Source organism: Cyrtonyx montezumae, unplaced genomic scaffold (genome assembly GCF_038088225.1).
Source record: "Cyrtonyx montezumae isolate F1298 unplaced genomic scaffold, pur_monq_1.0 scaffold_17, whole genome shotgun sequence".
Taxonomy (NCBI): Eukaryota; Metazoa; Chordata; class Aves; order Galliformes; family Odontophoridae; genus Cyrtonyx; species Cyrtonyx montezumae.
In genome coordinates, this window is record NW_027071903.1 from 296,600 (window position 1) to 367,697 (window position 71,098).

At 42.0% G+C, this 71,098-nt stretch overlaps 3 protein-coding genes across 5 annotated transcripts in view; 1 reads left to right on the top strand and 2 right to left on the bottom strand.

Annotated features, from left to right (window-relative positions):
• Positions 1–24,001: 24,001 nt before the first annotated feature.
• On the bottom strand, positions 24,002–32,794 carry LOC136046509 (uncharacterized). Its single transcript, XM_065733091.1, has 11 exons — positions 32,514–32,794; positions 31,387–31,521; positions 30,040–30,164; positions 29,653–29,721; positions 28,631–28,744; positions 28,243–28,358; positions 27,681–27,736; positions 26,336–26,388; positions 25,618–25,745; positions 25,186–25,342; positions 24,002–24,160 (listed from the first exon to the last, which is right to left on the bottom strand). Exons 1-11 carry the CDS (start codon positions 32,724–32,726, stop codon positions 24,058–24,060), a joined length of 1,269 nt encoding a protein of 422 aa, XP_065589163.1. The 5' UTR covers positions 32,727–32,794; the 3' UTR covers positions 24,002–24,057.
• A 3,875-nt stretch (positions 32,795–36,669) lies between these two features.
• On the top strand, positions 36,670–54,579 carry ZDHHC7 (zinc finger DHHC-type palmitoyltransferase 7). Of its 2 annotated transcripts, none has more exons than XM_065733096.1 (8): positions 36,670–36,729; positions 41,522–41,606; positions 43,407–43,729; positions 45,864–45,988; positions 50,750–50,846; positions 51,280–51,361; positions 51,631–51,761; positions 52,700–54,579. In XM_065733096.1, exons 3-8 carry the CDS (start codon positions 43,424–43,426, stop codon positions 52,874–52,876), a joined length of 918 nt encoding a protein of 305 aa, XP_065589168.1. In that variant the 5' UTR covers positions 36,670–36,729; positions 41,522–41,606; positions 43,407–43,423; the 3' UTR covers positions 52,877–54,579. The 2 variants fall into 2 exon arrangements, with proteins under 2 accessions (XP_065589168.1, XP_065589167.1); XM_065733095.1 differs by lacking the exon at positions 36,670–36,729 and adding an exon at positions 36,765–36,829.
• Positions 54,580–56,725: 2,146 nt separating this feature from the next.
• The window catches only part of LOC136046510 (hepatocyte nuclear factor 4-beta-like), a 20,048-nt gene continuing 5,675 nt past the window's right edge, over positions 56,726–71,098 (bottom strand). The window contains exons 3-11 of one of the 2 annotated variants that reach the window (XM_065733092.1): positions 70,249–70,453; positions 68,370–68,464; positions 62,861–62,967; positions 61,950–62,105; positions 61,527–61,614; positions 60,804–60,956; positions 58,865–59,101; positions 58,141–58,254; positions 56,726–57,117 (exon numbers count right to left, since the gene is read on the bottom strand). In XM_065733092.1, coding sequence (XP_065589164.1) covers positions 56,981–57,117; positions 58,141–58,254; positions 58,865–59,101; positions 60,804–60,956; positions 61,527–61,614; positions 61,950–62,105; positions 62,861–62,967; positions 68,370–68,464; positions 70,249–70,453 — 1,292 coding nt within the window. In that variant the 3' untranslated portion in view covers positions 56,726–56,980. The remainder of the gene's footprint in view (positions 57,118–58,140; positions 58,255–58,864; positions 59,102–60,803; positions 60,957–61,526; positions 61,615–61,949; positions 62,106–62,860; positions 62,968–68,369; positions 68,465–70,248; positions 70,454–71,098) is intronic. The other variant, XM_065733094.1, reaches the window with a different exon arrangement.

Below are 71,098 nucleotides of genomic sequence, written 5' to 3' on the forward strand. Positions count from 1 at the left end.
ATACTTGATTACAAATCCCTTTCAAAAATTTCAACCCAGAAATTCCCTCCAGGATGATATCTAAGGGACAAAGGGAGACCTCACAGCTGCAAGGAGCCACGTTCCCATGTACCATCTGGTCAGAGTTCATCAGTCTTCCTCACTGAAAGACTCGAGAGTTGGAGTTTATCACTTCAGCTGGTTCAAATTGCAGAGCACGAGAAGCTGATTTTCCAGCTTCTAAGCCAGGATAATTTGTTTGCCTTTTTTTTTTTTTAATTGCAAAAATGGTTTAAATCCATCAAGTCACTCTTCACAGTTACAGAGGCGCAATAAATCCTAATCTGTTTGGACTTGGTTTCTGATTAATTTCTTTGCCAAGCACCCTAGTAAAAATGGATTAATTTAAAGCTATGTGGAGAATATATATATATAGAATTTTACAGCAGTCATTTTTTTCTTTTTTAGCTGGATTATTATTTTTTTTTGTATGCATGTTTGAATCATTATAATAGCAATAAAAAGAACAGGCAATTACATTGCCTGTAAAAGCTCATTAGGAATGGAAATTTATAAAACCCTGCAATTTATGTTACATGAGTACATACACATGCACATACACAAATGTACTTGAAAAAAAAGATGAGTATAGTGGATTAATATGGGATATGGAAAGAAAAGGAGACTGTACTGGAGTCTAAAAGAGCTATTTTACTTTACTGGATTGGAGTTAGATGATCTTTGAGGTCTCCTTCAACCCATGCCTTTCTATTTATGAAATCCTAGCAGTTCTGAGGAGCATCTACCATGTGTAGAGGTGGTACTTAGGGGTATGGTTTAGTGGGTGTTGTAGGTAGCAGGTGGACAGTTGGACTAGATGATCCCAGAGGTCTTTTCCAATATTCCTGATTCTACGATTTTGTGATTATGTTAACCAAAAAAGAAATTCATGTTGCACAAAAGCACAACTACGAAGCAGACCATCAGTCAGGGAGCTGTGAGGTGTCTGGGGAAGAAGGAAGAGTGTGTCATGGGAATGGAAGGAGCATCCCACTCTTGGGTGGGAACATCTATATCCCCAGACCCTGGGAGCTGGACAGAGGAGTTGATGAGGAGAGATCAGTCACAAACACACATCCTGCCTTCATTTCTCAACTGATCTTTATATAAAACTGTGAAAACCAGGGCTAGACTATCACTGTCCACAGTCCTCATTGCTGTCTCGAATCAGGGACAGCAAATAAACACACTTGTCCTGAAAGACTTGGATGTCTGCAGAGAGCTGAGTGTTTCTCCATGGGAGTATTTATAAATGTGCTGTGACAAGGAGACAGTGATCGACACAAGGTTAGAAGGCAAAAAAACCCACGTTTTGGTAACCCTGGAGCAAACCCAGCCTGATGCTGAATTTTTTAACATGTGTGCTGCTGATGGGAAAGCAGAACCGGTGTCATCTCTGCACACCCCACTTCCGCCTCTCCAGGGAAACATGCTCAGGCAAAAATGAGATATATATTGCAAGAAGAGAAACTGTGGAGAGCAATGGGCTCCCGTCAGTGGAGAGCAAACAGAAGACCTCCAGCTTTCCCTGCACGTAGGTGGTCTGGTCCAGTTAAAATGAATGCATTGGAAATGCAAAGAAAAAGGCCAGGGGAGAAAAGCATCCCTCTCTCACTCAGCCATCACAGCACAAGAGGATTATTCATGAACTTATGCTTTAAAAGCGTTGTCAGACCTTAAGGCCAGTTGTTGTATTTTAAAAGGAGAAGCTCAAAAGCTGAATGTGCAGGTTCATTTAAATGCTCAATTTGAAGAAAATAATAATAAAAGAAGTCAAACTTCAAGAAAAATAATCTCAAGGATGAGATTCTTGCCAAATTCATTCAAGGAACTTTTTTCCCTCATATCAGCTGCTCTTGTATCCAAGGACAACGTTATTTTCCCATTTTTGGAAAAGCTTTGTATGGATGTTTGTTTATAATATCTTATTAGAATTTGCTAAAATATTTTCAGCATAAGACCCATGGCGTCAACTCATCTTTCCTCACTAAACCAATAAGCATGTATTAAGGCACAATGCGTTGGGCTTCCTGTTTACATCCACAGATGGCAAATTAATGCTCGTTCCTCCTCTTCATTAATCTCGCCTTTTCCCACATAATCCATAAATGAAGCCCAGATGGAAAGAATTAGTTCAAAATCTCTCCTGCCCCCCCAACCTCCATCTTCCCCCCCCCAAAAAAAAAAAAAAATCCTGGAAGATGAGTTTTGGTAGCACTGATTACACTGCAAAACTGTTCTGCAATTCTCCAAGCCCTGAAGTATATTGCTGTCTCCCATACAGGTTATACTGCTATGTTATAGATTATATATTATATGTGTTGTAGATTATGTATTATGGTTTGTATGCTAGTTCTCTGCTTGCAAGACCAAGGATATTAAATAGAAATCCTTGAAAATACAAAAAGAAAGCAGCTAGAAACTTATAGGTACTAATCTGAAACCAGTGAATCCAGGGAAGAGACTTCTCAAAGCCCTACAAAACTAGACTCAGTGTGGGCTCTAGGCACTTACATTGTTTATGTGCTTCCAACAGTGGTCTTATGTGTAAAGATACGTTCTGTGTTTGGTTTTCAAGGCAAAAACTCGTCACAAGATGTCTGTGATTCCTTCTGTTGATTGTTGCTTTAAAAGCTTTGGATAACATGAGCAAGTTCTGAAGCAAATGGGCTGAGAAGAGCCATGTCCAGCGCCCATTCAGCCTTGCTCAGAGAAAATCAATGCCTGCAGTGATTTTTTCTATCTAACCTTGGTACCAAGTCCCTTGTATCTGTTAGGATACTCTGTCTTACTAACAATTTTCACTTTACACGCTTCGGAGTTCAGTATGCTGTCCCACCCTTTGCTTCACTCAGTTCTCTTCAGCTACAGAGATGTTCATGGGTGGGAACATCCCATAGTGTTCATTACCAGCCTTAATGGTTGGTTGGAGCAGATGATCTCAGCAGTCTTTTCGAACCTTAATGATTCTGTGAGTGTATTCTATTTTATGCAACTGCAGTGATGATGTCATGGCCAATTCCTGATCATTCTGAGTCAGTGTTTACCTAAAGGCATTCCAAACACAAATTCATCAAAGGGAATTAACGAACTCACTCAGCCACACATTCACCTCCTTCTAGTAAAAACAAAACCACAGATGAAGTATTTTAATCTGTAATTATTAAACCACTTTAAGGAGTGACACGATGCCAGCACACGTGCTGCTGCCTGCCCTGAGCTGCCCATGAACCCAAGGAACACGGCAGCACTGAGCCTGAGTGCAGGAGATGGAGTCCCACAAGGCAGAAATTGCTTTGCAGAGAGGACAGCTTTGAAACCATGTGCCAGGGGATGAGCTGATGGGAATATGAGGCAAGAAGTCGCCTCCTTTGGGCCCTAGGCCACCATACACACCTCAAGGTAGGGCATCTTCCTGTACCATTTATACAGAAGTTAGTGGCTTCATGGAGAAATGACATTTTCGTTAACAGCTGGTGAAGACGAAAAGCTGAAAGATCAGAATTGTTATGAAAATTGCAACACTTGCAGCAGTTGCTTAAAAAATATGAGCAATTTAGGGGGTCTTTGGATTTTTTAATTTTACTTTATAAGCATTGTAAAAGTCAGAAATGTTACTGTGGTGTTTGAATGTGGGGGTTTTATTTCTAAACATTTTTTTCTTTTTCACTTGAGCAATACTCCCCTTGGTGAGAAATCTGTGTGGGCAATGAGGAAAACAGATCCAAACTGAATCCAAGAAACCAAGTGAGCAAATAAAAATTATCAAAAGTGCAAATTAAACTCAGTTTAATGACTAACTGTGATCTTTGCCATAACCATCGAAAAAGAGGGAAAATACCAAGAAAATAAAGTATTTGTGAGCAAATACGTGAGGAAAATGCTCACCTCATGTTTACTAAGCATCAATGTAGGATCCATTGGAAGGCTTTCAATAGTTTTCATTAGTTCTAATACACAAATGTTCAGAAAAAAAATGAATGAAAAGGAAAGATGAAGAAAGGAAAGGGAAAGGGAAAGGGAAAGGGAAAGGGAAAGGGAAAGGGAAAGGGAAAGGGAAAGGGAAAGGGAAAGGGAAAGGGAAAGGGAAAGGGAAAGGGAAAGGGAAAGGGAAAGGGAAAGGGAAAGGGAAAGGGAAAGGGAAAGGGAAAGGGAAAGGGAAAGGGAAAGAGGAAGAAAAAGAAAAAGAAAAAGAAAAAGAAAAAGAAAAAGAAAAAGAAAAAGAAAAAGAAAAAGAAAAAGAAAAAGAAAAAGAAAAAGAAAAAGAAAAAGAAATTAAGAAGAAAAGAGAAAAAAGAGAGCTATTCAGCTTCAGGCTGAGTTGTTAATTGTTGAAGGAAAGAGTTTCCACCAAGGCTGATAAATACCATAGGGTATTTCAAACAACTGAGTAGTAAATCAAAGAGAAGTACTGTTACATTATACAATGAAATCAAAGTGATTTGCAGAACCCTAAATGTTTCTTCATTATCCTTAATCCTATGCCATTAAAGTAACAAGGAACTCTGATAAGGTTTTCAGACAGTGACAAGGGAACAGGAATTATGGGCATTTTTATTTAAAGCATTTATCTCAGTGCTTTTGCTTTTAAATACAATGAAATATTGTAAATACTTCTATGAGGTTCTAATAAAAGAGGCTGTAAATGAACCTTAAGCTGAAAGATTTGACAAAAGCTGAGACCAAGACAAAGTCATGCTGCTATCCTGGATTTAAAAAGAAAATATGAACATTCTGTGTTATAGCAGACTTTTTACATGGCAACAAATACAAAATATTTTAAAAACTGTTATTTTTCAGCAGCACAAAATATATACTCAAGGAGGTAAGTACAAATTGTTTTTTGTAACCAGTGTAGAGAAGACAAGAGGATAATATTATGAGTTAACTTCCTCAAAATATAGATGCTGAGTACTTTCAATACAGTGTGTAATAGATGAATTACACTGGATCTCTGCCATACGTTGGCATGCACTTTGTCACTTGTAACAATACACTTAGCCAACACATTGAGTGCACATGCTAGGACTACACCCATTTTAGTATAACCTGATTGTACAGTGGAGAAGGTATGTTACGCTTTATGCTACAGCCACAATGACATCGTCTGCACTTATTTTTTCATCAATGTGATCACATATGTGCTTGTAAAGAGACACAGAAAGCTATTTCTCTCTGCATTTCAGCATAAGAAGTTCCTTTTTTCCCCACTCAGTGCTGCCCGTGCAGCTCTGTGCAAGTTCAGAGCGGCAGCAATGGGAGGGCACTTATTTCCAACCATGCTCTAAGATGGGACCATGGACAAATCCTGGACACCGTTACCCAAACCTGGATCATTTTGACAACCCCATGTTTCCAAATGCAGAGAACACTGCTTTAATTCTTCTGAGCTGGATTAAAGGGAACACATGGCAATGGCCCCGTGCAGCAGTGACAGAGCAGCCATAACTCACTGCTACCAGCGAGCTCCAACTATTTATTTATTGAGTTCAGCCAACAGACTTCTAAGTGATTTAGATGTTCCCCAAGATAAAAACAGTGGAGTAGTCAGGGGCTTTTCAAATCTAGCGTTGCATCAGCAACTGAGAGGGAACAAGAGGGAGGGCAGGGAGAGGGAAGCTGCTTGTGCGTAAGTGAGCATGTTTTGGTCATCTTGCTGCCTAACATTAGTGAAGACAGTGAGTTCTGCTGTTCTTTAGATACGTCCCTTATTTGTTTTTGGTACAGAAAAGGAGACAGTATAGGCAGGACGGGACAGAGCAGCACACGAGATACCAAATCAAAAGAAAAGTTAAAAATGGTAAGGATTAAAACAAGGGAGGCCTTGGGGAGGGGGAAAACAATGATCTGTTCCTAAAGGGAATAAAAACGTCACCCTCAGAGGATGACAGGAATTCCTCATGTAGGGGATTTAGCAGTGAAGGACAGATTCCGGGTTTTTTTTATTGTTATTATTATTAATGTTACTCAAAGGCGAAGTATATGTTAAGCCTGTTAAGCATTTTTGAACTTTGAACTCTCTGACCTTTGAAGCCTCCAAAATGAACCTGGGCTGACTCTGAAGGAATGGCAACAAATGACAGAGTCGATCCCTTGACTGGCTTCATCTCTCCTTTACAATCCATACAAAGAAGGCTGCATTTTGCCTTGGTTCGCACCTTTCCTTCCTCTCCTCCTCTCCGCTGCTGCCTGAGGCCAGAACAAGAGACAATCCTCTGTGATTTCTGGATAGATTTATGGATTTATGGATTTAGAGATAATGAATTAAAAACAAACAAAAAAAAACCACAACGAATCTTGTGGTAATGAGAGCTCATCGTCCTTTCACGGGAACAGTAAATGCCAGACATTGCCCTTAAAAACCTGGAAGCCTGCAACAGGCACAGTGCAAAAAGAGCAAGAGGAAAGCACAAGGAGCAAAATCTCTCACCTCTTTTGCACTGGCTTTGCTGGAGAATTCCTGCGTTGAGGAGAAAAAAAAAAAAGAGCAATATTTGCATCCCCTCCTGAGCTTTGCCTCTCCCTCTCTACCTGCTCTACGTCCTCATAAAGTGTAAAATAGTGCCATCTACTGACACTGCATTTCAATACTCTCTCCAGATGGCTCCAGCAAATGCTGGGCGCTCAGCAAAAGACCCCAAGAGCTGATTTAGTATCCCTTGGTCACTGCATTAACTCTCAAACATGCTGCTTGGGTGGCACTAAAGCAGCCATAGATCAGCAGCTGAGATGAATGTTAGTTTCTGATGGCACTAAAGTCACAAAGGTAAAATTGTGACTAGCCCCAGAGGTAAAAATCTACCCTGCTATTTCTATGCTAGTAATCGCCATCACTCACAAGAGCAACTCAGTATTTCACATATATGCCCCACACCAGTAAGGGGGATGGGGGGGAGTCATTTTGAAATGTACATATAACCCAAGTTATCTAAAATTATTTAAAGTTATATCAAGTTATTGTAAGTTCTTAAAGTATATAAATTGTATGGAAGGTGTGCACTTATCTCAGGACAGACACAATTTTGGAACAGCTTGCACAACCTACTGTGTTACTTCCCAGAAGGTGTTTTCCCATTTCCCAGCAGATTTACCCCAAAAACATCCTTTGCTGTAACTCCTATGTGGGTGAGGTACACGCAGCCCTCCCAGGTTGGCTCCTACAAGCTGCTCAGCTCTCCAACCCCTCCCCTGTCCTCCCACCCATCTCACTGCAGCATGATTTGGCTCCTTGGCCAGAAGTCCTGATGTGACAAATGAATCTGTGTAACTTTCCATTTACCAGCCTCCTCAAAGAGGATATGCAAGCGTGTGATTACAGCGTGTTATCAGATACCAGCACTGGGATTTTTCCCTCTCCTGGTGTTTTTATGATGACGATGAGTTGTTAGGATCTTTATTTTACAAGACAGAACTCATTGGCTGGGCTGGTGGAGCAGGGTTGCTGATTGCTGTGACATCCCTGCAGGTATAAAGGCCGGTGATTTATGGCAGGGGAAATTCATATTAACCATAAATATCTTCATAACTAGCTGTGAGGGGGGGGAGAGCAGGCTGTGCATCCAACACAGACTAATTGCTGTTTAATGGGCAGCGTCTAAAACTCTCTGAAACAATGCTCCTGGCAGCGGGTGTTGCTGAGGTTATAGAAAGGGCTTTTAATCTGCAAGAGGAAGCAAGGCACTTCAGTGTGACTGCTGCCCTGGGCTCGGCCCTGCAAACCTGCATCCCATGGGAGCTGGTTATCTCATGGCACACAGATGCTGTCTCCTGTCCCTGGCCAACGACTGGACCCAAAACACCCAACTCTATGTGTCCTCCAGCTACTGTGTGCCAAAAAGGTGCCTCTAAGCTCCTACAAATCACAATGGAAACTCGGGCTCTGACTAACTTTGTAATGCTGGAGTGCTTTTCATCCAGGAAGACTTACAGGTAGCTCGAGGCTGAGTTGGAATAGAAAGCTGGACATCAAAATGCTGTGGTTTGTCATACTGGCTTCCTGCATAGTAAGGTGGGAGGTATGGAGACAGCTCTGCTTTTTATGACAACCCTATGGGCCCCTTGTCCAAAAGGAACTCTTGCTCACCAGCTCACCCCATTGATTTTGTGTTCTTAATTCAGGAGAGACAGCTCTTTGGAGCAGTGCCTTCCCCAAGATCTCTACCTCCTTGCTCCTCTCTTAGCTCAGACTTCAAAGGAACCCAACCCCTGTGGCACTTTCACTGAAAGGGAGATAAATGAGGCTGGGGATTGTTCTCGTTATTTTGACGTAAATCCCATGGCTTTTGGTTCCCAGGATTTCTTTCAACCTATAGGGAGGTTTCATCTGTATCGTGTCTAAGCCAAAGGACCTCCTCAGGGTTTACCCCCTTATTAAGATATTAATGAAAATAAAAGGACTGCGATGTGACCCACAGTTCTGCCTAGAAGTAGGATCATTTACACTTTCTTTGAGATCAGCTGGCAGGAAGCACTGCTCATATATTAAATGTCTCCTGCCTTTCTATCCAGGATCATGGCTGGGTTTCTGCACAGAAGTGAGTGATGAGGAGCTGCAGAAATAGTTCAAAGGTCTGCCTGTTCCCCTGGTCAGCCATGCTACGTGATGGAGTGTAGATGAAAATGTTATTAATGTACCTACTGTTTTAAAAGGTTCAAAGTTCCCTGCTCTCAGAGTAGAACTGTTTACCACCAATGTTAGACTCATAGAATTGTTTGAGTTGGAAAGGATCTTTAAAGGTCATCTAGTCTAACCCCACTGCAATGAACAGGGACACCTACAGCTTCATCAGGATGTCCCTGCTCATTCTTATTTCTCACCTTTAATGAATTTACAAATGAGCTATGAAATAAATGTTATCAATATATTTGGACTTTGAAGTTCCAGAAACACTCCACAAAAAGCATTACTTGGATCAGAACAAGATGTCCCCGAAGAGCAGAGCGGTTGGTAAAACACTTGTCGAAGGAGACAAATGCTCCACTATGTTATATTCATTTCCCAGCCTGCAGAAAGGCTGTGTGAACTGCTCACAGCTGTCCTGAGGCAAGGCAGGCTCCCGGAGAGCCCCTCCTCAAAGCAACCATCAATGTGGGCTGCAGATGCTGGTTTACAGGACAATTGCACACACCCATCAGATCCTCTCTGGTAAGTACGGAAAGAGTGGACATGTTGCTCCTCCTTCTCTGCTCGTCACTCCATTTTCACTCAACACTTTTGATTTAAGCATCAGTATTGAAAGATCAGTGTGCTGGCTGCAGATAACTGTAATAGTTTAGGTGTAACAGCCTTCTTGTAGTCTTCTCAGTATCACCCAGGACAGTTTGACAAGTCAGAACCTGATTGTTACATTGCAGCCTTCATCACCATGGTGTGCAAAATCAACCTCTTCCATAACCACCTGGAAAAACAAACAAACAAAAAACCAACCCCAATCTGCACTGCAAAGTCAACATTTCCTCCAGTATCAGTGCCTCAGCAGCTCCAGCAAAAGTGATGGCAGATGTTGCTAAGCCTTGTGCTACTTTTCGTGGACTAAAAATCAGCTTTTTCAGCTCCTCTGAAATCAGGCTGCAGTGCAAAACTTCCCTGAGATCTTCTCAAACTGAAGTCACCTGTCTATATTGAAAGCCAATTACCTGCATGGGCAATCTTGCCTGTAAAGGCATTTATTGGGAAGGAGTACATCACTTCCTTGCCCCTATGTATATAATCAGAACAGATGACTCCAGTACAGATGAATATTTGTGTTTTGGAGGCAAAGCCAATGTGAAAGCACCAATGTGAAAGAGATTTAAAGTTGTCTGATACATGTAGCTTGAACATGCTCCTTCCCCACAGAACACAAAACTGTGTGACAGGAAACAAAAGGGTGGAGGACGTGTTACTGCATCCTGGGTCCACCCTCCACCTCTTCCTTACACCTCTTCCCTTACATAGAGACCCCAATATCCTCTTGTTCTGATCTGTGTTTGCACACTGAGATAGTAAATGCGTTATCACTCTGTAAAACGTGAAATGGAGATGGAAGTAGGATTTGTGGAGGGAGGAAATGAGTTTTATAGGACTGAGTGAGTAGAAGTGAGCTCCAGGCATGCAAAATCCATCTGGAGATGGACCAGTGCTGAGGTTGCTCAGTTCACTCTGGAAAAACACTGAATTTTCTCATCCCCAATCTGATTTTGCAGTGGGAGAGCCAACATTTAACCCAGGGGATCACGAAACTGACCCACCATTTTCACCAACCAAGACGAAGTCTGAGGGGTGAAGGTTCAACAAACTGCTGTTGTTAGATGCTCTCCCAGATCCAGAGGTCTGCAATCTGTCCTTCAGCACATTGCCAGCACACCCCAGCCATCTTCACCAGATTTTCCTTTGCCCTGTGATACCACAGCAGCCCCACAAACACTGCCATACCTACATGAGATGAGTTAACCTTCTCTGGAAACCCATTCCACATTGCAATTGAGTAGCCCTGCAGACAACACCTTATTTTTTCACTTGGAAATAAATCTGACTTGAAAAATTACTCTGATAAATGAACGAGCAGATTCATGGCACGGAGGGTAATCCTCAAGGGGAATGGAAAGAATACAGTTTGGCAGTAAAACGCTGGGTAGTTGGTACATAAATTTCTCACAAGCATGAAGACAACTGGCAGGCAATGTCAAAGGCATTAACACCTACCATTGAGTGTAATTATTTCAGTCTGTTACCAGTCTCAGGGTTAATATGCATTTCAAAAACTCTGCAAGAAATCAAAGTCTGGGAGGTCTGTGCAAGCCATTTCAGGAGGTTGTAAATTTTATTTTAAAAGGAAGAATTTAGAATTGCATAAACAGCGAACATTTTTCTCCTCAAGAGAAGAGCGTTTTACAGCGTTGGCCTTAGCCAACAGTCAGGTTGTCTTTTGAATTAAAAATCTTTACATTCAGAATTACATGCATGTTTCAGGGGCAAATAGCTATACTAAGACTAGAACGCTTAGGGAGAAAGCCTCAGCAAAACGTCTCCTCCCACATACATGCTTTTCCCATTAAACACAGTGTGTGGACTGGGATAAGACCCATTTGTAGATGATTTACTCATGCTGATTGCTCCTATTCCCCCCAAAATGTTATCCTCAGATACAGCCATCTCAGCTACCTATGACCACCAGGGACCTCAAGAGAAGCCAGCTCATGAAAATGTCTTCATCCAAACAACAGCAAATACAATACTCTAACAGCAGATGCAACAGGAAAAACACAATTGATGGCTGCAGGGAGGATTATCCACACTGGATATCCACCCTGCATCGAGAAGTTATTTTGCTGTCGGTGTTTGTATAGCACTCATCTGAAATGTGGGGTACATAGTCTGGTGTTTAGCTAGCAACTGGTTCAAAGCTGACACAGTTACTACAACGTGGACATATCCCAGGGACTTCTGCTACTCAAGAGGACTTGAGCATCAGCTTCTTGGAAGGCTGAGAAATGCCCTGTGGAAATCCCATTCCTGACAATATCTTTCTTTTCCTTGAACTAGTTTTATTGATATCTTGATTTTTTTTAAATACTTGGGAATCTTTTCTTCCAGATTATAACCAATCTTACATGAGCATTCTGCCACTGCAGTGTATTGTTTTTCAAGATATGGTGTGATTTCATTTTAGCACCAAATGTTTAGTGGAAGATTTGGATGGACTTTAATCTACTTTGTCACAGTAATGGTGATGTTTCAGTGCATGCTGAAAGCCTTTCCAGCCATGGCATCGGGAGCAGGAAGAAATTCATCTCCTTCTAAGTTATTCGTCATTCATTGTCAGTGGGCTGGTTAGCCTTCAGGTATTGGTCACCTGTGAAATAGGTTCAACCTCTGAAGAGAGAGGCTCAGAAAGATAATAAAGCACTCCAAAAATTGCCTTCCTCCACTGCCTTCAGCTCCCACCACCATTTGTTCATATGCAGGAGGATGTAATTTCTTGTTTTCTTGTGTATGAATTCACCAAGATTAAATACCACAAGCTAAATCCTTGTCTGAAGGAAGTCAAATTCTGTGGGACAATGTTGATTTACACCATCCCAGGAACTAATCCTTTGAATCTGGATGGATCTTAGGGTGAAATAAAACCAACATCATCAATTCATTGGGGAAAACAGAACAAAACAAAACAAAAAAAAAAAACCCAGCTATAAATAGATAGATTAAATGATGCCCAGATGGAGAAAGAACTCCCCTGTCCAAAATCAAAGCCCGGGGCAATAACCAAAAAGCAATGATATCGTTTAGGGGCAGATGAAAGAACATATAAGTTCAGCATGATGTCATGGCTGTTTATGCAGTTAAATCGCTCTTTATCATACACCAGACACATAATGACTTTCTAAGGCTCCCACTGGACGGATGGTCTGTCTCTGTAATAAACGTTGACAAGTTTTATATAAAACTGTATATCATTTTCAATTCCCAGCGCAGCCATTTGAACCTGTGATTAATAACCTCACAAATCTTATCTGTTTGAAAATAAGAGGAGCTGGGTTTGTTTCCTTCAGATTAGGGTTCAGGGCTTAACAACAGGAAAATAGCCTGCTGAGATCACTCTGGTTTTCATGGCATGTAAAATGTAAAAATTAAGAAAATAGAATTTAAAAATACGTTAAGCACTCATATCACAAAATAAATAAGATACTTCATGAGTCGCGATAACATTGATTCATGAAGTCTGCAACTAAACAATTGTTTTATATCATACTGAATAACTGTGAACGGAGAGATAGGCACTTGTACATTCAAATTAAAACATTAATTGGCTGATAAGATGTACCTCAATAAAATAATCTCCAGACTCAAAATTCTTGGTGGTTTGTCAAAGTGAAATGAGAAAGCTTTTGGGCAAAGATAGAGGGCAAAATGGGGAAAGAATTTGGGATCCCAGATCCAAGTTTGGCTTGGCTATGGTTGGTATCCAGAAATGCGACAAAAGAGAGAACTTTTGTGGATCAGAGTCCCTGGGATGCTGCAGTATCAAAGACAGCACTAGGGCAGTGGTAAAGATGATGGAAGATCGGCAGGTGCTTTAGCTTAATCCAAGTGGGAGGACTTCCCATCTTCACACACTGCTCCTGCTCAACAAACTGCAGTTGTACAATCATTTTATTTCAGGCTTAAAACTCAGTATTTAAAGCATTCATACCATTCCCTCTGAGAAGAGCTCTCTCTGAACCTCAAAAACTCTATTTTCTTCTTCTAAACTCCCCCACCATTTTGCACCAAGAACCAAAGCCACCAATCACCAGTGGCTGATGAAAAACACTGATGAGTCCATTTTTCTGCAGAAACCAGCAGAAAAGGATGAAAAGGAAAGCATGCAGTCTGTATTTTTCCCCTGGTGTGTATCAAAATATATTCATCTGAAATATGTCCTCTAGTTTGGTTTTACATAGCAATTTTTCCTGAGAAATCAGGTACCCTGTGCCAAGATTTTAATTTATTTGGAAATGCAGCTTTCCACCCAAAATTGTCAGCAGATTTTCTCTTCAAAGTGCTTGGAGTTATTGCTATATTAAAAAGAAAAATTACCTTGCCTTTGACTTCCACACAGTGAGCAGCTCACGGAGGCTGGAGATAAGCACTGAGAACTGAGTGCACTCCTTAATTATATCTCCTTGACATAAAACTTCTTGTCTGCCTTTGGTTTTATGGCACTTCCATGCAAAGTCAAGGCACAGAAGAGATACTTTTAAAAGAGACGCTTTTCCCTTTGCCTTTTGTACAGTGAAAACTTTGAGTGTCACCAACAATTCGCATCAGTGAGGGAAGCATCGAACTGAAAAAATGAGGTGGTTTGAGGAAAATTTGAATAACTTTTGGAAAATAAACACAACTTATCCCTGCATTATCAGATCAATGTAAACATAAGGATTTGGGGACAACAATTGTCCCTTCCAGGGCCTGATCTGATCAGATTAACACATTTTTGGGGGGGAAAATATCAGTGATTTATTTATTTTTTAGAGTGTTGTTTTTCAACCACTGAACACCTCCTCCTGTCAGCCTGACAAATGCTCAATAGGCCCCAGGTTTCCACCAACCAGATGGAAATTTTCTGCTTTGTGACAATGGAAAAACAATTTCACTGAAAAATGAGGGAAAAGAGTCAACAAAATCAGTCAATACTGATAGGTTTTTAGGATGAAAATAGCACATTCCAAATAACTTCTGGTTTATAATGAATGTGTAGGAATACAGCTTACTCCTGCTGTTTTAATTTGTCCTCCTATTGCAAATTAATTGTCTAAAAAATTAAAAAATATAAAGAAAAAAAAACCACATGGAAACTCTTAAACACATTTTGATCAAGTGTAATAAGGTGGCCACGAAATTCTGAATGATTTCATTGCTCACCAGCTTCAGAATATAAAGATCATTAGACACACACACACACAAAAAAAAAAAAAAAAAAAAGTAAGACATGATAATATGAAAAAATGTGAAAGCTGTCATTTGCTTGAACCAGTATCAGAACAGTATCAGTCTCCATGCCGCCATGGGTCACCAATAACACAAAAGTGGGTGTTAAGTCTGGGAAACAAATGTTTCTTCTCACTATCGCAAATGTAGCATGGAGGAAACAAGTGTGTTTGTCCACGAGAGGTCTCCAGAGCCCTGTGTAATCACAGGGTACTCCCATGAATTCCTCTTCGGCGTTGAATTGTGAGGGATGTTTGAGATGGGCTCAGCAATGCACCTTTGGAGGGAGAAGAGCAAGAGGCATTAGAGATCCCCACAGCTATGGACACGTGGTGATGGGTTAACCATGACTCCTTCTCTGTTCATGTGCCCACAGTACATAGCACTGAGCCAGGAATAGGCTGAAACCATCACGGTCAGCCCCCCACAGTCTGATGTACGTACAGGGCCTCTGCCCACTGCCTTTCCAGAGGTCTTTGGATCCCCTCATCAGCTCATAGGAACCCCCCATATGAGCCCCTATGGGGTCGATCTGTTAGTCCTTCTTCAGCTGCGAGGAAGAGGATGAATGTGAGATGTGAAGAAGAGACAGGCAAATGTCCCCATAGGGGAGAACCAGCATGCAGTTGCGTCCATGCTCTCCCAGAAAAACACACATTAGCCCACAGTTCAAGAAAGAGGTAAAGGAAGAGAGTAAATATTGCTCAGAATTCCTCATTTCTGGCAGTGATTTAAGGGAGCTGCATTGCTTGACTACACATTCCACAAGTTTTGGAGCAGTTTCCTTCGATCCAACATCAGCATTAAGATTTCTTTTGATGCCAATGGTGCGGGAAGAAAGGGAAAAGTGTCAAGACTTTTTTGAAATAGTTTTACTCAGGGACCACCATATGCTGGAGGATATTTGCCAAGTATGCTATCTTAGCAGAGGAGTGGCTAATTTAGCAATTTCTCTGCTGAAATAACGGGTACTCCCAAGCAGCTGTTGACCTTTCAAGATTATCAGTGTGTTGAAGACTTTGCACAGTTATATTACTAAGGTGTTATGATTGGCTTCCCTACAAACTTTCGTCCTTCACGCACCTTGCAAGATAGTCACACAAAGTACATTTTGAACATCCAGAAATCAAATTAAGCTTTGTATAACTGATGGTCATGCCTGCTCTAATTAGCTACTGACCAGGAAGCAGAAGAATTACTAAACATTAATATATGTAAATCTCCATCCAAGAAGACTTTGTAGAACAGAAGGATTTGTTATGATATTGCACTGAGTGACATGGGTTAGTGGGCATAGGGAGGATGAGTTGGGGTTGGATTGGATGATCTTGATGGTCTTTTCCAGCCTTAATGATTTCCTAATTCTACAGGCACATTCTGAGAATTTATTCTCACAAAATCACAAGAAGAGATTTTTTTTTCTGTTTTTTTAAACTGTAAGTTGCATATTGTCTGCCAGTTCCATCCTTTACTTCCAGAAGGATATTGTTTCTTCAGCCTCTTCTCAGCAAAGGGAAGGACAAAATCAAGTCTATAAAAATGATAATCCAAATTAAAAGAACTCCATGATGGAAAACCTCATTCTTTCTACCAGTTCTCTCTCCCATCCTGCAAACAAAGAGTAAATCAGAAGACATGAATTAACAGCTCATTTAGAAGACAGCAGAAGGTTGTATTTCTGCATTCCCTTTTTTTCTCAGCTAGTCACTGTGATTGGGATTTGCAGAGGGTTTGACTGGAGGAGCACAGAAGCTGCAATGTGCTGAATTAGCAGTTGTTATACGAAGCTCAATGCTCTCTTAAAAGCCGTGTAAGCATAGATGGAGTATGGATAATGATAATCACTGTGAGTTTGAGCTACGGTGTGAAACATGAACTGCCTGCAAAGAGCGGAAAGGGGCTCAGCTTTCCCTCACCACAGGCTATAGCCTAAGACAAAGCACTTTGAAAGTTTCAGCAACCACTAATGTCCTTTTTTAATTGTTAAGATTCATCAGATAATGCTGTGAGGTCAGTAGAATTCAGCACTACAACTTCTAAAGAGGAACAAAATAAACCTTTACCTCCCTCAGCACGTATTTCACCAAAGCCCCGTTGGCCATCATAAGTAGGGCATAAATCTCCATAGCTAATACCTTTGCATATTCTTCCTTGGAACTCTTTTTGCTTGCTTCCTTTACCAAAAATGGAAGCAAATCCCTGCAAGACAAACACTGTGTGCTGGGAACAGGGACTCGGCACACCCGCTCAGCACCAGCTTCCTCCCATCACGACCCTGTGCAGCCTTCACAAAGGCAGAGGCCCCCAGAAGATCTGGGCTTTGAACAATGAATGCCTTAAGTGTGGTTTTCAACTTTTCTTTCTTTTTTTTTTTTTTTTTTCTGATTTGTGGACCATTAAAAACGATCCAGCAGGGACACAGGATACCCTTTAAAATATGGAGATTTCTGCATAGCATATGTGAACTCTTCTTTCTTTCCCCCCTTTCATGGAGCCCCAGGGAGCTGCTGAAAACGCCAACCCTGGGAGATCAAACAAGACCAGTCTCTGTGAATCAGACGGGAAACAAATTCAAGAGACAAGACCCCAACGGAAACACCCTCCAGAGTTGTTCGAAAAGACAAATTGGAAGTGCAAGTCCCAGAAGACAGCAAAACCATCCTGAGCTCATGAAAGGAGAAGGCAGCAACCTGAGGTGATGCTTTTCTGTGGGACTGCATTGTTGATGGGAGCAGAGCTTCCCACCAGTGTCTGTGCTGTGGCAATACAAAAAGCAACGAATGCATATGGGCGCTCTCCTGCTCCTGCATAAATTCATCCATCCATGTGCAAAATTGTCTAAGATCTTTGATCTTCAGTTGGTATGAGAGCTGGGATACACTAAGTTTATATTCATAACTCTTGTGCACCTAAGAGAGTAAAATGAGTGTTATAAGACTTCAGCCTAGACTGGTCTTGGTGAAGGAAACCTAGCACAAGTGTAACAATGGAAGAACCTGATGTTTCAATCTGATGAAGTCTTTACAGTAATTAACATCCACTTCTGTCACAGCAGAAACACTTGCTGCTCTGGTTATGTCAGGGCTGGCTTCTACAAGGTTTGAAAGAAGAGATGATAAATGTGAATGCAGATCTGAGGTCTGCCTGTGAGTATCACCACATGCCCTCTTGTAGACCTGGACCTCTTTTACATCCTTTGCCACTGTGTCCTGTCAGTGTTGATGAATAAATGTTTGAAATGGTGTGACTGTCAAATTGTAGTCCTTCTAAAAATACCTCAGTAATTGTTAGTGCTGCTTTGTACATCACACTTGCAGAGTAGCATACAGCACTTCCATTATCCTATGGGGCATGTGATGAATATTTTCTCTCTGAGACAAATGAAAAAACATGGAAACAATGTATAAGGAATATTTTATCCACAGTTCATTTAGATGAGAGATAACTGAGCTAATCATCACTTGTTTTTTGTTGCTCTTTCCAGAATACCAGAGTTTCCAGGAACTAAATGCTGCACTACATATCCAGATAATGCTAACTGCAGCTTGAACTGATCCAACCATCACCACGAAACCCAAAGACAGTGGTGTCTTGAAAGAAAAACCTTGGTAATACTCTCATGGTGTATTCAAAATGTACACTCAGAGCAGAGTACTCTTCACAGCCATTGGGCTCTCTGCAACGCAAGGCAACAACTTCCCTCCCACGACATGCAATACAACCTCTGCAAAAATATTTGATCATGACACATGTCCCACCCCAACATGTGTGAAGGCTGCTGTAGGTCTGTGAGTGCCCACAGGGAAGCTGAGACAAACGGGAAGTAAACTCCGGGGTTAACTTGTAAAGAATGCCGCTATAGAATTGGCTAGACAGCTTCTTCCCTAGAGTTTTCCCATGAGTAAAAGGCAGACCATAGCTCTTCCTTCCCATGAAAGGCACTTTGATCTCCCTTGATGAAATGCTTTATGTATTTTGGGAGTTAGCGTAATTGGTTGTGATGGCTCAAGGCTCTTCCTCATCCCCACAACTCCTTTGTGTTGGTATTTGCTCTGAAAGCCTCACACAACACATGGCTGCTCTAAGTGCACACCAGATCAAGAGGAGCGTATTTATGGCTTTGGGAAAATCTCATTACAGATCATTTAAAATATTCCATCTTCATTATGAAACAGGCTTTGTGTGGCTGTTTTGTCTTCATGCGAGCCAAACCCCATGTAGTCACAAGGCTGCCTGACACATACAATTAACCCACCTCTGCATGAGTGCTGGAGTAATTTGTCATGCAAATGGATTTTGTCTGTAGTTATTAGGCATTTTTCCCCTAAGGAGGGCACCATCAGGAGAGCTGAACGTTTCTCATCAGGATTGGGATGCACAGATGTATCTCACTTCTGCCTTTGTGCCAAGCAATGCTGATTTCCTCACCTCTCCGTGAGTTAATGCCATCTATTTGCAGCTGTTGTTTTGGTGTGGAGAGTGTGGTAAACACGGCTGTATCTGAAAAGTCACTCATTTTGTTAATCTAATAGGGGAAAGAAAACATTCCTGGCATTATGGTTTTATCAGCTTATAAACATGTGGTAGAAGCTTACATGCCTTAGAATAACAGCAGAAACAAGACTGGGAAAGGAAACTTTGAGATCTGGATGCTTTGGTAAAGACATCCAACAGCACAGCACATCGTGTAACCTCAGGGCTTTTCCTACTCCTCATCTCTGAAAAACATGATTAAATATTCCTACAATTTTGAGGGCCCCCATTAGTTTTTATTTTAATTCCTTATCAACACATTATCCACTTAAAGGAATTTCTCATGCTTCATCCCGAAGGAAGGTTTAGAAAATTAATCAGAGCAAGTCAAGTGTTCATAATTTGGGCCACTTTGCAGAAGGAAGAGGTACATTCCCCAAGGTAAATGTTTCACATGTTTTTTGAACGCAGCAGATTTTCAATGAAGGGAACTGTTAATGCACTTAAAGACATCCATGTTAAACAAACAACAACAGCAAATCCTAAGTATATTAATTTACATTGACTCCAGAGAATGAAAATACATTATCTCCTTACTTCAGCTGTAGAAAGGTTCTACTTAGATGTATTGTGTCTGCCCCTTCAAGGTGCAAGCAGGAACAGATCAAAGGCTTCCATCCTTTGTGCATAATTAAACATTATAATTTTGTTAATTTACTAACATTTCTTAAATTACAGCTTGGATGGCTGAGTTTAAATTGAGCTTTTCATAAAAGCCTGTGTCAAGACTTTGAGAAATAATAAAGAATTTGAAAGACTCCAACTTTGAAGTTGAATGGCACCACCTTAAAATGAATTGAAATATCCAACTGCAGTGTTTCCTCCTTGTGTGGGTGGTTTTTCACTAGTGCTTTGGCAGAGGTTGACTAAGATCCCTTTCAGCCGTGCTTTGAGATGTCAAACTCTACAGGGTAATGGACAGTTATTTGCTTGCAATTGAAAACTTCTAATTCACAGTTAAGAGCCAGTTTTATGGAGCGAGATCTCTACGTGCTACAGAAGGTTCCTCCATAGTCATAAAACCACAGAGGCTATAAATTTATAATGTATTTCAGAAAAAGAAAAGACAAGCAGATGGCAATAAAGGGAAAAGGAAATAAAGAAAATGAAGCTTTCAGGACAAAAGACTAAAGGGGAAAACTGAGGTCAGCTCTCAAGCAGAAGGGAAAATGAGGACATCGAGTTAGCCAAGGTGATGGAGCACAGACACGCTGGAGTGCCCCTGAATGCAGAAACCTAAGCCACTTGATCACAGGCAGAAGAGATCTCCACCTTGTTGGGGTCAGCACTTCAGATGTGCTGTCCCACAGGCGATACAAGAGGACACTCCAGACGAGCATGGCACTCCTACTTTCCACTCTGTATCTTTCCTGGAAAACATTATAAATAAGGGAGGGAAGCTGCTGGGACATGTCAGATAAGCATCTCCACCCCTCACTGCAGATTAAGAGAAAAAAGCCATTCGATGCTCAGCATATCTGGAAAGTCTGGTACACAGAGCAGACACCTCCAGACGTCTCCATCGGTGATGTTATTTATAAGTGGACCAAACAGCTTGTTAGGCTAATTGCTCCTGGAGGGATTTAACTCTATTGAGGAGGCTTGAACAGGGCTCAACTGTTCCAGAGCATTAGCTGCCACTCCTCTCTTTGATTTACATCCCTCATAAAATTTTATGGTCAGATTAGAATGAACTTCACTTGCACTGTGTTTTTGGTTAAGTTTTTGTGCTATATAAAAGCAAAAATCAATGCTGCAACTAATTACAATCTCAATCAGGAAAGGAAAATAGCTCCAAATGCTGATGGAGACCCCAAAATCCCTCCTAGAATGGATTCCTTCAGATGCCCTGCTTCAGACACCTGAATACAATATATGAGAATTTTAGGAGAGCAGCAGCAATAAAAAATGTCACAATTTATGGATGAACAGTTTTGGATTGAATAAGACTAATGTGGCTTTTTATGGGAAACAAGAGGGAGCACAAGGCAGTTGGGTTCCAGTAAAGAGGAGAAGGGAGTGGGTGGTTATCAGCTACTTTGTCTGGAATGTCTTTGAGTCATTTGGCTCCTTTTCATGGAGGGAAAAGTCTACTTTTGAAATAATTGGTTGCTTTGTGGAGATAATGCAGCCATAGAGTGCATTTTATTTTTGATAGATTGTGGAACTCCCTGGGCTTCAGTTAATCAGTCACTTTGATTCAATAACTAAAGCTAAGACATAAATCCAAGCAGAAAAAAAGTCTTTCTTTGCTTTTTTTCTTTCTCTTTGTCATTGAAATACAGTGTCACAGCAAATGGCCTTTATATATATGCATACATGAAAGACTGCAAAAAGGAAGGAAAATAAATAAGCCTAGTAAAATATTTACTGTTGTAGACATCAGTAGCCGTGGCCAGATTGATGGGAAAAGCATAGTTTGGAGGCTGACAGCCTCTAAATGACCTCGTTACCAGTGCCCGAATCTTGAAATTTAACATGCACGTGAGATCCACTGGGACATGCAAGCATTCTGTGAGAGCATTTTGCCGTGTCAGGCACTGGCCCATTGACAGCAGCAGGAATTACAGGTGCTCAGTTCCTCCCAGATGTGCAAAGCAGGGATGCTGGAGAGCAACTCATCCTGCCCAGGCTCCAGCTGCCCCAGTTTGTGCCGGACGAGAGCAGATTGTATGCTACATTTCACTTCTGGCCAGGATTTTCCTCCATTTACTGCATTTTTTTTTTTTGGTCAAAATTAATGATTTTGGGCTGCAGAAGCATTTCCCAAGATGGATTTTTCCACTGAGAAAGGAGCTGCAAGAGAAGGACCACTTCATATGGTCAAACCGTGGGGCTTGGTAGATTTATTTTAAATTAAATAAGTTCTTCCATGTGTCCTGGACACAAGCTCACTATAAACTAATTTAAAATCCATGGAGAAAACCCCCAAGAGTCATTTTTTCAATCCTTCAAGCTGAAATACCTTACCAGTAGTTCATCACCTGGCAAATAAACCTGCCAGCTCCAAACTTTATTAATCATTTTCTGTACCCTATTTGAACTTTTCTAAACTGAACTCAGGAGTACTCTAATTCTCCATCCACTGCAACCAAAAGAAACAAGTAAAACACTCGGAAGGGGAGGGATGAAGGCTACCTCAACCTCCTCTACCTCCTCACTGTGGGAACACGGAACTTCAGAGATTACATTTTGAGGGATGTAGCTGCCACATGCCCTGTAAAATTCATAGCTGTAGCTGTAGCTCAGTTCCTGCAAGGTAGAAACAAGCAGACCAATGGGATGGATTTTAATTTTTTACTTGGACTTCCTAGAGAAATGTCTTCAAACATCAATCTGATTAACGACTTTTCTCATTATCTACGTTCTCCGCCAAAAATGCATGCCTCAGAAGACTTTGCTTGATAACACACCTATATTTCTTCTTCTAAATTTTAATATTTAAATCTTAAGAAGAGGAAAAGAGGAGAGGTGACAAAAACTCCACAGAAAGAAGTAGCAGATGCTCCTGAGATCATAGTGAAAACAATCCACATACTTAGTGGGAACAGATTGTGATGCATAACGTTGATGTTTTTCTTAACCTTTCTAAAATTACCTATTTGACTGATTTCTTATGTGTAAAAAGAGGCACAAAGCCTTAGCTTCTGTCAAAGTACCATTGTCTCAAATAATTTAGAAGCTCCCTGTTTCAGTGCATTGAGAATTCCACAGCACAGACAGATTTAAGACACCTTTAAATCTCTGCAAGACTCCCAAGAATGTGTTTCTTAATACCACTGTAACTAGAGATGTATATATAAGAGAAGTCCTACCAGAATCCAAAGTTCTGAATCAATGGCAGTCCCAAAAGAGATGCACTCATAGTGCTGCCTCATGCACACAGGCAATGGCTTGAGGTACAAGGAGGGGCCAAATTTGCATAGTCCAGTTCACAAACACCAGTTCCACCAGTATGGAACCGCAGCCCTGAGAAACTGCTGACTGGGAGGGCTGAATAATTGACAGAAGCCATATGTGCCCAAGTTCAATTAGGCATCCCAAATTCAAATAAGAAGTCATTGCCATGGTATACATAGGCTGAAGAGTTTTACATTGAAGCACTGGATATCTCTTCTTCATATAACATCACTGTAGTAGTAAGTGCAAGAACTTTCTCAAAAAGGAGAACATCTTTAAAATCTCTTTCATTATCAAAGTAAGCTGAAATTATGAATATGCATGGAACATGTATGTACATATATACAATTTTTATATGCAATCTTCCACATAACTGCTCTCTGTCTTGACAAATTTTAAGTATGTTTAATTTGCAGTATGTAATGGCAAGATAACTAGGCAGAGAAGTTACTATCAGTGACTATCAAGGGTGCTTGATGAATATGGCCTCTAAGTTCAAGTGAATGATGAGGTATTCAGATTATCATTGAAACTGAACTATCAGACTCCAGACTCCCTACACAATCGGAAAATGTGCTTGTAGCACATATTTAATTAGCCCACACATCAGTGCTATCCCTAGAGGACACCTCATTTAGATGTTTCCTCCTATTTCTTCCCAGTTTGACTTCTCATATAGTTAAAGGCAATGAAACAGTATAGTTTCATGTAGTAGCTTATGCCCGTGCTTTAATAACTACACCAACCAGAGTTCAGAAAGATAGAGTTTTATTTCAAAAACAAAGCTGAAAGAACAGAGGAACTGCTACGTGGGTCAGAGATCCAGGTAGCCTCGTGCCCTGTTTTTCATACTGGAGAGCAAATGACAGGTCATGAAAAATACCAAAAGCCTGAGCATAAAGCGATATGTTCTTGTGCACTCTTTCCCATCAGCCATTCATTCCTCCGAATCACTTCCAGGCACCAAGGTTAGCAACACTAAAAATGTTCCTCATTTCTCTGCAAATCCCTTTGTACCACTGACCTCCAGAACATCTGATGACAACGTCTCACACTCAGCATCGTGCACTTTGCTGGAAATAACAATTCTGGAAAGCTGCTGCCTGCTAACAGCACTGGGACAAGTCTGCAGGTGCTCACAGAAGAGAGTCATTGCTCACCAGGTGCGGGGAGGAAAGGATTGAGCCTTCAGTGTTTGGACCAAGCTGCAAATTGGGAACCCTCAAGGCAGCTTCATCCCTGCAAGAAAAGTCATGATGCTGAATGGTAAGGAAGAAGAAGTAGATTGCCACCTTTTAATTTTGGACATGGTTGTGATTTGGAAGTAGATATGAAATAGGAGCATATGTAGATTTTGTCAATATTGCCATATGAAGACTGCCTAAAAGTCTCCCAAATGGTTCATGGATGGAGTGGAGCACATACCTGTCAGCTGCTACAGGCCAAATCTTACAGGCTCAAGCAGTGTGCCTTTTGGGAGTTTAGTGCCCTATTTTAAGTGCTTTAGAAATGTCTGGTTATCAGAAGAAGCTGTGCACTCAATTTTCTGAAAGTCATCTCTGGCATCTCCTTTTGACAGTCAAGCAATCTAAATGAAAACAAGCAAACTTGCCTTTTTTTTTCTTTCTTCCTTTCTTTTTCTTTTTTCTTTTCTTTTCTTTTTTTTTTTTATAAGAGAAAAGGTTTCAAAGGGAAAAGGCCTCACTAAAAAACTGTGGCAGGAGAAACAGCAATTCACTGAGAAACACAGATTTTGTTGATATAATCTCTTCCCCTATAAAAGGCATTGCTATATTGATTTTCTGAACATTTATCTGTTCTGGGCTCTGTTCTGACAGATTTTTGTGTTGACAAATTTTGCCTCCTAAATGGTCAGCCTGCTGTTTGGGGTAGAGGACTTGTTCTATTTATGATGTGCCAGATTGCCTAAAGATGCTCTTCATAATGCATCCAAGCACTCATAAACCTACATGGAGATCTATATAAAAATGTACATAAAGCTATAAAACAAGCAAGTGAACAAGTGTCTATGGTTTGTTTGCATGCACAAAATACTTGTACAATCCTTCTTTTTCAAAAAACATGAATTTCTAAAATTAATAAACACATAAAGCATTGAATAAAGAACAATTCCCTGCGCCAAACAGAAGAATGTGTGTGTAGGCATCCACTATCAGTGAAGCTGCAGCTACACAGGTCAATACAGGACAATGGGAATTCTCTACCTCTTCCTGATTGCAAAAAAACACCTGAAATTATTTTACCTGTAATAAAATTCAGCCAAGCCCCAGCCTTGTGTTAACCCATTCAGCTGGAAATCTGCAATGCATTCATGGAAAAGTCCTCTTCCAGTCAAGCCATTGTACACCACAGGGCAAGCTTGCTTGTCCAGCCTTGCAGAAACATCAAAGTGCTTTCCACCTTTGATAAATGCAAGAAGAGAAGGATGTCTCCAGCCTTCAACTGTATGTAATCTCAAAAATTCACAAGATTTACTGTTTTTGCATAAAGATTTCTTCTTATGCTTTCCCAAAGAGCATTAGTTTTCCTCTTCGCTTTGTGAATTGAGACAGATGGTTTGATGGTTGGACTAGATGATCTTGTAGGTCCTTTCCAACCTAATGTATCTATTAATCTATGAATTTTATATTAAGAACTTTGATCGAGGCATGCTTTCAAAACTACATGTAGCTTACCAGCAGCAAAACTGACTCCGTATTCATCTTTGATTACACCATCATCAGCCATCTCAGCCAGCGAGGCGTTGGACCACTCAATCCCAGCCTTCCTCCCATCAGGGAAAAAGACATAACCTACAGTGAGGCTAAAGGGGAAAGAAATGGAGAGGAGCAAAAGTTCAACCAAAGCTCAAATGAACCAACATGCTGGGGACCACAACACTGAGTATGGCCTCCACCCCTGGCCAACAGCATAAAAATGGTTGTATCATGGGATCTTGCAAATGTTGGGCAGGGATGGCCATGGAAGTTGGAAAGAAGATGAGAACTGCAAGAAGGAGAGGCAGGTCACTTGGTCACACTCAGTCACAGAGCTGACAGGTCAGGAATGTGAGGATTTAAGCTCCTCACCATTCAGAAGCATAATACTAGGCTCAAAAATAGATGCAAGTGCTCAATTTCTGCCTCTAAGTCATCTAGACAGTAAGACAGAAAGCTGCATCAGCCAAATAGTAATTGAAAGGAAAGGAAATAATTGGAGGTAAAGGCTGTCCTTATAATTAATTGCAGCTGGAAAATTGGGCAGAGAGAGTAGAGAGCATGAGAAAGAGGGTGTGGATGGAAACCTGGCTAGGTGGGTTCAAAGCAAGAATGTGCATACGGCTGTCCTGCTGAGCAACTTCTGTCACCTTAGAGATGTGTGTTTTCATCAGGGCAAACTTCCTTGGTTACTTACTTCGTTGTGGTAGCAGGCATGTTTATAACTGTTAAATGTGCTGCAGTCCCATCCTGAAAGACAGGGAGAAAAGAAAAGCAGTCTGACTGGGGTGGGTCATGTGCTGACCTGACCAAGAAGACACTGGATACAGCTCAGATTATGCAGCATACTATTACTTTGTACTTTCAAATCTTCTCAGTAGATTTTCTCTGAAAGCACAGCTGCAAATGAATGTCTAAGAATATAAACTAGATACACTAAGGACAATTGGAGGACATTAAGGACAACTGAGAGTCCACACAGGAAAAATATGAAATAAGATGGAACTAGATTCTCATGTTTTTATTCATTTCTATTCCATCCTTGAGTCTGAATCTCTTCATGTGCCACTTGGGCTGCTTGGAGATAAATGTAAGCCTATGTTGCAATGTTTTAAATGTACAGACATCAAGATGTGAGGAATCCAAATTTCAATCAGTGATTAACTTTAGTTGTTTCTAATAAACAATTAGATGGCTTATAATTAGGAGGGGAAGAGCAGCAGTTATTTTGAATCCTGAATAACTATGATGAAAAGGGAGAGGTTACTGACTGATTATGCACATCACAGTGCAAAACCACAATCTTATTAGAAGTTACACAGGCAAAAGTTAAATCACAGCAGCAACTGGATCTGCATGTATGTGGGATTTTCCAAGGTGTGTTTTTCTGCTGGCCAAACATTATCTGGGCAAGAATTTTTATTCTGCCTTCAATCTCAACCCATGTAATGCTGAATATAACAGACATCTTCACGCCTGTGCTGGCAAAGGAAATGCCTTTTCACAAGCATCTGCTCAGGTTGCATGCCAGCCTGGAATGCCAGAGTTCAGAATTTCCCCAGGCTGTGCTCTCAGCAGCCACTCCTCCAGCACAACCACCACTGCAAAGCAAGGAATTAGAGCTGAGCACAGGCAGAAATATTTGCTGACTGCTGTCATGAAGGCTTAAGATGCCTTCAAATATCTCAGGCTGTGAATCAGCACTGCATCACCTCTACTGAGCTCTGGATATCTGCAGCAGGAGAAAATCTGTCCAGTAAAGCTGCCTAATGTTGCTTAAAAAGCCAAAACAGACAGTTTCAAGTTACCAAAACAATTTTTAGTTAAGCCAGTGTAGAAACAAATTCGGTTTCTAAATACATGGCTCAGCTTCTGAGTTCTGCACCCAAAGCTGACATGTGCTAATGATGTTAATTAGCATTTCTGATTGCACGCTGTGAATGCTCCCAATGTATTATGTCTGGATATTTGAATATAACTGATGAATTCAGAAACGTGGGTACTGTCGTGGTTACGTAGCACACTGGCATGCAAATACCTACCTCAAAGCGTGCCAAAATCATGACATAACGGTAAATCTCACACCAGTTCCGGACACCTGCAAACAGAACAAAATTATCCGGTGTAAAGTATGCCATCCTTGGGAAACATGAAGTAACAGTATCTGACTTGACATTGATTTTGGATACAGTGGTTCTGCAGTAACTGATACATGCTGAGTATACGCTACGCTCCAAAACAGCTATGGAATGGTTCTTTTCTATTAGTTCAAGGCCATCATGACTGAAAGAAAAGCAGAGTAACATGTCGAGTCAGACTGAGAAAAGGTTCATCTTGACCAAAACTGGGAAAATGTCTCAAAAAATAGAATTAAATTAACAGTTCCAACTGTGTCAGCTCAGGAAGCTGAATAGACCACATTCTTTCCATCACAAGTCTCCACACTGAGCTTATGTCCCATCCCTCCCTTAAAGAGGAATAGTGCTGCCCAAAGGAGCACCAGGCTTCAAGGAGGTGAGGACATGAGATTAGTGCCTCAGGGCAACTTAATGCCTACTGAGGTCAACTAGGGGTGAGCAAGAGGAGAATTTCTGCTGCTGTTACCATAAGAGTGGCTTCGAACACCTTTGAGAGAAAGTTTGGTTTTCTTATGAGTTCCTATTTCCATTTCTCCAACAGACTGTCCCCACTGCTCATATCGGAAATGTTGCTCCCTTTGTCTGGAAGAAAGAAAAGATTGAATCAACACTGGCAAAATCAACATGGTTCCTATTAGGGAGGTCACAGCGTCGATCCAATGGATGTGCATCCCAAAAATGAAGGAGAGTTTTCAGAGCGCCTAGATCGCAGCTGTGTCAGATCCTACACATTAGCAAACACTTTCAGATTTCCCAGATATTGCTCAATGTAAGTTAGAACACACAGGCATACCCTACAGCAGTCTTTGGAGCAATTATAACTAACCCAAGAAGACATTACTCTTGCCTCTCACTTTTTGACCCTTTGGAAGAACTCAATAGTCCATGGTTCCTGGGCAAAAGCACGGACAAATGTGCTGGGGTGACTGTCATCACTGAAGCTGAAGACTTCTGTAGAGTTCTCCCAGCTGGGAAAAGAAGAGAAAAAGCAAAGGCTGTTATCAGCTCACAGGTTGCATTAGGACAAGTTGTGCACTTGCTACTCCAGCTATGATCTTTGCATGTTAACGTGTTAGAAAACTTCTGCTTCTTTTTAGTTTTTAATATATTCTTACTTTTCAAGGAAAGAAACAAAAGGAAATAGAGAATGGGTACAAAGTCTTGCAGAATGGCTCAACAAGGGTCAGCAGATTGCCTAGGAGGGAAAGCTGGAAGGCCAGAGCCTCAAGTAAAAGGATGATGCTTTCTCTCATTCAGTCTATTCAGAGGTACAAATGCAGCATGATGCCAGAAATGCTGTGCTACTCTGACAGCAAATCATTTTTAATCAGATAAACAGTCCATAAACCATTTCCACTGCTCAGAAGCAATGGCAGAACAAGAAAACAGAGACAAGGACAGCATGAATTACTTTGGACACATGACCCTGCAGAAACAGTAACTATGTGGATAAGAGAAATAAGAGAAATAAAGCCACAAACAAACATTTTCAAATAGAGATTGTGTTTTTGGGGTGGTTATCTTGTATACTCTTCCTAGTTGTATGAGCAGAGCTTTTATCCAAATATATGCTAGAATCATTCTATGACTTTTGTTTTATTTCTACTATTAGCAGAAAAAAAAATGCAGGAAACAATGGCAGACAGAAGATCTAGTTGATTTTTAGATCATAGCACTAAAATTGTTTTAAAGCAGTTTCTCCAAATACAAATACACCAGACGTGGAAGTCTTCGGTGCAGTAACTCCCTAAATAACAAATACTGAGGTTTCCACTATGCAGGCAATTTGGTTTCATTTCCTCAAGAATATACTGAAGAACCAAATCTTTAACCACAAACCAACAAAACAAACCAAAGCAAACTGAAATGCTCTTACTGAAAAGAGAATTTAACTGGTACAAGTTCTCCCTCTTCTTCACTCCACTGCTGTCGGTATGGTCCTTTTCTGTAAGAGAAAGCACCATAATTTTATATAACTCCTAAACAAACAACTAAGCTTTTTTTTTTTTTTTTTCTGTATTTGAAAATGGAATCAAGAGAAGACACTGCAGAAGAATGGTGTCATCGTGCGCTAAGGTAGGTCAGCAGTGAAGAAGCAGAGAACAGAACCAGATGCAGATATTACCAGCTGTATTTTCAGTGCATAAAAAGCAGTGCATGCTATTGTACCAATTAGCTTTTGGTTCAAGTCAGTTTATTAGTTTTCCAGGTAGTGTCCAAGAAGCCTTGGTCTGATGTGTACGAAACCACAGCACTGTAATACCTGAGGAATCCATCGAAGCTTATTTTCCAGAGTGCTTGGGGCTCTAAGTATTCAATAGTGAGCCCTCCTCCACTCCAAATCTCTTCAGATTCATCATTCACCATCATGTTTGGATGTTGTGGGTGCTAAAGAGACATTTCAGGAAAACATTTGTTTAACCCAATTCTGGAGGTGCAGCACAGGAGAATTCCCAGTGTGATGGCACTCTGAAGGAGTAACATCTGAGTGATCTGGCTTTTCAGTTCCATTTGCTTTCTGGTAACCACATATTGGAAGAGGAAAATTGTATCTAAAACATTGGAGTTGCAGATAGTATGTTATTGGTTCAGGTAATACAAATGAGCTCCTTGTGACAAGGAAAGCCACTGTAACAGCACAGATCAAGCTTAAACCCTAGCTGATGCAGAGCTTTGGGGAATAAAGGTTATTCTTAGGCTGACTATGATGAAACAAATGATTTTGTTTAAACATGATTTAAATTTTTAGTGCGTGCCTTCCTTCAGCCTTTCTTTCTTATGGAAAGAGGCACTTCCACAGCAGTTTTATAGCATTCACTCATTACAGAAAGGGAAAAAAACAACCGTAACTGTACAGCACTGCTTATTAACCACACGCAGCACATTATCATAAAAACTAAATGCTCAAATACTTCCAAGAAGATTTCCCAAATTATTTTTTAGACAACATGTTATATATAGTGCACTTCTTGGGGGAAAAAAAAAAAAAGCAATGAATACCAAATACCTACTCTGAAAATTAGATACAAACAGCAATCTAGCCTATTCTGCCACTGAAGTGAAAAACAATTTATTTACTGGAGCACCACATTATTCCCTGTTCATGGTTCAACAGCATTCAGTTCTGGAGACTGCTGGGTTCCATGAACAATTTTCTTGCCTTAATGTCTATTGCTACTAATATTAATGAGATATCTGAGAAGACAACGGGTCTCAGGGTGTGTTTTTCTGCCAGTGGTTGTTGCTTTTATCACTGGAAGTGAACTCTAAAGGGATGTTTTAAGAAGACAAGATCAAACAACACTTGTAACTGCCTTGTAACAGTACTGATGGCTTAGGATGTTAATCATAGAATCACAGAATTACCAAGGTTGGAAAATGCCTCCAAGATCATCCAGTCCAACCATCCACCTATCATCAATAGTTTCCACTAAGCCATGTCCCACAGTACAACATCAGTGAAAACATAGAGAATACCATGTTATGGTGGCAACGGGCTGACTTGGACTAGATGATCTTGGTGATCATTTCCAATCTTAACAATTAATTTTCACTTGAATTCCTAGCGTAGCAATAGGAGTTGAGCACTGCTCTTGTGTCCACCACTTACTTCAAACTCTCCTACTCCATCCACCCTCAGGAAGAGCCACATCTCACAGATGCCATTGGGACGCTTGGCAAGACGAGTGACCACAAAGCTCTTGTTGGTCTCTGCAAAGCCTGTGAAGTACACTGAATCAAGAGCCTAGGGAAACAGAAACAAATCTCAGCTCAGGCTGGAGGGGGAGAAAGTGAGCCATACTTTGTTTCCTGTGTTTTGTGTTTGTTGTTTTTTTTTTTTTTTACGGGAACTGGATTTTACTTTCACTTTCTGTATCTAATACCACATTTTTCATTAACTTAAAACATTATTCCTTTATTCTTTGCCCATTTTTATGCAAGAAAGAAGAGATGGAGCAGGTTTAACAAGGGACCATAAATACTGCATGATAGCCATGCAAGGGGAACTCCTTGCCTTAGGAAACCGAGCACTTCACTGCCATGTTAACATCTCAAGTCTCAAGAACAACTAGGCATAGAAATCCACAACTCTGCAAGGGACTACCAAGGTGACATGTCTATATGCTGTCCTCCCACAGATGTGCTTAGGGGAGAAAAAGGGTGCAGGTCCCAAGTTTGGGTAGTGAATGAATTCCAAAATCAGGATGAAGAGGAAGGAGGCTTCTGGTGCAGGGGGATGCAAGGTGCTGGGGTGCAGGGGATGCGGAGGGGTGCAGATCCCTGAGGGATGTAAGACCCACACACAGAGGTCCTGGGAAGCATGCATACAGAGGGAATGGCTGTGCTCAGGGAACAGGCAACGCAGGGAATGGAGGTCCTGGAGATGGCATACAGATGCATACAGGATGCAATGGGCATCCTGGGGTATGGGGATCCTGGGGGTGGCACTGCATTGGGATGCAATGGGCATTCCAGAGGATGAGGATCCTGAGGGTGGCATGCATTTGGACAGGGTGTTGGGAAGATGGGGTTCCAGTCAAAAGAGTGCCAGAGAGATAGGACGCCAGGAAGATGGGAGTGCCAAGGAGATGAGGATGTTAGGGAAAAGAGCGCCGAGGAGATAAGTGCCAGACAAAGGAGAACCAGAGAAAGAGGTGCCAAGAAAACGGGACACCAGAGAGAAACAGATGCGGTGCCAGGGAAGCGAGTCTTGCTGGGGCACATCAGGCCACTCACGTGGGGATCGGGATGGAACAAGCGCGGCCTCCGGGGCTCCGCGGCCCCTCCGCCGGCAGCCCGCTGCCTCCAGGCTCCGTGGAGGATCAAGAGCCCCCCCAGGGCCCAGCGTTTCAGCGGGACCACGGCACCGGGAGCAGCCGCCCAGGGCACCCCGAGCAGCGCCAGCAGCGCGGCCGCCAGCATCGCCAGCATCGCCAGCATCGCCAGCATCGCGCAGCGGAGCGGAGCGCAGCGCGGGGCGCGGAACGGAGCTGCAGCCGCAGCCGCTTCGCAGCGGGGCCGATGGCTCCGGCGGTGGCCAAACTCCGCCTCGAAGCCGCTTACGGGCTTGTCCGGGCGCTGAGGTCACTTTTGGAAGTTGCATTTGTTTGTTTGTTCATTTATGAACGCGTTACCGTTGTTATCACGATCCTAACTTGCGTGTTTCTTTGCTTTTGTTGTTGTTGTTGTTGTTTCTTGATTATTGCCGTTACTATCCTTGGCATTCTCCTTATTTTCCCGATAAACGTGAGCTCAGCACACATTTTGCACGGCTGTGCTGAACCGAAATGAAGTTCAGCCCACTTGAGTGGGCCAGCCGTGTTCTAGGAAATCCTCCCGCCTCTCTGGTGCGCAGGGGATGTGGCTTCCGAGGTTTCCTCCTTCCCAAGAGCAATACGCGGCCCTGAGCCCCGAACCCGAGGCTGTTCCCTGCTCCTTGGTTGGGATCTCAGTTCCTATTTCGATTTCTGGCCCTGTTTCATTCAGCTTTCAGCTTCAGTGGGTCCTTCGCATCATCTCACTGCCAGCTGCAGCCAATGGGCAGGGAAACAGCTTGGCAGCACTGTTCATCCAAGCCATGAAGCAGAATCTCAGCAGGCAACCTTTCAGCTGCCTTGGTTGGTACCACTTCTGGAAGCCTTACTTTTGATGCCTTTTGGCTCACCACACAATAGGTCTTTGTATTCCCTTTATAGTTAGCAAGCATTTTGTCCTATTTCCCTACATTAAGTTAGATCCAGCCTCTCAAGAATGGTCGAAGTGTAGCTGAACTTGCTCTGAAGAAAGACAGGGCTCTCAGATTCCATGCTTATTTTCATTTTCAAAGAGTTTGGACTTCCTGATAGCTCTACAGATTTCTCATTGGGTGTATATAGACTTTCATGGTACTGGTGTGCATTTACTCTGCCTCTATGATCACGTGTCTATCTTTTGAAAGTATTGTCTTAGGTGTTCATTTTATCTTCTTCTTACAAATCTTCCTTATGTGTACAAATTATTTTCTGAGGCTGGACATGGCTGTACTGTATTGCTTTGCTGCTGTCAATGGATATCAGAAGTAAGATGGGAAGGAAATAAAAAGCAGAAGGCACCAACGTGGTTCAAAAATTTATTCCTGTAAATCATCATCGCTCGAATTAATATTCAAGGAGTGTGTGTTTAAGTTAACTACCTACATAGAGTGAGAGACAGAGAGAAAAAGAGGTGATTTTCTTATTTCAGATTGTGCCATAGAATGACTAAGAACAGCCACAAGACAGAATATGTCACAGTGTTATCACTACACCTGCAGCAGAGCAGATAATGGTTCTGTACAGAGGCAGGCTGCGATGGGACATGTTATGACCAACAGCTTTTATTTTTAGCTCAAACTTAAAGAAAACATTGACACAAAGCAATACTCAGAGAGCAAGAATTCAAACAAATGACAAATATCTGGCATTTTACAAACTTGCATAATAAAACCCCACACAGCATTTGTTGTCTTGAGATTTGCCTATGGGAAATGACATATTCTGCTGAACTCTTTTTCTAAGACAATTTGTGAGCAGCTTCCCTGCGCTTTGCCAACTTATATTGGAGTCCTTATACAAATCATCTGAATGTCAGTATTTGCATTTCTGAAGGCAGGAACAACAGGGCATGCATATTTCATGCGCTTCTCTGATATCTGAAGTATTCTGAAACTCTCCCAGTTTAAACAGTGGATCGGTTTAAGGGATTGCGGCTGTGTCTATGGAATCTGTAACAGAGATAAGCTCCATTCCTTCCTACGAGGGCAGGAAGCATGGGAACAATTTGCTTTGTGCAGCATTATTTTTCAACATTTCTTAGGTAATCTGTTGGAGGACTTGAAGTTATCTCCAGCAAACAATTTATCTTGGCAGTATTGTTTGCTGTGGAAGTGGTTCCAAAACAGCAGGACTTGCAGAGGAACCCAAGTCCTGACATGTCTAAAAATGTTTTTAGCATGGCAGAAAACAATGTTGTGTATAAGAAAACAAGTCTGCCCAAGCCCTGCCCTGCATGCTTAGCAAAAACGTGGGAAGTAAGATGTGCAACTGATTTTCTTGTTTTTGAGTTCAGGAGGAAATGAGAAGACTGAACAGAGCAAAAAATGCAGAGAATAAAGCGAGCTGAATTTCAGACTTTATGGTTAGCACTGATCTGCTGCCTTGCCCTATCCAAGCTCTCTTAAGCAGAAATCAAAGCTTATAAGAAAAAAAAAAAAAGTGTAATGGTCTCTAATCTCCAGAGAGCTGCACGTGAATCCAGATTTTCAGAACTACATCCAACAATGCCAGCAACTCTCACGTGTTGTACAGGACCAAGACATGCCTGAACTTTGAGAAGGTTCTTGTCTCGGAGACAATGTCCTAGTTTCAGTCTGTATTTATGTCACATGCCATTATGTGTAATTATTATTTTTTTAGTTGCTGCACAATTGCTTTGTCTGTGCTATTTCTCCCTCTGTTTTCATGTGTGGAGAGATGCACACTGCTTGCCAAGGTCACTATGACTCCAGTACGTTTTAAGATGCCCTCCAGCTGCAGAAACAAGTGAAGCACCATCCAGTGGACAAAAGTGGTGACAGTAGTTACACTGCAGTGACAAGTTATGAAACATCAGTTCCGCTGAAATGGGTTGAGACATTTCCACTGCATTAGAATGACATGGAGAGAAAACCAAGCGTTAGAAAAAGATCATCTGCGACCTTCTGTGTATAGATGTTTGTGTACTGCCATATAAATAACAGTTCCCCCCACTGTATGAAACCCATCTGCTGGGAAATAGAAGACTGTACATAAAAGCAAACTTTCTGAAGTCTGTCATATTTTGGTGCAGAAGGAGAAGGAAATGAAAAAAAAAAATGAAGAAGAAGCATAGAAACATGCATAGACATGCAGACAGCTATACTCTATTCTATCAGCATGCACAGCCCCTCACGCACTTGCTGCCCATGTCCCACTAGATGGTGTTCATGCTACAAGAGAAAAATAAGATGGAAAAGTGTGTCTGAGCTGTCATAATGTCACCCTTTGGCTTTTTCTTCATGTGTTTTAAATACACCCTCATCTAATCTCACACACTGCCAGCTTAGCTGTTTCGTGCCTCATTTTCAAAGCAAGCAGGTACATGTTTTTCCTCACTGGACGTGGAAAATTCAGAGTGATACTGTATTTCCATATGAAACAGTTCTGACTAGATGTTGGTGCCTGGGTTCACCAGACTTCGTGAACCATGGAAGGAGCTGCTCAACAAGGTACCACGAAGGAGCATCACTGCGGAACTGAGCGCAGGGCACCAAGCATAAACCCTGCCTGCTCACACCCAGGGGAACCCCTTGGGGTTTGCAGTCGGTTGTCACAGGAGCAGATTTCCAAGAGGATGTGCACACAGAAACGCTGCTTGGGGCTGGGGAGGCATTGGCAGGCTGTGCCCCAGGGCTACAGGAGCACAGCAGCTCAGTCCCTCAGCTGCTTGAGGAGCGTCACGCACCTTCACTCTGTTACCGCAGAGATATAGTTTCAAGAAGCACAATTTTAGCCACAAACAACGATTTATTTTAGACATCTCGAAGGGAAACGCCACGCTTCAACAGCTGGACGAAGCACGGCGCCCTGGGGCACCACACCGCCGGCGCCAAGGACGACCCACCGTGCGCATGCGAACTGCGCTCCAAACCCCATCCCGGCGTGTGCGCATGCGCGCAGCCTCCAGCGACGCGTCCCGCCGGCCACCGCGCCTGCGCAGTGCGGGGCTCCCGACTTCCGCCTCCTGCGGCGCTACCCTGCCCACTTCCGGGAGTCCTCGGCTCCGCGGAGCGTACGGCGGAGGGGCACGGTGGCGGCCGCGGTGGCCCAGCGGCGGGGGCTCGGCCCCGGTTCGGCACGGCACGCTGCCGGCACGGCGCCAACCACGGCTCTGAGGGCAGCGGGGCCTCCGCCCTGAGGTAAATGCATCCCCTGTGCTCGCCCCAGCCGCCCTCTCCTCGGGGAGCCGGTTCCCTTCAGGAGCGGCGGTTCCATCCGGGCGAAGGACGAGTCGGGAAGGTTAGTGGGGGTCAGGCCTGGCTCTGGGAGGGCCCTGTCAGCGTCTGGTATGGGATCTGATGCTGAGTTACGCTGTGCTTCGCCGAAGGCGTAATTAGGTTGAAGTCGCTGTGACTGTTCGTATTAACAGCCTTAAGTTGGATTTTTTGAAGCTGATGCTCTCTGACTTGAAAAATCTACAGACAAAGCGGAGCTGTGCTGATTCATTAGGGGATGAAATGGAAACGTAAAGATTTTACGTTAGACTTCTGTGAGCACTTTGTGACTAAAAGGCTGCTAGCTTTTACTCTAAATTAATACACTTTGTGCTGTATTTTCCTCCATGATTTCCCCTTTATGCCTTTGATGAAGGCGTAGAACTCCAAAGGAAGTAAATGGTTTGCATATTGCAGTGGTTGAAAGGACCAAGAATGGAGAGGACCATTTGGTTTTATTGGATATGAAAACAAAGGCTTTAACACTCTCTGAATCAATTCTGAAAGTTACCAGTGGAAATATTTCAGCTTTGATCTATGACTTTTCCTTCAAGAAGTGAAATCACATGTAATAACTGGTGGAAAACTGTACTTGCTAGCCTGAGATCACAGTGCAGTCAGTGATGGTGATATGCAAGCTGTCTTCAAGTGAACGTAAGGACATTGCATAATATAATAAATGCAAAGATTGCAATGAGAAATTGTACTCTCACATAGAACATGACATCCATTTGTCACTGGCTGAAGAGTAAAGCCTCCAGCTTCCACACAACAATGCTGATAGTTGTTTAAGCTTCCTAGAGTCTAATCTCAATTTGAGTTTGTGGCCCTGTTCCAAAATAGGTAAGCTATAAAGGCTGGCCATTACTCATGCAAACTGTGCTTATGTCCATCCTTGGATAAAGGTTGTTCATGATTCCAAAAGTGTTTTGTCCTTGCTTTTGTAGGCAAGTGAGCTCATGGTAAATTGGTTTCTGTGTATTTCTTTGTTGAACGTTTAAGCCTTGTGAAATGTATTCTTCCACGTCTGCAGTGGAAAAAAAGGCTGTTCTCAAAGAAGATACCTTGCTGAACATCTCAGGTGTTACTCAGTGAGTTTCGATGCATATGGAAAAGTGACTTGGTGGTGGAGCTCTTATCAAGTTTATAGCTGATGAGCAAGAGTCTTTAATTTGTCATATAGTTACAAGTTCTTAAGTCTTCCAGAGTTTTTCTGTCATTTTGTGCAACTTCTGTTGCCCAGAATTCACGTCTGGGTTTTGGGGATGTTTATAAAGAGATAAGTAATTACATGACAGGCTTGCCAGTAAAAAAATCCACACATCTTTTATTGCTTCTGTGTTTCTTTTTTTTTTTTTTTCTGAGAAGCACATCCCCTTTTCAGAGCTGAAAATGAACACTTCTGCTATTTTCTGTGTCCTTCTACTTACTCTATAAGACTGGCATAAGGAGAATCTTTACAGTGGATTTAAACTTGACTATTAAATATGTACTTCCTAAAGATCATCTTGTGAATTTGCTGCCAGCCATGCATGCAAACAGCATCACATTTGTTATGTGTTTCCACTGTAAATTGTCAGTGTGTGCCCATAGTAGAGGAGATAGTTCAGTACAAAGAAGGGCAACAAAGCATAAACAAGAAATTCATGAGACAGATATGGTACAAAATATGTAACAGAAGGTTTTGAGGGAGATGGTGAGCTTTGTCACTGAGGGTATGGCACGGAATTGGGGTTGTAGTTGTTGGTTGTTGGACTGATTCAGTTTCCTGCTGCAGAGCTGGGCTGTTGCTTGGATTGAGGAAAGTGTTTTCTGTGCAGTTACCGGTTGATGGAGTTACTGGAGTAGTTTTATTTGTTTAATATGAAGTTGTTTGCTAGTTCAGTCTATTAGAGAAGTCGAAACAAGCCATAGTTTACTTATTTAATGGCTTTTTAGTTTGGATTGCACGCATCTACAATGAAAAGTAAGTTACTCACCTGGATTAGGCATGGTTATGTTTAGACATGATATGGTGTTTATCTGTCAGTGTAAATAATCCCAATTGCCCATGATAATGGATACAATGGTAGGTTTGCCCAGTGCTGTGTTTTTTATGACGTATTTGAATCGATCATATGTAAATGGTGCTTATGGAAGTGCATGATATCTGAGAGCATCCCTACAACTTCTGACTTAACTGGCACTTCGTCAGCAAAGCTGGAGGAAAAGCATTCTCTACTCCATTGTAACTGGTATAGGAGGAATCTAAGGAAGTGTCCATTGTATAACTAGAAAGTGACCCCAAACCATTTGACTTTTAACAGCTGATGGATTTTAGACCTGTATATCAATTCTTATCTGAATATCTGTGAAAAAGTATTTTCTTTTTTTTTTAAACAGTAAAGAATTTTCTTCTTCACAAAGATAACAACAGGAAAGGACTGGACCTAACTTTAAAATGCTCTTTTTTCTTATTCCTTTGAATGCTGAGGGGCTTCGTGGTGCGATAGTAGTGTGATATCATTCATTTTTCTGAAGCCCATGGTAACCTTATTCCAGTGAACTTACAGAAGGGAGATTTGCTGATGCAGTGGCTCTTCTTTATCCCCATTGGAGCACTGCAAGTGTTTCAAGCATAGTCATTTTACAAGATCATCTTTCCACTGATTTCAGGTTTCTAATGCAACTTTTAATTTTTCTTTGTATTTCCACGTGCTTTCTATGCAGCATGCATATTGCTTCTTAATACCCTTGTTATTCCAATAAAGTGCCTGCTGTTTGTGCATTTCATGAGCAGTAAGATGTAGGTCAGATAAGACATACTTAACCTGAGAATTTCAAATAACTCCTAACAGTGGAACTGCATTAGATTAGTTTTAATATAATCACCTCTATGGAGAGATTATGTTTTGCATGAATTGTTGAATGATTTGTTCTTAGCTTCCAAGGCCAGGTAAGGATTTTAAAAAAGTCAAATGAAAAACCATTGTTTGAAAATATTATGTTTAAAGCATTATGCTTTGTCCTGGATGTTTGTACTTCAAATGTTTAACAGAGATGCAGTGTAAATTTTGATGAGGGCAAACATTGCAGTGAATAAATCAGCCACCTACGAGAAAGCTGTGAGTGTCTTGGTGGGGGTGCATAGTGCTTGGTAAAGTATCAGTGTGTTAATTCTTGTCCTCTTGAAGGGAAGCAAGGCAGGGGGTAGTGGTGTAATTAGCTAGAGGGGGAAGCAGTGTACACGAGTGGTGAAAATGGCCAGGGAGGGAGAAGTCATATCAGAACGACTGTATCTGTTATTCTTGCAAATGCTGAACTGTGATGGCACTTCCATGTGTAGCAGGAGCAGGAGATGCTGCAAGAAACACTGACATACCACACACAACTCCAGTGGGGATTAAGGAACTGACCAAACAAATCATGTCCCTGTCTCGCCATGGAGTTCTCTGTTAATAATTTCAAATTATTCCTCTGCCTTCAGTGTTTTACCTGCACAGGCTTAACGTGTCTTCTGTTGCTTGTCATCTTCAGCTCGGAGAATGGGTGGGTGATGCTGCAAATTAACATGATGTACTCAACCTTCCTTCGTTTTGTGCATTTCTGTTTTGCTTCCTCAGAATGCCACGTCAGTGACAACTTAATGATGGCAGTTTTCACAACGTTTTGAAAACTTGTTTAACAGAGAGTATAAAAGGTTATTCAAAAAGCAAAACGGAAAGGATTCAATAGTTTTACTCAGTTATACATTAAGAAGAATATTCATTACCTTTTTGTCTTCTATAGATGATACAACTTTGTTTATATTAGACTTGACTCTTCTTGTTTCCGGGGGAAGTCTGTCTTGGTATAACTTCCCTTAAACAGCCCTGTTCCAAGTGCCATGTGCTGATTTCCAGAATGGAATTGCTGAAATTGTTCAAGCTTTGAAGTACCTGATTTTCTAAATAAAATGTGTTCCATCCCATTATGAAAATGGTAAACCTCTAGACTGTTTAAAAAGAAGTGCTCTTGCTTCACAAAGTCCATCTTCAGCTTGAGAGTTACATCCTAGTGAAAAGGAAGGAGTGTGATTAAAGTTTGTGAGACATTTGTATTGTGAAATAAGATGTGGTTAGAACAGCTAATGCTAGCCTCTCAGTTCTTATACTGACTTGTACATCATAGTACTATAATAATTATTTGACTATATTTGAAATTTCAGCAAGGAGAACTTTCTGACTGCATATTTCCACTGGCATAATTGTGGAGCATTTTCTTTTTTATACAGATTCTGGAAAGAGTAGCTTCTTTATTTTAAATTGTCCCTATCTGGATTGATAATTAGTTTTAAAACGAATGTTCCTAGAATATGTTAGAATTACAAAAACAGTGTTAAGCATGCTTGTTGCCAAAAACCTTGCTCTAAGCAATGAAGTCAATCAAATGAAGTTGTTTTTTTGTTTCTTTGTTTTTGCATACTTCAATTTGTAGAGGAACAGCAAACAGAAAATGCAGACTTTTTGGCTGCTTTAGTTTGTGATCTTAAAAAGAATGAACAAGATAGATATGGTGCTAATTGAAACACTGTTTAGAGTGTTTTAGAGTCTAGAAGGTTTGCTTTTCCCCTGGTCAGAAGCTTGCTTGCTGTAATTGCATGCAGCGTATTCCTATCATAGGACATTATTTCTACTTAACATTTTCCTGACAAAGCATGAGTGCTTTACTAATCAGTTTTTTGATGATGTCTTTTCAGATTTCATCAGATACGACTATGTGAATATCCTAGTGTAGCCCAAAGAAGGACGTGATGTCAGAATAACATACAAAACAATTGTGAGGTATGTGATTTATTTATTTGTAATATTTTTTATATTTTTAATCTTTTCTATTGTGTTAAAAATGTTTAATTGTATTAAAGATGCCCAAGACAAAGCAAATACAGTAATTTTATGCCATTCCGTTTGCATGCTGGAGTAGTTGTTTGCAAAATTAATCTAAAAATCACATTTGTCAGGGGGTGTGCAGATACTGATTTATTTCTTTTCAGAGTCTTGATGTCCTGATTTATGATGGTAACTTGATCTGAGTACCTGAAAACTTGCCTTGATTGAAAAATAATTGTATGTTTCTTCTGCTGAGATACTGCACCCAATCTGGGTGGAATTCCAAATTTGTGTTCTGTTTGAAGCTTCAGAACTGGAAGCTTGATTCTTGCTTCACTGATTCCTTCCAAGTAGTTGGAAACATCTATGCAGCAAGAGATCTTGGAGGAGCAGCTATTTTAAATGTTACTTTGGAATCTCTGCACTGTAATCTGTGTATGCTTGCTTTCATTTCCAGTCTTTAAGCTGATTTCTGCCAAGCTCAAACCATTAAAGTTTAAGGGACAGAAGGATTTGATAAGCAGAATGTTTATCATTCTTGATTCCTAGTAGATAGGACTGAGAGGTTTTTGAAGATTCTAAAAATACAGAGCATCATCTGAAAACTGCGAGGTTTTCCACTTGGTGTTGTTTGCTTTGACTGTTTCTGTACTCAGAGTCTTGGGATGTAACCTGAATTCTCATAAAGGCTACCAGCATTACAGAGAAAAACCTGAGGTTTCTTCATAGCTGTCATCAATCATTACAGTGCTTTCACACCTCTTTGATATGGCCTTAAATAGCACGAATCAGTGTAATTTTTGGCACACAGTATACTTCAAGGTAGCAGTCCAGTGTTAGTGTTTAAATTTTGATTTGTCTCGTCTTTGTTGTGCTCTTCAGTGCTGCTATTGTGCGTCTTTGCTGGCTAGAGATGTTTGAAAAGTAACTGTTTTCATCAAGACTGATATTGTTTTGAACCCTGTTTTTGTTTCACATTGGAACAACAACAAAGCCTTAAAAGCATTTTGATGAAATTAATTAATGTGTTCTTTGAAAATCCAGTTCATGCAATCCATTGCCACGCTCATTTAACCACTACCATTTGTTTCCCTTAGGTCTGCTCTGATCTGTTTTTTTTTCTGACAGTTTCATTTCGTGGTTATGCTTTTGTGGATTTTGTTGTTGCTTTTTGTAAGTTTTAAATACAGTTGCACTTTTCTCAAGAAATTTTGTTGCTCTCAAACTTGTTCTGGTTTTTGCTAACAGTGTTCTGAAGCGCTGATGTTTCTGTTCTTGGCTTTTCTCTGGATTTTTGAGGCAGTACAAAAACTCAACAGGCTAATGTCATAGTTTGCTATTTTCTGAGAGACATAAGTTGTAATTTGATGAAGATAAGATGAAAATAATTGTATTTGATGAATAATAATTCTAAAAGAAAGTAATTACATTTCTAATAAAAAGAGTAGTTTACAGGCATAACAAGGTGTAATTAAAATTGTTCTAAAATCTCTTTATCATTTGTCACATTCACATTATAAAAATGAAGTTACAGAATTAGAACACTAAACAAATTGCTTACAAAATTGTTGCTGAAAGTTTGTAAATTAGCATCTTACAGCATCCTTTTGCAGTCATGGAGCTGTTAAGCTTTGATGATACAATCCCATTAACTATTTTGAAGCTGAATATGTTTTATTTTACAAAAGTGGAAAAGGAGAGCACCTGTATTTCTGGCTTCCTCATGTGTGGTAATGGTATCTTTTCTTCCTGCAGGGCGAGTCCAGAGAACCATGCAGTCATCGGGGCACAGGTTCCGTGATGTTGAGCACCATCCACTTCTTGCTGAAAATGACAGCTATGATTCCTCTTCCTCAGAGGCCGACATGGCAGAGAGGGTTTGGTTCATCCGAGATGGCTGTGGTATGGTCTGTGCTATAATGACATGGCTTCTGGTTGTCTATGCAGACTTCGTAGTGACTTTTGTCATGCTGCTGCCTTCCAAAGACTTTTGGTACTCTGTGATCAACGGTGTTCTCTTTAACTGCTTGGCAGTGCTAGCTTTGTCATCACATCTGAGAACCATGCTAACTGATCCAGTAAGTATGCAATCGCTCCTTGGTGTTGGAGTATTCTTTCATATCGTTCAGCAGCAGCAGAGAAATTTGATATTTGGTGTTTGTTCCCACCTACTAGGGAAAACAGTGTTAGACCCAAACTCCTCGAGTCCTCTATACTTTGCCTGTGTTCATGTGAATGAAACCACAAATAAGCTTTGATTTGAGGAGCAGATAATATAAAACAAATTATAAGGCCAGAGGTAGGCTCATGAGAAGCACAGTTCATTTGTTTAAATAATACCCATTGTGAAGAAGCTGGTAAATCTTCAGTCTTTATTATCCTCTTTTTTTCCCCTATATTTATTTTCAAAGCCTTTTAAGAAGCTGTAATTGCATCCCGTTGTACCAGTTGAAATATGTCTTCCATTTATGGCAAATGGAAGAATTCCTGAGGTAGAAAAACCTCAGTCACATACCCACTGTACTACATAATTCATACATTATCTCTTTAAGGTATTTAGGATCAGCAGAAGGAAAGTGTGAGTTTAACTACCGTGCTGTTGTGACAATAGCTGTGTGAGTTCTTAAAACTGTTCATTTTTAGGGCTTTTAATTCAGGAATTTAAGAGGTTAAATTGCTTATTTGTACTTAAATATCTTACTTCTAGGAAATAAATCTGTTGGAAGAAGGATGGGGAAGGGGGGGGAACTATTTTCTGGAGCATTTTGAAACAGTGTTTGTAATAGTTGATGAAAATGTTATGTCCTCTACAGACTGACAGCTAAGAAAGTTTAAGGTTAGGTTGCTTCAAAATAGGCACTGGTAAAACTGTCTCTTTCTAGACCTGTGTTCTTTATGGATAAGACATCGTTGCAACTGAGATGAATCACTACTCTTCTTTTATTCTCTCCTCTCCCAGAATTGAAGACATGACTGTGTGGTAGAAACTAAGATTGAAGGGAATATGTTTAGAGATGATTTATTTCTTTTTTAATTATAATGTACTGTCATAGCTATGTATATATTTTTTTTAAATTGAAAGGAATTAGCAACAGTCTGAGGGTAGAAAATATGTAATGTGAGTTTTTTTTATCATCAGAGTGCTTAGGGCATGATCTGAAGATGCTGTGCTTAGGGACTGATGAATAGGAAAATTTGTCAGATGGTTTTATAAGCCTATATTTACCTGGAACAAGATAAACGTATGCATTCAGGAGTTACCTCTATCCTTGAGGTAGCTCTCTGTTTCTACAGTAAAGTACTATTGTAACTTAAATGTGAATGTTTAAGTTATAGATAATATATTGCAAAAAACTACTTCAGTGATACAGAATAGTCTTTCAGAAGCTCACTTCCAGTTTGTGCCCCTTCAAAGACCAAAGTAATCCTTCCAATTCCTGCCAATTCACGACGGTTCATTATCATCTTTTATGTCAGAACAGCTGCTTTTTGGTGAACAGTTTGGAAGACTGATCAATTGAAACACGATTTCTTTTTCCTGGTGGTTTATTCTTCTTCTGAATGTGTTCTTTCAGCTGTCTATCATGAAGATCTTTCACAGTAGTAAAAGGCAGAAGGAAATGCTGGGTGCAGAATGGTGAAACTGATGGTTATACTGGCAATGTGCAGTGTTAATGCTTGATTGCAAAAGGAAAAAAAGATTGTGATTCTAAAAAAAATTGTGTACGTGGGACAGGTAGCAAAAGCTTGGAATTAGAGAGTTGAAATAAAATCTTTCAAGTATTTATTGCTGAGTTAACTTTTGTGTATGGCTTGGCCCAACAGTAGAATGTCACAGTGTATGTGAAAGCATTTTTCTTTTCAGTGCTAAACTTGGATAACTTGTAAGCAAATACTGTACCTGTAGTGCCTATATCTGTGTGTAATGGTATGTCTTCCTCATCATTCTGTTTAAGCAACAGCAAATTCTGGCAGAAGTGTGCTAATACTTGGCCATAGCTGTGTCTTGCTGAAGTGAAATTGAACTTGAGGTCACACGTTGGTGGCTTGCTCATTTGGAAGTGATTCTGGCTTTTGGCAGATTAACGTCATGTAAATGAACTTATTTCAGCAATTATCCTGAGATTACTGGTATGGAGTCTATAAAATGTATTATTAAGCACTTTCATATCATTGAAGCAGCTGTTTCTCTTTTAATTGAAATGATTTCAGGGGGCTGTACCCAAAGGAAATGCCACTAAAGAGTACATGGATAATTTGCAACTAAAACCAGGAGAAGTGATCTACAAATGTCCAAAGTGCTGTAGTATCAAACCTGAACGTGCACACCACTGCAGGTATGCCATGGTTTGTTTTATTTTAAAGCATTTGTGCATGTTGAATCTTGGAATAATCTTCCTGATTTATGTCAGTTTTTCCCCTACTGATTCCTTTTGATATTCAATAACGTTTTCAGAGATGTATGTGTTGTAGAATGAATATGTTGCAGAAATATGTTGCTAAGTTATACTATAGCATGAATGTGGATGAGGGGAAGGAAGTGAAAGATGCCATATCTTTAAAATCTGTTTGTCTTTGCATCATTCTAGTTATTGTGCCACACTTTGGTAGTGCAGGGCAAAGGAAAGAATCTCAAGGAATTTTTCAGATAGAAACTGATGAAATAAATGCCTACTTCAGTCTTGAATTGAGAAAATACTGGTAGACTTTGTAGTTCCTCATTTGAAAAAACATGTGAATTGGTTCCTTATTTTCTCAGTTTTATGAATAATCAGCTAAATGTATTTCTGTTTGTTGAAGATTCATTTTAATTTTACCATCAAAGTGATGGTAATTTGAACTTAGTGGGCTATGCATGGGATAGTAGATATGCGTGATCAAAAGATCAGTTCTCAGACTTCTGAGTTTTCAGGCAGTGTGAATGTGCATTTGTAGTATTTATTGTGTGAGTTGAAAGTAGACATGCCTGCATAATTAGGGCACTGATAAATATGTAATTTATTTTTGGTTTCTGGTGGCTCTTTCTAGGTGTGAAGAGTGACATGTATGTGGCATGTTAAGTTTAAGTTTCTGAGCTAGTAGCCGTCAGAGCACTTTATGTATCCTGTAAATGTGTGGTTTCTAAATTAAACATCTCATTGTGTGTCACATATCTGTGGAAGTTATGGCTGAAAAGCTATTTCCATTATAAATGCTCTGCTTTGACACTGAAATCTTGCTCTTATCTCAGATGTGAGTGGGTTTTTGTATCTGGAACATGAAGGGAAAAGTGTCATATATAAATAGCCTTGTATAGAATTATCTTTCAGTTGATTTATCTGTGTTTCAGGTTAGCTATGGCATGGATGCAGACACCAGGCCTGGCTTCATGTGCAATGAGTTTGATTCTGGCTGGCAGTATTAGCTCCAGCAGGGCATGACATGAACACAGCTGTGCTGTTTGCTGGGCAGGCTTGGGGGTGGAAGCAGTGCAGCTTCTATCTTGTGGTAGAATATAAACTGCTATCCTATTGGGAGCCAGAACAGCTTAGTGCCATCTGTTCAGATGGCTTAGCACTGTGTTCATGGGATGCAGCAAAGGAATACCCAGAGGCTCTGCTGAGTGTAGGTTGGATCTTGTTAATTTGCTCATGGCAGATTTAGGCTGGCTCCTACAGACTTTACAGGTGTCTTTGCAAAGTGTTTCCCACATCTTCAACCCCTGTAGGATTTACTAATTTGGAAAATGAAGACATTTTATGTTGAACTCTGCATATGAACAAAGAAGCTGGAGAATTGAAGAGCCTGGAGCCCGTGCAGCTGTGTGACTCTGGATAGGCAGTGCTTGAATGGTAAATCTGGATCTAACAACCATGGGGGTTTCAGGTGAAACTATAGAGTTGCTGAATTACGTCTGGGTCTCCTCATGCAGGTGCAGAAATACTAGGTGTTCCAGTAGCCTAGGATCCCAGATAAGGCAGTGCTGATTGAGTAACAGGTATTCTTCGTGGGCAACCTGGTCTAGTTGTCTCTGCCCGTGGCAGGGGTTGGAACTAGATGGTCTTTAGGATCCCTTCCAACCCAAATTGTTCACAAGATCACAGAATCATAGATTTATTTATTTATTTATGGGTTTTTTTTTGCTTTGCTAAGATGCTTTGTCAGATGTTCTGCACTCTGAAAGGGAAAGTTACCACCTGAAAGTCTATGTGCTATCCTTTGTGAGCCTGCTGTTATGCTTTTCTCAGCAGTTGGACATCTGGTTTAGCTGTCTTTCTTTGTGTTACCCATACCACACTACTAGTTTGTTAACTTTTCATAAGGAAGTTTTTTTTTTCTGCAGTTTCCTGAATGTTGAATACGTGTTGTATGAACAGGTAAATGGGCTGGGAAACACCTGCAAGAATCTGCTTCTTTGCCTTAGATTCAGCACTGCAGAATTGCACCAAATCGTAGAAAAAATGAATTATTTTGATTATAATCCCAGCTTTTTATTGCTTACAAAACCCATTCTGATTGTATTAAGAGGATGGTCTAGTCCCAAGTGGTCAGAGTGGCAATTTGCTGATAAAAGAGAGTTGAAAATGGGAATTGAATTTGGTTCCTATTGGGAAATAGTTGCACTCAAAGCCACAGTGCAGGTTTTGAGTAGTAAATTATTAACAGAAGAGACTCTTATGATGCAGTTATGAAAATTGTTGTGCAACACTGCAGAAGTTCTTCTGCGGAAGAAAAATAATTTCATAATACCATTAGTTATGGGAAAACAAACAAGAACCCTTTATCTACAGCTTGGATATCTAGCCTCCATAAAACACTTGTAACCAAGATTTTACAGAGCAGTTAACACTTTCAGCATAAAGAGGAGGTTATGCTAGGTGAGTGCTCTGTCATTTCTGCTGAAGCACAGCTGTCATTTCCATATATTCTGAGTGCCTGAGTTTCTGTGTGGGGAGCTGTTATTTGCAATCAAGTTGCTGGGGTGCTTGCTTCAGTTTTTCTGTGAACCTCTGTTATCCACGTTGATTTTTGTTACGCCACTAGCTGTCTCTTTCTGAACGTTATCCTTGGCATTCAAAACTGTCACTGCATCTGCAGTTGCCTGAGTGCATTCAGCAGCAGCAGGCTGGAGAAGACCTTCCTTTGTCTGCAGCTTCTTGTTCTTACTGCCATGCTGCTCCTTCCTATTGTGCAGGCATCAGGGTTCATGCAGCTATACAGTGAAATGACCCAGATTGTGATGAGTGGAGTGTTTTCTCTGAACTCTTGCTGCATGAATGTCAGAGCTGGGACCAGGGAAGGAACAGCATACAAATGGCTGGGGTGGGAGGAAAGCTGTGCCACTGTTTCCAGCATCACTGCCAGTTTGATGGCTGAAAGCATTCGTTGAATCCCTGGTGTTAAATTAGAAATGAAGGCAGAGTTCCAGACATCTGATGTCTTGGGATTGCTGAGGAGGCTTGTGAGAAATACTGAATGAGCAAAAGTGATTCCTGCCTACTTCCCATCCTTTGAAGTGGTTGACTTGATTTGAATCTGGGTATGTTTTACTCAGTACTTCACCTAAATAGTCTTCTTAGAGCAGCAGTTGATTTTCTGTGTTCCTTGAGGAGACTGTCATGGTCATGGAGACTATCATTAGCTCAGGACTTAATGGGAGGCTGAACTTACAGGCTCATGCTCTGGAAGGAGAATCTTTTGGAGAGCCTTCTGAACATCTTCTCAGGAATCATATCTGTTTTGTTCTGAGCTGTGTTTCCTTGTGGTACTGTTCTTGTGTGAGCACAGCACTATATGAACAGTGATTTTAATCAAAGGAGTTGTCATGGATAAAACAAGAAGCAGTGGGAATGTAAGGGTGGGTCATGGTAGCCCAGAGCAAAGGGAGCTTCAGAGGGGCTGTGTGAGATTTGGGATTACTTCCTGTTACCAGCATGGGAGTATGTTGTACTTCTTCCTAAACAACTTAGTAGGCATCCAGAGGCAGTGATTTAAATACTATTTTATGCACGGGACCATTTTATTTATTTATTTTCTTCCAACTTCCTTCACTGTAATAATAATCTAGCTTTGTTTCGTGGCTTGTTGCTGCAGCATTTGTAGATATTATGCATAAATAAGCATGTGTTTTGAATAATAGTGCTTGAATTTGTGAGGCTTATTGAGCTCGATGTATTGCTGAAATGGAAATGAATAACATTTTGAATGTTTTGCAGGAAAATATGAAATGCTCCAAGTCTGTGCCTATCTTAAGCTATTGGTATAAGGAAAAAAGTTCAGTACATTTCCAGCTGATCTGGTTCTTCCATATAACAATGAATATTTGTCTGTAGATGGGCCTGAATATAAGAGAATTGAGCTCTTCGTTGCTGTATGGTCAGATGTAAAATGAACTATTGAAATATTTGTGTTTTTCTTGGGGATAACCATAACTCAGAACTGGACAGAAACTATTTTGTTGCAGAATTAGTGAAGAATATGATTGTTTAAGTACTCCTTAATAAGCAGGCAAAGAACATGTGCTGCATATAGTTTCTGTTTCATGTTGAAGAAGTGAACTGTGATATGGTAAGCAGTTCTCTGGTTTAGACTGTGACAGCATATGCATGGAGTTGTGTGGCCTATCAAAACCTCAAGAGTAGCAGTTTCTTTCATGAAAATACAGAATCTTTTTTCTTCTGTACAAATGACATTTACAGCTTGTTAGTCTGTGGACTTGACAGAAATATATATATAATTTAAAACAAACTAAAGCACCACAATATCAAACCCTTCTCCAGAAGAGTTTGTTAGTTGTTTTCTTTTTGTCATGTGTGGATGTAGAGAGGACTGAGGCTTTGCTTAATCAGTGCCACGGGTGCCTAAAACTAGTTACTCTAATGATTCTCTGCAGAGTATTGACACTGCTTATCTGCTGTGAAGGGTACCACGGTCAGTTTTATAACAGGCAAAACTTGAGGCATAAGTGACCAAATAGTTCCTTTTTGAAAAAGAATGCAAAGAAAACAGCAGGGAAAATTCATTTCAGCACATCTTCTTCCTGCCACTGGATACATTTATTTCAATTTTAAAGCACAAGCTCTGGTTTCTCCACTAAAGTCTTGTTTTCTTTCCTCTAGTATCTGCAAACGATGTATTCGAAAGATGGATCACCACTGCCCTTGGGTGAATAACTGCGTGGGGGAGAAAAATCAGAGATTTTTTGTTTTGTTTACGGTAAGGGAGAATCAACAGCAGCATGACTTCAGTATGAATCTACCTCCAGTGTAACTATTTTGATTGTTTACTGTTGACTGTAATGGCTTAAGGGCAAAATCTTCAGGTAGGAAGGTATTTAAGGTATTTTTGACCATATTCATTTTAACCCATTTTGTAAAGTTCTGTTATTTTAAGTCATCTCGATTTTGCTTTTTTATATAGTAATACCTATTGACATTGTAGCATGAGTTATGGAGCTAATCTTTATAAACTTTCATCATTGCCCATGTTTTTAGATTCAAACTTAATTAAGAACTTTACGTCATTGCTTAAGTTAAAATCAGAAATAGGAAAATATACTTGCTGTGAAGTGGTAAAGGCTGTCTGAAAAAACAGTGTCTGGTTTACTGCCTGGCAGCAGTCAAAAGTAAGCACTCTCTCTCATTTCCAGATGTATATAGCCCTAATTTCAGCTCATGCGCTCATACTGTGTGGGTTTCAGTTTTTCTCCTGTGTCCGAGGGCAGTGGACTGGTAAGCAAACACTTGACTTTTCCTTAGCAACTTAGTGAAAGTTATCACTTGCACCTACTTCAATCCCACGTGTGACATACCATGGGACTTGGTCTTTTTTTCTGTGGGGCCCTAAAAGTGTTCTCTCACCTGATAAGTTTCTTGTAACTGTGACACGTTTTAAGTATCAAACAGCTTTTATTGCTGTTTATTGAAGGGGAGGTATCTTACTGTGAACATGCTTTGTGAATTTATTTGTTCTTTCTTAACTAAATGTCTTGTTTTCACAGAATGCAGTGACTTCTCCCCACCTGTAACTGTGATCCTGATGATCTTCTTGTGCCTTGAGGGTTTTCTGTTTCTCACTTTCACTGCAGTCATGTTTGGCACCCAAATCCACTCAATATGCAATGATGAAACGGTAAGGACTGCTACTTTTATGTACTATAACAATTCTTCTAGGAAGATGTACTTAGACATAGTTTGATTTACATGGGGGAAGACTTTTATTTCGTACGAAACCTGAAATCTGAAACAAATCACAATTTTTACTTTCAGTCATAAAGTTGAGAAACTGGTTTGTGCTTTCTAGCAGATGTTCTTGCACCATTTCCTTTCCTGAATTTTAAAGTTAGGTTTTCAATTGTGCATGTTGCACAACTTCTGACTTCAGGTTGGACTTCACAGCCATCAGAAACTCCTGAAACGTCAGGACAAATGACTGCTTTCCTCAGCTGTATGCTTACATGGGCTGTTCTGTTTTGATTCTTCACGTTTTTTCTCTACTTTGATTTCTTCTGTTCAAACATAACCCTGGTTTGGACGTTTGATTCCCTTGCCCTGAGATTTGCAGTTTCAAGCCTTGAGAGGATATTTGATGCCAGATGATTGACTGGAAACATAAGGAATTTGAATATTGTTTAGAATTTTCCCTTCATTAGTGGGAAACTAAGAAAACAAAGTGCATTTGGGAGAGTAAGCCAGGCTTCAGTAATTACAATATGAGCATCTCTGTGGAAGCCTAATTGCTTGGTGTCATTAAACGAGTAAAGAACATTTGCTGTAGGTATATTGTGTGCAGATCCTCTAGCTTTAGCATCATCTTTTCTGCTCATTTTGTTTTCCAGATTGGAGGGCTGGGAGAAAAGATAGAAATAGGCCAGCCTGTCTTGTATATGTTGTACGTTCTGAGTCCTCCTCTACGGGTCTGCATCAGCTCTTCTTAGTTCATTTGTGCCAAATAAATACCAGTGAGACACCAATTAGCTCACTATAATTTATAACAATGTGCAACAATCAGTTTTGGTAACTCCTTGTAGACTTTGGACAGTGTGTCACTGCACATCTGTTTGCATACAGGAGATTGAAAGACTGAAGAGTGAAAAGCCAACGTGGGAGCGGAGACTACGTTGGGAAGGAATGAAATCTGTTTTTGGGGGTCAGCCTTCACTCCTGTGGATCAATCCTTTTGCTGGATTTAGGATCAGACAAATTCTACTGAGATCAAAGAAAGGAGGACCTGAATTTTCTGTTTGAGTCTAGTTATGCTGGAACTTGCAAGAATACTATATAATATTTATTTGGGGCCAGAGAAGGCTGTCTACATATAATCTGTGACCAGGTGAAACTGATACCAGACATTTGCTTGTAGCAAGCAGAGTTTTATACGTTTATTGTCACAGACATCTCATTAACTTTCAGAGACACAGACTGGATCTGTAATGGTCTTAGTGGCAAGATAACATAGAAAAAAGCACGTGGTCACACTAAAGAAGCCAAATGTTGTCATGCTACTGTAATTTATTTTTTGAGATTAATTATGCATTTTTTTTGTTAAACCCTTTTTATTTGATAAATGTTTGGGGAATTACCAGTGTGTTTTTATAAAAATTATATACTTAAGTGCAGTTGTCAATCATAAGGAGAAGCATTCTGGTGAAAGGTGATCTCGAATGAGACCCAGCCTTCTAAATCCAGTTTTCAGGGAATAGTGGTTTGTTCAGTTTTGATTTATATTTCAGCTGATCCTAATAAACAGAGCTATACTTCTGTGTCCCACCTCAGACACACATTCCTCATATGCAAGTGATTCAAGGGACTTGTGCACATGACAGCATAACATGTCAGAGGCACTATTACACCCCTGCCAAATGTCTTCCCAGGCTCACAGAAGCATGTCTTGTGTTTGGCAGTATTAATCTCATGTGGCATTTTAGGTAAGTTCTAAATCTTCAGCAGATGACACTTGTAACAGCTGAGGGCAGAATTCTGCCCTCAAATATGCATCTCTGTGCATTGATTCTAGAGGAACTTAAGAAGGTAGGTGTTGTGAAGTTTGTATCTTGTTCTCTGAGCAGGGATAACTGGGGCCTGTGACTGTTATAATGAAAAATACTGCAGGTTGGCGTCGATCTACTGAGAACAGTTGGCTTTATTAGGTCTTGTTCTGCTCCTTTATTTTATTGTACAGACTTTTCATGGAAGGAAAACTGTTAACTCAATGGTCCCTTGAGCAAAGAAATCAGAAGAACGAGGGATGTTCCTTCAGAGCTGACACAGCTTGCCTCTTTCTCAAGTACGTGTCTTCAAAGTAGAAAAATCCGCAATAAAAGGAATTAATTTTAGTTTCACCATCTTCCATCGAGAATTCCTTTCAAGAGAAGAGGGCAGTATAGATCTTGAACTGCTTTATGTGGGCCTGACAAACAACAGTAGTGCTCAGAAATGTTTGTAAGTGCGAGTAATGAAACGCAGATTGCCAGTAATGAAATCCAACTATGAGTGAATGCTTGAAAATTTAAAACTATTTTTTGTGTTCTAGAAATTCTTGACAAGATAAAGGATGAAACAGGAGCCTTGATGCATAGCTTGAAATCGTGCCTAGAAAGTAAATAGCTCCCTGTTCTGGGACTTGCCTTAAAATTGTTTTGTTCTTGCTTTTGCTTTGCAAGTTGCACTGATGATCTGTCCCACCTCAAGCAGTTCAGTGTGCTCGAGAATCTTTTGTTGGTAAGTTTACTTACTTACAGGAGTTAACACTTCCTTTTTCCAGTGACCTGCTTCTCCATTTCTTTGTAACTGTTTGTGGCATCTTGATTCATCAGGTTTTATGCCGCTGAGTGAGTGAATTTACTGAGGGGTCTGTTTCTTACCAATGGCCCTGCAAACAGAACTGTGCAATACGGTGTAGTGTGCTCACTTCGCTTGGAGGAGAATGGTGTGGAAGGCTGGAGAAATTCTGGCAGCCAATTGAACAAAGCTACATCTCACACAAGTGAGGGGAAAGGCAGAAGTTCCACGAGAATCTTTGCATATTCAGTTGCACATCTTAAATGCTGGGAAAAACAAATGTGTCTGGCTTTGTCATGAGGCTCTCAATGTGTATATTGTTTAATAAAATATCCTGATGAAAATCAGAAAATATCACATCGAATGGACGAACTCTGTGACTTAGCAAGTGTGTGCGTGTGTGAAATCAGGTTTACTTGGCTTTTCAAATCCTTGTTACGTTGTAATTTTTTTAATGTAAAGAAATAAAGTAATTAATTAAGTCTTAAAGTTGATTAACTTCTGCCCCCTATGTAGCACTTTTTTTTTTTGCATGTCTGTGTTGCCCATATCAAATTGTTTTGGAGTTCGGCGACTTCAGGGTAATGGTCCTTCATGCTTTGGTGTGTAATCTATGTCAAGTTATGGCTGTCCCTACTCCAGATTAACTCTGTTCTGTCCCTGAAATGCAAGGCTGCTGTGAGACAGCATGCTGTGGTTACTCTGAAGTCTTTACCAGACTGACTGTGTAATGGAACCTGAATCTGTTACCTACTTCTTCCAGGACAAGTTTATTTTCTGTTACATATGAACTTAGATTGATAATTATATTGATCTCAAGAGGAAGTATTTTGCAGACATAGATTATTCTTTTGTTTATGTTATGAGTGTGTATCCCTAAGGTGTTTGCACTGGAGGAGGCAACAGAGACTCTTGAAAGCATTGCTTTGAACCAAACAAGAAAGGCAAGCTGTTATTTTGAGAACTGTGAACCATATGGAATTTATTTCCACTAGATTTATTTTCTTACCATTAATGAGTATAAATGCATATTTAATTTCTAGAAAAGCCATGCAGTTTACGTGATGGAGGAACTGGAAGCAGTGTTACACAAGAACGGACGCAGCAGGAATGCTCGTGGTGGAATTTGTTCTCACAGATACAGCTGTGTCAAATCACAGAATCACAGAACTGTAGGGGATGGAAGGGACCTCTAGAGATCATCGAGTCCAACCCCACTGTCACAGCAGCTCCTTAGACCAGGTTGCACAGGTAAGCATCCAGGGGGGTCTTGAACATCTCCAGAGAAGGAGACTTCACAGCCTCCCTGTGCAAAACTTAGCATGTAATATCGGGTCAAATTCATCAGGGACATTAGGAAAAACCAAACACTGAGATGCTGGGTGGAATCAACCCCTTCTTCAGAGGTGTTCAAATCTCTGTTTTACTGTAGAACAGTAAAAAAAAAACCCAACATCTCCGCAACCAGTGAGAAATAACCTGAGTGAGTCCAAAGTAACACCCTTTTGGTGCAGGTTCAGATGCTCTCCTTTTTTCAGTGAGTAAGATTGCATTTCTGTAGTGTACTCCATCCGAGGATCTGAGTGCCACGAGCCTCACCAAGCCTTTGCTGGGTGCTGTCATCTCAGCTTTGTGATGGTCAGGGATCTGTGCTTGTGGGCTGATGGTTTCAGGTGCTGTGACAGGACGTAGAATTCCCTGTTGCATCCTACATTTCAATGCAAGTCCATCCTTAATGCCTCAAGAGCTGACTGACGGAGGTGGTTGGGCTTTATGGAAGGGAACATGAGCACTACAGCAACACAGAGTCTCCTTTCTAATGGTGTCAATGACTGCTCCTTGGATGGTTGAGGTTGTATAGCTTTTTGATGTATATTCCACTTAAGCAGAGGAATCAAATGACTCAGATGGACTCTGCATACATTGTGAAGTGTGGAAAGTGATGAAATGTTGGGACCTTGCCCTTCCTGATCACAAATAAGAACTGAGCAGTATTAAAGGTTAGCTGGTCTGTGTGGAACTAGCCACATCTGATAATGGAAATGATGAAGATGGAGGAGTTAGGAAGATATTCTTCCTAAAGATTAATTTGCAGTGGGAGAATTAGGAGTATAATTACATTTTTAATGGGGATAGAGCTTTCAATACTGATGATTTGATGCAGGCTCTACTCATTGCCAATTAACAGGAGCTGCATAAGGTGTTTGTTTTTGTGATGATAGTGACCAGAGGCTTCAGAAGAGTTGCAGTCACAGGGAGCGAGGTGATAACAAAATGCAATCAAGGCCTGCTCTGAAGACCTTGCAGTCTTGGGCCTACCAAAATGAGCATTAACCCCAATTCACATGTGAAATGAGGGTGAGATCAGTGGGATGAGCTGTGGGATGACCCATGGTGAGGCTCCTGCTGCTGCTTGGTGCCCGCTGCTTTACTCACTGACAGGGAAGAGCGTGACCCCCAGGTCCGGTGGCAGGCAGGGGATTGCTGTGCTTTGCCTCTGCAAAAAGAAAGGACCCGGTTCACTTTCTGCGTGGTTCCCACATTGCTCCCAGCTTCTCCTTCTACCTCTCCCTATAAAATCTCCTGCTTGGGTATCAGTGTCTGAGGTAAGAGCTGTGCTACAGTGCTGGGCCCTGCGCTAGAGCCTAGTTTATAGTCTTCGCTGCCTGTGCTTGTAGAAGGAGATGGAAGGGATGGTTCAGGAGATGCTGTGGGAGAGAAAAAAAAAATAAACAGAATTAAACGGACTTGGATGCTGATCAGTGAAGCAGTGCCCAAATAAAATCAGCAGACCATCCTATGAACCAAAGAGCAGAAGCTGAGGGGCAGTGGGGCAAAGGTGTGCAATCCCAAGTTAAGAGACATCCTTCCTGGGTTGCAGTGAAGCCCAGAGGGACTGATAGGCACACACCAACTCTTTCCACTATTCTACCCTTGGTAAATGCTTGCCCCCAATTGCTTTTTAATCCTTCCACTCTTAGAAAGATAGCTCAAGCTGCTGGCAGCTGAACTTCATTTACAGAACATAATGTTTCTCCATCAGCATCTCTCCAATTTCCCTTGTGCGAGATAGCAAGGAAAAAAAAAGAGAAAGCTAGAAAACATGAAGCATAGATTTATAGGGCTGAGAAATAGCAAAACATGCTCTAAGAGGTGTATGATCATTAACTTGCAGAAAGAAACTGTGCAAGAAAGACAGTTTCTATTAGGGACGTATATGCTTATACTGAATTACACAGCAGCAGTAGCTGTGATAGCATGGTCCGTTTGCAACTACAGTGGATAAATGCTTTAACAAAGAACCATTGCCTGGTAGCAATGTCCAGAGTGGTTGAAGGTGGACATGTTCATGTTGTATTTTGTTCTGGTTGACAGCAACCAAGATGTTTTATGTAGGGAACCTCTCGCTAATAACAGTGTGAGTATTTGTGTCGTTACCCAACACTGTCTACGTTCGTAGACACACAGTTACCACTCTTCCTTTTTTTTTTTTTTTTTGTCAACTCTTGTGTTCAGTAGCAACTCAAAATCCATCTGGTATTAATTAATTAGTGGTCCTAATTGAAAGTCATGACTTCTCTTTGAAAGATGTCTCCAGACTTCCTAGGAAAGGAAGTCGGCAAGGGGTGATGTGAGCTTAGATTCAGTGTGATGCTTAAATAGATCAATAAACCTAACTATCCTGTCCCCTCATCATGCTGACAACTAATAGTGTAAAAATGGGTACGTACGGTCTGGGACGGCGTGAATCACAGAGCTCATGTTGCCTGGGAGGACGTGTCCTGGCAGCGGGTCTAGGCTGAGACTGGGAGGTCCTGACTGGTACTGGACATCAACAGTGGTTCCTGTGGTGTAATTGGGAAAAGAAAGGCATTATTCCTCGCATCATTACTGAGAAGCCAGATGATCTGGCACAAGGCTGTTTTATTTCAGGGAATGTGGGAGACCTCTGTGGCTAGGGGTTAATGTCTTGGCTCCTCTTTGCTTCCTTCCTGCTCTCTGCTTTCAGCCTTTTTGCTCCCAGATTGTCGGTGTTTCAACTAATATTCATCTGTGTGTGTGTGTTTTGCACTTACTGCTCTTATCACGGTTTCACGTGTAACTTTTGTGTATTACTAGCTAAAATATGTTGTCTTCTTGCAGCTTGCAGTAGTTTAGTAGGCTGCCTAAAAGTCAAGCTCCTGGCTGGTGTGAAGCACAGGGAGTGTACCCGCTCCTGTAAACTGTCCCTAGGTCAGGTTTTCAGGGAGAGGCTGGAAGGGAACAATTTGGGAATTGAGCTTGGGTGAGTATGTCCCATGTTCAAGCTACAGTTCAACCTGATCCTTCACTTCCCTCCTCCCAGGACCATGTTACCCTTAGCAACATCCTCCTGAGGACAAACAGCTAGGCAGGAAGCCCCTTCAATGGCTTCATAATAAAACCCCTTTGGTCTTTTGTCAGCACAGCTCCTACCTCCCAGCAGCATTTCCTGCAGCAAGCTGTCAATCCGTGCCACACCAAAGAGCTTGATGAACTGGACCTGCTCTATCATCTGCCAGGTGATGCTCTGCAGTGGAGGCAGCAGCAGGAGGATGTCGCTGAACCGGCCCCGGGAATCGTACTGGCGGTCATTGATGTAGTCCTCCAGGTTGACCTGGACCTGGAAACGCATGTTCTTCACCTTCCCAGGCTCACTCAGCCCTTTGCAGTCTAGAGAGGGGTGGAAGAAATGAAGTTAATTAATTGATGACCCATGTAGCCAAAAAGTGTTACTCTGGCAGCCATGCTCCAGGGAGGGAAAAGGCTGAGAGAAGTGGCAGTCCAACAGTTATCTCTGTGTGCAAGTTTATCTGGCAGATGTGCAATGCACTGTCACTATTTCATATCTCAGATGGAATAATAGGTTGTTCCAGTGGAAATAGTAAGAGTGTAATTCAGACAGATGTGTCTGGATATATGTAAGCAAAGAGGAGAGACTTAGAAGCTGATTCGTATTTGTCCTGTAAAAGCTGAGACTTCCACCTGTAAATTTTGAGACCCAACTCTTTCTACTAAATCCATGCAGGTTTAGAGCTTATTTGTTGTAAATATATGAGCTCTAGCACCAGGTTCTTGTCTTGATTTCCTGTCTTTGACCTGTGGTCACTCTGTTTTCCATGGACCACTGATCTGGTTTTGCTTAATCAAGTAAATAAGATTTACAGCTTTCCACACCTGGTTTTCCTCCAATCTCAAGCAGAAATTTCTGGCTACTGGACCATTTCCTTCCATCTACAAAGAATGGCCAAGCACTACATTCTATGGATCATCACATCAAGAGATTAAACAGAATGGTTAGCAAGTTATTGTATGTCAACATGCAACTCCAATGGATAAACCTACTTTGTTAGCATGAATGAATTTTACTTCTGTAGAACTTAGCAATTTTTTTTTTCAGATGAAATCACGGCGCCTCATTGTTGCAATGATCTAAAGCTTAATTGAGATTCCAATCAGCTGAGGAGGTAATTTGTCTAACGACACGATAACGCCATCGCTGTGCAGGTTTGCAGCAAGCTGTTTGGCAAGCCAAAGTTTGTGATGTTTGTAGAACTCCTGTATCTTGATTTCAAATCAGAGAACACAGCAAAAAATGATTAATAGAAGATGGTACTCTAATTTTCCATGGTAATAGATGCCAAAGACAAGAAGGCGTTGCTCTCTGCTTGGAACTGTTTCCCCTCTCCTCCAAGCTACAGGGCAATGCATCTAAAGCTGAATGTTCTACTGAGGGGATAGTGTGCATGATGCAGGCATGTGTTTGGGGGGAACCTGAGTGGGATGCTTGTGGAATGAAAGTATAGGGATGATGCAAAGCAAGTCTTTCTTTGCTTTATGTTTCCTTGCTCTCTTTTCCATTTGGGTCTGCCCAGCTCTGCCAGCAAGATCCATTAACAGACATCAGTGTTCCTGGGTACTCAGTGCCCTGAACAGCACACAGCTCTCTGTGGTTTTTAGTTCTCATCTCAGAACTCTGATGGATGCTTCAAACTGCTGCTCAGTTGACTAATTTAACTTATACATAATTCAGTATAAGCATATATGTCCCTAATAGGCACCTCTTTCATTTCAGACTAATGGGCTTTCCTGGAGCCACCTACAGAAGCAGCAAAACTCCTCTGACTTCTGCCGAGACTTGCACATTTGTCTGGCTGGAGTTCCTATGCGCTAAAGAGCAAAGTGTCCAGGAATAGGGTGAAATGCAGAGCTGTTGCCAAAGGGGTTTTCAGCCTGGCTGTCAGAGTTGCTCTCAGGAATGCAAAAGCAGGAGGAAGAGCTGCATTTCCCCACCCACTGCCCTATTTCTCATATCCTCCTGTAACACAACTCCTCAAGCCCTGTGCTCATCCCAGCAGGCAGGAAAGTCACATACCTGGATCAAAGAAGATGATGGCTTTAAGGCACGCGTACTCATTGTCATCGATCTGGATGTCCCGCAAGGGCTTCACCAGCTCATCTAAGATCCTGGTGGCCACACGAGCAATTTCTAGCTCTGGACAGTGCATTGGGATGATGAAGTCATTCCCTGGAGACAACAGAGAAATTCAACATTGAACACTTTGCAGACACAGTCCCACACATCAGCTGCTCAGAGCTGGGCTGCTGGATAGTCCTATTGCCATGCAGAGCAGAGTTGCAGCACAGAGCTTCATCCCCAGTTTCACGAGGGAGAAGCAAGGTGTGGAGCTGATTCTTTCATCCTTAGTAGTTTTGCACACATCAGTGCATTAATACCATACTCAAAGTTTGTTCCATCTTCTACTCTGAGTTTCAGTTTCCAGTTTTTCACCAATACCCAAACACCTGTGCCACTATGCCCTGGCAGTTTGTTGCAAAACCAAGACACAGCACTTCGAGGTCCCGCTTAATATTGAGGTTTTCTCAACCACAATTTCAAAGCATAAGGGCACAGATGTAAAAGATAACAGCCTTTTCCAACCTCAATGGTTCTATAAAGTCACGGTATATTTGCCTCTCCCTTTCTACTCTTCTCCAGAGACCTCCTTGTGCACTTCATCGCGAGCCTGATGTGCAGCAACCTATCTAGCTTCTGTGTGTGCTGATAATAAAAGCAGGAGAGCTTTCAGTACTTTACCTAGTAATAGAAAATCGGTGTAGGGTATGGACCGCTTGGCCACCCCGAGGAGCAGGTGTTCCCCTGCGTGGGCTCTGAGCAAGGCGACCTGCAGGCAGCACAGAAGAGAGAGGTCTTAATTGAAGAGCATGAAATGGGGTGGCTTGAGTTCTTAGGAAACGAATGGCTTTTATATTCGTCTACAAGGTTTCACTAAAGGGGAAACCTCGCTGTTTGGGTCACACTGCAGTGACCACAGTTCTGTAATTTGGGGCTCTTTGGCTACTGAACTCATTGCCTTTGTCCTTATTTATTCTCCACCTCCTGCCAGTTTATCGCTCTCTGTAGTAACATACATTGATGTCTGATTTCCCCGTCCAAATGTACGACTGAGAATTAGCGAGGAAGGCAGCGGCCCTGCAGGGCAAGGTGTCTGCCCATCACCTGGTCATCCAGCGGCAGCTCGCAGAACGCTGGGATGTACTTGGCCCACTCCACCAGCACCAGCAGCTGCTGCTTCATGGACTCGCACACGTCGTTGATGGTGGCCACTTTCTTCATGGCGATGTCCGCACTGTGCACGGGGCTCAGGGGCAAATACTGAAAGAGAAGCAACGCGCACCCAGATCAGCACAATCCTACCTACGGCCGTAGCCGCATCTTTGCTCCGTAGCAACGGCTGCACATCTGTTCCCCGGTCAAAGCACCACGAGGTGGTGCTCGGTCCCAGCACCACGTCCCATCCCTGCCTCCCTCACTGCCTCCGGATAAAACCTGCTCCGTGTCCTTGTTCTCACAGCGTTGGGGCTCAGCTTTGCATCAAATCAGCAAAACGCACGAAATGCAACCCCCGAGCTGGGTGTCTGGCACAAAACTCACCCACTTTGATCTCTAAAGTGCTGCATGGCTGGGAGAGAGTTAAAATGTAATGATTTTGGCAAAGGAAATGGATGCATTGCTGCTTGCAATCTCTAACATCTGGGCCATGTGTCTCAGTGGCGAGAGGCAATTTGCATAATAATTTAAAGGACACTCAGGGCGAAATTCTTTGTGAAACCAAAAAGCAATCAGCATCTGTTGAAGACAGCAATTTCGTTAGCTTTCCTTTTCCTCCCTGGTAAATAGAAGTAACAAATGAAAGATGTAATTGCCCACGATGGGAACACTGCGTTCTGGCCAGGTCACGTTGTGCAGCAACGAAGGCCGAATTTCTGCCTGAACTTCTGGGAGCTTTCGGGGTGCAGCAATAATTGAGGTGGGGGCAGAGGTGATCTGGGGCATCCCTCAGCCCTCGGAATTGCAGCTCTGCATCTCACGGCCCCCACGTCTGGGGGGGCTGTCCCCAGGTCTCCTACCTGCTGTGCCATCGCCTCGGCCTGGGTGAGCACGCTGATGGACAGTGAGCCATTGTCCTCATAGCTGCTCCTGCGGATGCTGATCCTGTCGCGTTCATTCTGCACCGCTGCAACGAGAGCCGGGGAGCAGGGGGAGCCACCTTGTTAAAGAAGCTCAGAAGAAAAGAAACTTCAGTTCAACTCACTGCTCCCCACTAAAGCCAAGCTCCCAGCCCTGCCCACCCCATAGCTCTCAGGTTCTCTTCAGCCTGGATAAGAGGAAGCATTTTTCTCTTGAAAGACTGTTGACGCATGAGCTCAGGCTGCCCAGGGAGGTGGTGCTATCACCATCCCTGGAGGTGTCTTCGAACCATGGAAATGTGGCACTGAAGGACATGGTTGTGGGCATGGTGGGATGGGTAGAGGTTGGCTGGGGGATCTTGGAGGTCTTTTCCAGCCTTAATGATCCTGTGATTCTTTGCTCAGGGCACATTTCTCCAGATTTCTCCAAACTGGCAGAGGAGGAGTGGGCACCGTTACCCACACAGGGTGGGAAGCTGCCTGTTTTATGGGCTCCTTTTGTCAGCTCGGGTCAAATCTCTTATCAGTGTTCCTAACCAGCCCCTGATGAGAGGCCAACAAAGTGAAAGGGCAGAAAACAGGCAACGGCAGAAAAATCAATATTTCCCATGACGGGCAGAAGCCTTCTGTTTGCTTTCCAAGATCCAGTGCTCAGCCTTGCTGGCAGCTGAACAGGGTGTGCTGGGCACGGGGCTGCCAGGGCTGAGGCACCAGAGCCATTTTTGGGTTTTACACCTCAGAGCCACCTTTGGTGGTGTCTGTCCATTTGTAAGATAGCACGTGTAGCAATGGAGCCTCTTCGGTCTGAGGCAGTGAAAAGCTGACTCAAAGAAAGATGAGTGGTCATTGGAAATAGATCCATAAGCTGTAGTTAAGAAGAACAGAACAGCTTAATCCTTCACAGCTTTTTTTTTTTTTTTTTTGGTACACCAGACAGCATCCAGCTTTGAACAGAAAGGAGCCAACCCTCTCCTAGAAAGCCTCTGCCCTACCTCTCACAGCTGGCTCCACTGCAGATGCTCTCTTTGAATGAATAGGCTCTTTTTACTCACCCCCAAGACAAGACAATTTTCCCTTAGCAATCAATCAGCACAGTGACACAGGTCCCACAGACCTCTCCTGCTCCCCTATGACAGACCCCTTTAAGAGTCTCCAGCTTGTTTTTCTCCAGGCTGCTTTTATGGCACATATTTCAGTGCTTTTCTCATGCCCTGATAAGCTCAATCTCAAGTGTAAGTGGATGTTCTGGCTGACTTTCTCAAGGTGATTTGGGTGTTGTCACTGAAAGTACCCAAGATGCTGTGGAATTAGATACAAAAGGGAGTTAATGTTTTACCTGCCACAAAAATAATTTATTGCTATGTGGTAATTATATTGCCATAATTATTATGCTTGTAAAAGGGAAGGGGTAGGTCATGGTGATGAGGCACTGCTCCACAGAAGGTGCTCCTGCTTAGATGTGATCTTGGCTTTGCCATCAGTAAGAGAAGACTAAAACTCCACTATTTCCAGTATGTGCCCAGCAATAGCCTCACTCCCTATCCTTTTTCTCTCATGCTGTTCTCTATTCAATGCTTCGGTTTCCAAAAACAATGATCAGAAAGACCTGGATCAGGCTGATCACACACAGCCTGTTGAATTACACACACAGCCTGTTGAATTACAGAATCATTCAGGCTGGAGAAGACCATTAAGATCCCCAACTCAACCCCAGCCCACCCCACTGTGCCCTCAGTGCCACATCTCCATAGTTCTGGAACACCTCCAGGGATGCTGACTCCCCTTCCTCCCTGGACAGCCTGTGTCAGTGCCTGATTTCTCTTTCATAGTTTTTTTTTCCCCAGTAACCAACCACGGTGCATGCAATGCACACGGCTCTGCTCCCCGACCCCAAATAGCTCAGAATCCCTGCAGGCAGACGGGTGCCAGGGATGGGAAGGGCCACTGCAACCCCACACAAGGGGACATCAGTGGGAAAGTGTCCCTGTGATGCTGTTGGCCAGGGACAGCATGTCTCTGACCTCGACTTTTCCCCAGGGAATTTGGAGTGAGGGCAGAACGATGCCCGTGTCTCCCTCCAAGGAATTCACCACATGTCTCAGCCTGTGGGAAGCAGATAGAAAACAAACATCTCCTCCATCTGACATTTCCATGCTCAGAGCAACCCTTTTTGCCATGAACACAGTGAGGATGCTGGCGTGTGGAGCGCTCGCTGCGGCTCTTGGGCAAACAGTGGTGTGTTTGTGGGATTGCAACAATCCCATGTTTCCCAAACATTTTGTCCTTGCAGCTTTGCCACATCAGCACAGAGCACGTGACAAGGAGCCTCTGGAGAATCCAATATATACGGGCACGGGCGCTGATTTGAAGGGAGCAGCAGCAAACCAGTAACTTTCCATAGGAATTACAGATGCTAAAGCTCTCCTCTGCCACCTGCCTACATGGGAAGTGCCCAAGTAGGGCACTCTGCTTAAACAATCCTTAATTAATGCCAGTTGGGTTGGAAGTGGGCTAATAAATGAACAGTGTATAAGGGGACTGCAGGAGGAGAAGCTCTGAGTGCTCCATTGGAGCACAGTGTGTCCATCTCTGCTGACAGATTCACTCCTTCTCGCTGCTGGATTAATTTCTATGCACAAATCACTTTTTTCCCCTACTATCTCTGACTTAGTAGGGGTGGTATATTTTATTTGCACATGAGCCCCAATGGTACATGTGCATTTAATTGTTTCACAAGGTGTGGGCTGGTTTATAGCCTTCACAATGCTGGGGAGATCCTTTACCTTTTCCACCTCCCTTTGCAATGCACTGCAGTCCCGGAATTCTACAAGTTGTCAGAAAAGATGTGCAAATAAAAGGTGCGAAATGCAAATAAAACCATCCTATAAACCTGTCTGATTTAACAAGAATAAATAAATAACCACCTCAGGTCCTCCCACTGTGCAGTGGTAGTAATCATTCTTTCCTTCTGCATAAAGTCAGAGGAGCTCATGTGCATTCATAAATTTCTTTAAAGGGGATGAGAGGTTAAATATTAACTGCTTTCTTCCCCAGCAAACTGCATCCTGACAGTGTGGTGTTGGACATTTCAAATGGCACCAAGGTTATTAGCTCAGCTTCACGTGAGCAGGTGGCCCGGCTCATTTGAGAAATCACAGCCTGCTAATTTGTTCAAGGTTGAGCACGGTGACGGATAGCTGCTAAAAATAGTCTCCTGCTGCTTTTTGGGGTGTTTAATATCAGGTGCACTCCTTGTTAAAGTTGGTTTCCTAGCCAAAAATCTGCCTGGTAGTGTTGCGTAAAACAATAGGGATTGAACCTTCTCCTGTGCAAAGAGAGGAAAGTAGAGAGAACTACAGAAAGAGATATGAAAGAGATGGAGATGCCAGAGTGCACATCGATCACCCTGAGTCACTGCCCCAGCCTTCATCACGCAACAAAGGAAAGGGAGGAGATACCCTGCAACTATCTGAGATCTGATGTTTCAGTTGACACCAGAGGGTGTACATTCAAGCAAGTCTTTTCCTCACCACTTGTCCCAATATCAATGAGTGTTTACTTATTAATGTGAATTATTGATACAAAAAATGTGATAGGAGTAGGAGTGTTCCTAAATGAGCTAATTTCTAGGAAATCTGGAGGCTGTTTTCCACAAAACTCATGTTTTGGCTTTCTTTACTCTCGCTGGTGATGATGGGACCTGGATCCCTTCTCACGGCACAAGCAGTGGGGCTGGATATTTTGGATGTTCCCTTGCCAAAATTTCTCAAGTCTGGGACATTCTTTCAAAAAGGAAATTCAGAGTGCTCAGACAACCATGTGTCTGCCCCTATGGACAGGTCACATTTTTGTGTCATACAGTTTCTTCTTCGGGCAGAAATTGCCATTCCACCAGACTGGCTAGCATAGCCTCTCTTGTTCTCTTATCCATTAGAGTTGATCCAAAAGTGTCACATCATGTCTTACAGTACAGGAAGATGGGGAAAAAAGAGAAAAATCTCTCTGGATCCAAAGCTCCAAGCTTATCTGTTAGATCTGCCAGGCTGAGGACATTTAGGGAACAGAAAGTTTTCCAGTGTTACACGCTGAGCCATGGGGTAGTGGGTCAGCATGGTGCCAGCCACGGGAGCAGGCAAAATGACACAACCCCACTGCCACACCCCAGGTGTATTGTCACACCCAGGCTGGGAAAAGGATCGTTTCCATCTTCTTTCCCTCTACGGTGAATAAATAGTGCTGTTACCACACCCTGGAAAGTCTGATTGCTCTTATGTGAGCTGGTTGAAAAATGATGTGCCAGAGAACAAGTGTCAAAGTGCTGCGTGCCAGCACTGGGACAACTTGACACACTGAGTTTCATAGCTCTGACACAAATTGGTGAATACCACTGAAACATTTCTATAAACACTATTATCATCCTGATGCTGCTCTGTCCCAAGACACAGCTTCTCTTCTTCCCTAATGCTTCGCAGTACTGTTTAATATTAATCTAGAACCAACCTAAAGCAAACAACGGCACGATTGTACACACAATTGTGCAAGAAAATTTCTTTCACAGTTCTGCACACGTGTTTCAGATACAGCTCTGGTCAGCTAAGCTAATTCCTACAAAGCAGTTGCTCAAGGTGCTTTAAAACCTTCTGTACCAAACTCATGAGCAGTTTGTGAGCACGCAACCTGACCGTGCACTCATAAAATAAGTTTCAAGGAATGTGGCGATGTGGAACTTGAAATGAGTCATCGTGCATCAAGCTGCAATCAATAACGAAGGAATGAGCCAAGGTTTTATAACTTCTACCATAAAACCAATAAAAATCATGCTCCAGATGAAAGAATGGAGCTGATAACCAGATTTCGGCCTTTCCAAACTGTGGAATTTTCTGCACTGGTGGTTGGCTCAGTCCTCATCTAGAACTGAGAGCAACGTTGGTTGACTAACATTACTTTGAGGGCCACACTTTTTCCCAGCTGTGTATTTGCTCCATTTCTCCTAAACTAAACCAGCAGGCATTTTTAGCTACATCCACAACCTACGCCAAATTACAAGACACCCTGTTCTCCAAGAAAACAGATGGTCAGGGATTTGGAAAGAGATTCTTGTCATCGTTGGTGAAATCTTATGAATTACCAGAAGTGAGTGACAAATTTCCCATTGGTTTCTGTGGAATTGCGATTTCACCCCTTAAGCAAGGGGCAAATTTGGTGGCAACCCCTCTCTTGGTATTAAATCACCTAAAGAGACAAGCCTCTCAGAACGTGTGGGCATTGGCACAAAGCTGCAGTTGAAATTCCCATCTGAAGAGATGGAAAATGGGGTTTTCAGCTGCAACAAGAACCCTTTCACTGAGGAACACAGCATCATCTCAAACAAGAGCCGCTGCTTCTCCCCACCATCTCCCCCAGCTCAGAGACAGCAATAGGCAGTTGTGAATGGTCTCCTTGCACCTACCTTCTTTCTTCATGCCAGCTCTGAAGCACTTCTTCAGCCTGCAGTACCTGCACTGGTTCCTCTTGTCTTTGTCTATCACACACTGTCGGCTGAACCTAGGAGGAGATGGAAAAGATGGAGCAACATGGCCTGTGCCCTGCTCACCCTGAGCAGCCCCAATCCCAGAACTCACTGAGGAGCCAAAGGCCTTACAGGGAATGGGTGGAATCAGCACAGGCTTGGCCCCATTCCCCATCTTCCCATTACCAGCTGGGAGTGCAGCGATTTCAGACCACCACAAGGACTGTGAAGTTTTTGGCTGTTGAAGCATGATGGTGATTCAAGTTGGGCTGGTGCCTGGTGGAGTGGGGGTCTCCATCTCCCACTCTCAGATCGTTATCAGGTGTCTGGTTTGAACCAGCTTATTAACACCATCTTACTTTGCACATAATAAGCACACTGTGGCCCATAAACCCTTCTGTGTCTATAGTCTGCTTTTGAGGTAAGTGGCCTCTATGTTCTTCATCTCAACAGGAGACAGAGGAACTTGTGTGCTGTTCAAGTGGTGGCCCATGTATGCAAGGCCACTATAGGTGAAGGATGGAAGAGGAATCTGTTGCACAGGGAGGAGGCAGTGAGGGTTGCTCCGAAGCCGTCATTAGGTTGTAAAAGCTGAGGCACATTCCCAGGATGGGAAAAAGCCAAAGGTACAAATGCCCAAAGACTTTCCAAGGAATTCGAGTCTGTGATAAACAACAGAGCTTTGAGCTCAGCTAAATACAGCACGGCTCACCAAATAAGGATTCACAGACAAGCGAGCATTTACCATTTGCTTGGCTTACACACTGCAGCTCCCTGGGCTGCCAAATGTCGCAGTGATTCATCGATTCCTGGGGAGGGGCAACAATTATACTCCCAGGAGAGAAAGAGACAACATTTCAAAGAAATCAGTAGTAACTATTTGCTCCTCCTGATGGTATCCCACAGTGCATGGGATGGGTACTGTGCAGGTGGTGACTGATATCAGATTGGGTGTCTTTTATGGCTGGTGTGTCCTGCAGTGATAAGTATCCCAGAAGCATTTTTAACAGAGTGACTTGCATTACAAAAATGTGGAATGCCATTAAAGGAGGAAGAACCCTGGTACAAAAAGAAAACTTCCAGGTTTTAATTACAGATTAAAAAGTTGAAGGTGGGTTCAAATTTTTTTTCTCTTCCTCCTGTGCTAAAATAAATATCATTTTTCCAAGGCCAACCAAGATAGCTGTTTTTTAATTTATAGCATCCTTCTGGAAAAAAAAAATCTCAGCAATGTATACCTGTGTGCCAGGCCATAAATCATCACTGGTCCATGCTACATTCTCAGAGTGATTGTAAAATAATCAGTGATACGTCAGCATACATTGTTTAATATCTGAAAACAAAGATGGAGGAGCTGTGGCGACTCTGGAAGTGATAGGTTCTTGGATGCTTGTTGCTTTCATCTTGTTATGAGGAAAATCAAGACTCTGGAAGAAATCTCTGGGGCTTGGGTCCTTTTCCCCCTTTGGCTTTCCCTTGCTGGTCTGTGGTGATGATATTGTGGTGTCACTCCACATCCAGGAGCTGTACTCTTACACAAGCCTCATGACCCTAAGTTTCCCCTGATTCACACCATGAACTCAGAGGGTGGATTGCACAGTGTCATAAAAGGTACCAGTGTTCAAGATGAGATAGGACATAGCTTATTCCTTAGCTCCCTATCTTCCAGCCACAGGCTAAACTGCAGCTCTATTGTTAGCATTCACATCATGGTAATTCAACATTGGGGATGGGGGCTCTGTTGTACAACTCGATCACCGCCCCACTTTGCTTACAGTATCAATAAAGGGCATTTAATTCTCATAGAGTGGGTAGTTACCTGCAGGAATAGACATGGTTCTTGCGGACACTCCTCCTGAAGAAGCCTTTGCAGCCATCACAGCTGGATGCCCCGTAGTGTTTGCCCGTCGCCCGGTCCCCGCAGATGGAGCAAAGGGAGCCAATGCCATTGTTGAGCAGGTTGGTGTTGGCTGATTCAGCTGTGATGGTCTCAGCGGGCATTGAGCAGCGCCCATTAGCCTCCTCTGTGGTGGAAACCAGAATCAACAGAGAGCAGGTTGGCTTTTGTCATATTGGTCATGTACTGAGCCCATCCCACACCCACACGTGCACGCACACTTTTTGTATTGCTGATAAAACCTCCAGATGAAAGCCATGATACTGGCATTTTTCATTGCCTTAGTGAGCAGGGAGACTTCAAGGCTTATAACCCAGTGTGCTCATGAGAACTGAGCAATTACTGCTATTTTTCATGAACGAACTACTTGAGTTGGAAGAGATCTTTAAAGATCATCTGGTCCAACTCCCCTGCAATGAGCGGGGACACCTACAGCTCCATCAGGTGCCCAGAGCCTTGTTCAGCCTGACCTTAAGTGTCTCCAGGGATGGGGCACCCACCACATCTTTGGGCAAATTCTTCCAGTGCTTCACCACCCATACGGTAGAAAACTTCTGCCCTGTATCCTACCTAAATCTCCCCTCTTTTACTGTGAAGCCATTTCCTCTTGTCCTTTCACAACAGATCCTGCTATGGAGTTTGTCTCCTTTCATTCAGCCCCTTTAGATACCGAATGGCCACTCTCAGTTCTTCCTGGAACCTTCTTCCTCCAGGTTGAGGAGAAGGCTCTGGGGAGACCATGCAGAGAAACCTTATCCAGATGTGAGATATA

Bases quoted from the DNA above. Each gene is read 5' to 3' on its own strand.
- LOC136046509 (XM_065733091.1), bottom strand. From the start codon at position 32,726: ATGCTGGCGATGCTGGCGATGCTGGCGATGCTGGCGGCCGCGCTGCTG. The intron at 25,746-26,335 runs GTAAGTAACCAA...TTTCCCCTTTAG, and splicing joins ATGCCTGCTACCACAACGAA to CCTCACTGTAGGTTATGTCT. The intron at 24,161-25,185 runs GTAAAATAATTT...CTTTTCTTGCAG, and splicing joins TTGGCTGAATTTTATTACAG to GGATGAAGCTGCCTTGAGGG.
- ZDHHC7 (XM_065733096.1), top strand. From the start codon at position 43,424: ATGCAGTCATCGGGGCACAGGTTCCGTGATGTTGAGCACCATCCACTT. The intron at 43,730-45,863 runs GTAAGTATGCAA...AAATGATTTCAG, and splicing joins GAACCATGCTAACTGATCCA to GGGGCTGTACCCAAAGGAAA. The intron at 50,847-51,279 runs GTAAGGGAGAAT...TCTCATTTCCAG, and splicing joins GATTTTTTGTTTTGTTTACG to ATGTATATAGCCCTAATTTC.